Raw genomic sequence first — 72,089 nt, 5'->3', positions numbered from 1 at the left:
TTGTCCTATGATTTTCTTTTCTTGTAGTGTCCTTGTCTAGCTTTGGTATCAAGTTGAGGATAATCTTGTAAAATGAACTTGGATGTATTTCTTCCACTTTGACTTTTTTAAAGAATTTGAAAAGAATTGGCATTAGTGCTTCTTCAGATACTTGGTAGAATTCAGCAGTGAAGCTTGATCTCTTCTGACCCTATATGGATACCCTTGATCACCTTTTCTTCCTTAATTGCGGTGGCTAAAACTTCCATTACAATGTTAAAGAGCAGTGGAGACAATGGGCAACCTTGTCTGGTTCCTGATCTAAGTGGAAATGATTTCAATTTAACTCCATTCAATATGATATTGGCTGTGGGTTTGCTATAGATGGCCTCTATCAGTTTAAGAAATGCCCCATGATCATACTAATGTACACAGCTATGATTTAATAAAAAAAGAAAAAAGAAATGTCCCTTCCATACCAATTTTCTTAAGTGTTCTGATCATGAAGGGATGCTGGATATTATTATCAAAAGCTTTTTCTCCATCAATTGAGAGAATCATATGGTCTTTGTTTTTTAATTTGTTTACGTGCTGAATTATACTTATAGATTTACGTATATTGAACCAGCCTTGAGACCCTGGGATAAAACCAACTTGGTCATGATGTATAATTTGTTTGATGTGTTGCTAGATTCCGTTTGTTAGGATCTTGTTGAATATTTTTGCATCTATATTCATTAGTGATATTGGTCTATAATTTTCTTGTTGGGTCTTTTCCTGGTTTGGGGATCAGGGTGATGTTTGCTTCATAGAACATGTTGGGTAGTCTTCCTTCTTTTTCTACATTTTGGAACAGGTTGAGTAATATAGGTACTAATTCCTCTTTAAAGGTTTGGTAGAATTCTGACATGAAGCCATCTGGTCCCGGGCTTTTCTTTTTAGGGAGGTTTTGTATGTTTGATGCTATTTCAGAACTTGATATGGGCCTGTTCAACATTTCCACTTGATTCTGGCTGTCTTAAAAGGTGAAGTGCTTCCAAGTATCAGTCAATTTCCTTCAGATTTTCATATTCCTGAGAATAAAGTTTCTTGTAATATTCATTAAGGATTTTTTGAATTTCTGAAGAGTGTGTTATTATTTCGTCTTTGTCATTTCTGATTGATGAGATTAGAGATTTTACTCTTTTTGTTCCTGATTAGGTTAGCCAAAGGTTTATCTATTTTATTGACCTTTTCAAAAAACCAACTTTTTGATTTATTGATCTGTTGTATAATTCTTTTGTTTTCAATTTCATTTAATTCTGCCCTAATTTTGGTTATTTCTTTTCTTCTGCTGGGTTTACATTTGGAATGTTCTTCCTTTCCCATTTGCTTGAGATGTCCCATTAAGTTTTTTTTTTTTTTTTATTAAATCACATCTGTGTACATTGATATGATCAAGGGGCATCATTCACTAGCTTCACAGACCGTTTGACACACTTTCATCACACTGGTTAACATAGACTTCCTGGCATTCTCTCAGTTCCATTAAGTCATTAACTTACTCTCTTTCCATTCTCTTGAGGAAGGTTTACAGTGCTATAAATTTCCATCTTAGGACTGCCTTTGCAGTTCCCAGAGGTTATGGTAATTTGTGTCTTCATTGTCGTTTTATTCCAAAAACTTGGCAATTTCCTTTTTAATCTCATCTATCATTCAGCATGAGGTTATTTAACTTCCATGTTTTTGTATGAGTATGCAGATTCCTGTTGTTACTGAGTTCAACTTTTATTCCATGGTGGTCCAAGAAGATGCAAGGAATAATTTCTATTCCTTTAAATTTACTGAGGTTAGACTTGTGACCTAAGATGTGATCTATTTTGGAGTAAGTTCCGTGGGCTGATGAGAAGTATGTGTATTGAATTTTGTTGGGATGAAATGTTCTGTAGATATCTGCTAAATCCAAATGTTGGATGGTTATGTTTAAATCTAAAATTTTGTTGCTCAGCTTCTTATTGGAGGATGGATCCAACACTGCCAAAGGAGTGTTAAAATCTCCAACTACTATGGAGCTGGAGGAAATCAAGTTGCTCATGTCTGTTAGAGTTTCTCTTATAAACTGAGGTGCATTCTGGTTGGGTACATAGATATTAATAATTGAAATCTCATCATTTTGAGTATTAGCCTTAACAAATATGAAGTGACCATTCTTATCCTTCCTTATTTTTGTTGGTTTAAAGCCTATTGTATCTGCAAATAAAATTGCAACAGATGCTTTTTTCTAATTACCATTTGCCTGAAATATGGATGACAATCCTTTCACCCTGAGTCTATATTTGTCTTTTAACATAAGATGTGACTCTTGTATGCAACAAATATCTGGCCTAAATTTTTGTATCCAGTCAGCTAATCTTTGCCTCTTTAGAGGACATTTTAAGCCATTCACATTAGTGGAGAATATTGATAAGTCTGGTAAAATTTTGGGTATCGAGTTTTTCGAAAGTCCAGTGGACATTTTTAATCCATTCGCCACTGTGGAAGTTGGAGTTTGATCAAAAGTTTCTGAGTGAGTTTACTTTTGTGGTAGAGGATTGGGCTAGTCATTATGGAGGATAGGTCTGAGAATATCTCGAAGAGCTGTTTTGGTTATGGCAAATTTCTTCAACATACGAATGTCATTAAAGTATTTAATTTCTCCATCATAAATGAAACTCAGTTTAGCTGGATACAGGATCTGGGATTGAAAGTTATTTTGCTTTAGGAGTTTAAAAGTTGATGGCCACCCTTTTCTGGCTTGAAAAGTTTCAGCAGAGAGATCTGCAGTCATTCTAATATTTCTTACATCTGGCTGCTTTGAGAATATTCTCCTTCATATTAACTTTAGTGAAGTTAATTATGATATGCTTTTTGGATGTCTTATTGGGATTGATTCATGCTGGGATTCTGAAACTGTCTGCTATCTGAATTTCAGAATCTCTTGGCATGCCTGGAAAATTCTCTTTCATAATTTCATGGAGAAGGGCCTCTGTGCTTAGCGAGGCCACTTCATCAGTTTCAGGGATTCCAGTGAGACAGACATTAGCCTTCTTGGAATTATCCCAAGCTCTCTGAGAGAATGATCCTTTTTTGCTCTCCATTTCTCTTCTTCTTTGAGTGTTTGGGAGTGTTCAAAGGCTTTGTCTTCAATGTCAGAAATCCTTTGTTTGCTTGCTCCACTCTGTTACTGAGGGATTCTACTATATTTTTCAGATATGTGAGGGCTGCAAATTCTTGCTTCAGTGTGTCAAAATCTTTGGTGATTTTGTCTTTAAATTTATTAAATTCTTGAGACAACTTTTAAATTTCTCCTCGAATTTCTAATTCCAACTTTTGAATTGCTGCTCGAATTTCTAATTCCAAAATTTCCTCCATTTTATTAATCTTGTTTGCAATCCAAATTCTGAATTTGATTTCTGACATCTCGGCCAGCTGTTTATGAATGGGATCTTCAGTTACATCTGCCATATCTTTCCTTGGAGGGGTTGATCTACTCTGGTTATTCATGTTACCAGAGGTTTTCCGCTGATTCCACCCCATGATTGTTTTACAATGTTTGATTTTTCCCCTGGAGCTTTGTCAAGGACCCATACAGTGCTAAGGCCTGAGAAACTGGGGCCCTGTTTGGTGTGGTGGGGCTAAGTGGTTCTGTCTTGTTTGCAGCTGGTTTCTGTTTGACCCTAGTGAAACAGTTACTCTGGGTTGAAGTCTCAGGGAGCTTGCATTTCCGTCTCAAATCTGTTCCCATGGTGCTTGCCAATTGAGTAGATGCCCAGCCTGCTCTGGTTGTCCAGGGAGACAGGGGGTGTGGCTTCACAATATCCAGGAATGAGCCCTATTATTGCTAAAAGATGGCTGCTTCTCTGCGCCTCTCTGCGCCTCAGGGCACTGCTTCTCCAGTGTGGTTCCCTCTCAGCTGACCGTCCTCTCTTCGCTCCCATGCCCCAGAGTCAGCACTGAACAACTGCAATTTAGGCACTGTCCACACCCTTCGAGAATCACCCAAGAATCTGGAACTGGGGGACAGGCCTCCAGACCTCAGAGTGAGAGTGGAGGGGAGTGCTGGGAGCTCAGAGTTGCAGGTAGAGAATATATACAGTTTTATACAGTTTTATGCCTGGGAGGAGAATGCCGTGGCACCCTAGTAGGGGAGGTAGGTCCAGTTTTTAGAGGGTCTCTCCCATGGAGTATAGTGGGAGGACCTTTGAACTCTGCTTGTTTGTTTGTGGGGCACTCTGAGCCATTCTCATGGGGAAGGGGACACCCGTCACTTGGTGATGGATTATGTACCTTTTGTTTGTATCCTTGGGGTCACAGCTCACCTCAGCGGGGTTGATGTGCATTCTTCAACCTTCTCTTTGGTGCAGTTCAAATCCACCAGGTTACTTGCTAAATTTATGTCCTTTAAGTCTCCTTCTGGACGGGAGCCTCTGTGGAGAGCTGGCTTCAGTCAGCCATCTTGTCTCCGCCCCCCTCTATTATTTACTTTTAAACTATCTATGCCATTTCATTTAAATTAGGTCCTTGCACACAACATCTAGTTGGGCTGCTTTTAAAATCTGTTCTTATGGGCGGCGCCTGTGGCTCAAGGGGTAGGGCGCCAGTCCCATATGCTGGAGGTGGCGGGTTCAAACCCAGCCCTGGCCAAAAAAAAACCAAAAAAATAAAAAAATTTAAAAAAATAAAAAAAATCTGTTCTTATAATTTATGTCATTTAAATGGTATGTCAGAATACTTATATTAAATGTAATTATTTATAAGTTTGGACCTTCTATTGTTTATTCTTTTTATTTCCCTTACCCATCTTAAAATGAATATTTTCTGGTATTGAAACAGAAAATATTTCTGTTTCAGAAATATTTTGAACAGAAACTTAAAAATGAAGTGAACAGAAACTTAAAAATGTTCTATTTTCATTTATTGAACATATTTTGACTATCTCATTTCTTAATAGGTTGCATGTACATGTATCTTGTCTAGGAATACAATAAACACACTGATTTCACAGATCACTTGGAATAAATATTTTACCACATAAGGTATAATGTGGAAACTCTATTACTATATAAATACTTTACTTTTCAGTCTTTTATGCTGTTATTGTTTATGTCTATGTATATTAAAAACCCTATTAGAAGTTATAATTTTTATTTTCAACAGTAAATTTTCTGAAAAGGTTATTGAATGGTAATTTTTTTATTTTTATAGAAACAAACTATTAACCCATCTATCCTCACTTCCCTTTGTTTAAGTATATATTCATTTACTTTAGTGGATGTAGAACTATAAAAAGTAGATATTTCATCGTCAATGAACCTTACTAGATTGTATCTTTCACAGAATTAGTCCATTTCATGTAATTTGCCCACTATGGGCAGAGTTTTCAATGTATTCAATATATGAACACTTTTCAATATCTATATATTCTGTAATAATGTTTTCACTGTCATTCAATTCACTGTTATGAATTGAATCTTGTTTTCAGATTATTCTCACAAAAGTTTTACCAATGTTATACATTCTCTCTATGAATTGGCTTTTGACTCCATTAACCTCATTCTGCTGTTTTATATTCCATTCATTTTTGCCTTTTTAGTTCTTTTCTTCTGTGTACATATTTTTACTTTGATTTTTTTTTTTTTAATTCAGAGTGCTTAAAATATCAAAGGTAACTATGAGGAACCACACAGCAATAACAACATTCATCTTGTTGGGACTTACAGATGACCCACAGCTGCAAATTCTGGTTTTTATCTTCTTATTTCTCACTTATATTCTGAGCATAACTGGAAACCTGACCATTGTCATTCTTACCCTGATAGATTCTCATCTTAAAACACCTATGTATTTTTTTCTTCGAAACTTCTCCTTCTTAGAAATCTCATTCACAACAGTATGTATTCCTAGATTCCTCTACAGCTTATCAACTGGGGACAACACCATCACTTATAATGCTTGTGCCAGTCAAATATTTTTTATCGGACTATTTGGGGCCACAGAATTTTTTCTCCTGGCTGCCATGTCCTATGACCGCTATGTGGCCATCTGTAAACCGCTACATTACTTGACCATCATGAGCAACAGAGTCTGCACCATCCTCATCCTCTGCTGCTGGATCTCTGGATTGATGATCATCATCACACCGCTCGGTATGGGCCTCCAGCTGGAGTTCTGCGACTCCAACATTGTCGATCACTTTGGCTGTGATGCATCTCCTCTTTTTAAGATCTCATGCTCAGATACATGGTTCATAGAACAAATGGTTATCATCTGTGCAGTACTGACATTCATTATAACACTAATAGGTGTGATCCTTTCCTACGTGTATATTATCAAAACAATTCTCAGATTCCCCTCTGCTCAGCAAAGGAAAAAAGCTTTCTCCACATGTTCTTCTCACATGATTGTTGTTTCCATCACATACGGCAGCTGCATTTTTATCTACGTCAAGCCTTCAGCCAAAGAAGAGGTGGACATTAATAAGGGAGTGTCTGTGCTCACTACATCTGTTGCCCCTTTATTAAACCCTTTCATTTATACCTTGAGGAACAAGCAAGTGAAACAAGCTTTCAATGACACCATCAAAAAAATAGCATTTATCTTACACAAGTAAGAACATATGAATTTGAGTAATTAAATAAAAAGGAAATATTGGTTTCTTAACATTTTCTCTGGAGGTCCTATCTAGTTCAGGTAGCTTGATTTTCTCATAATCCTTTGAATTTCAATTTGTAAAACTACTTAGATCAAATCATTTCTTTCCTCCTGTAAATCCAATCAGAATTATTTCTACCTTTAAGTGAATAGGAGACTTGATTTCCAGGACATTAAATATTTCTTCATTTATAACTTAGACTTTTTAATATTATCCAAAAAGAAACTATATAATATGAAAAGATAGCATTTATATTTTCTGGGAAATTTTAGGAACAATGGTTTTGAAAAATTCCTTCATTTTAAACATATAAATATGCTGAAACATTTAAAATATAAAAAGAGGCATTTAATGTTGCTTTAGGGTATTAATCGAGTAAAATTAAAAAATACTGTAACCAAAAGGAGAAAATAAGTATCAAGAATCTGAAAACAAACATGGCATACAAAATATATAGGCAAGCAAAAATATTTACTGCTTCAAAAACCAGGAGTAAAAATTGGAATGTAGCTACTTGACATTTACATGCGCGCGCGCGCGCACACACACACACACACACACACACACACGCCTCTCTACACACGCGAACAAAAACATAAAACAAAAAAAAAAGAGGACTTTTTCTTTCAGCTCTGTCAGAGAAACGGGTGTGTGTTCATCAAATCTGCTAGAAATAACCATAAAATTGAATCAACTCTCTGAGGACATTTTGAAAAAGCTCAAAACTGCTATCCTCCAGAAAAAGGGAATGTGGTACAGTAAGCAAGCCTGTAACTGGCACCAGGTCAGCCTGCTCTCTGAGCTAGAGATTAAGCTCAACATGATTGCCTCTCGGAGCTAAACTGGCAAAGACTGAGGCAGCTGAAATGGTTAGCGCCTACAGCTCAAGACTGCACAGAGGAGGGATCTGTGCAAAAGAGGTCTGGGTATGGAGTTTCCCATGTGGGCCTGACTGAGGGATTGACTGAACCCACGCAGGGCAAATGTAGTTGAGGATTACCAGAGATAAGGCTGAGCATCCAACAAGATGCTGGAGGTCAAGTAATCTGTGAGCTTTAAGTCTGGGTTCAGGCAGAGTTCAGAGACCTTGTTAATATCAATATTAATTTAGTTAACAATATTAACTAAAAACTACAGTGTACAGCTGAATATTATCACTTAGGAGTACCTAGGAGTAAGGACCATGGATCTATTATATTTTGCTGCATGACAAACTACCTCAAACTTAGTGAATTCAAAAACAGCAATCTATTTAATTCACAAGCCAATATTTAGGTGACAGGGTTTGTCTCCACTGGACAGTCCTTTCAGTGTGTTTGGGCTTGTTAATGGTTCAGCAGAAAGCTAGTCAGGACAGCTGGTTCCAGAATTTCTCTGGACCTCAGTGGAATGATTTACCTCTGTTCTGCATGTTTTCTTGTCCTCTAGCAGCCTGGCCAGGGCTTTATTCACATATTTTTGGAAGGGTTCTAAGAACTTTGAGCAAGAGTGAAAACAATGTGCACGTGCTTTTCAGGTGTTTGCTTTCATCATATTTGGTCTCATAGACGGAAGAATGGAGCATGGTCAGGCTCTGACTCAAGTGATGAAAATACAAACTCATCTTTTGATGAAAGGAGCTAATTGTAACTTGACCATTATGATTTGGAGTTCACAAAGAAATAGTTATTTTTTAAATATTGTTTGCAATACACTCAAAAATAATAACAGCTAAACTTTACTGAAACTCGGGCGGTACCTGTGGCTCAAAGTAGTAGGGCACCTGCCCCATATACCAAAGGTGGCAGGTTCAAACCTGGTCCCAGCCAAAAAATTGCAAAAAAATAAAAAAGTGTATACATTTAAAAAAAAAAAAATCTTTACTGAAACTCTCTTCTTTGTGATTCCCATACAGTTAATCAGGTAATAGTTTAAATGATCTATAATAAGATATTGGTACTAATGTTCTCACTATTTTTCACATGAGAATACTAATTCTAGAAATACCTAGATAACTTCTTCAATATTACCAGATAGCAAGTGGCAAAAGATATATCATTGACTTTATCTATTTTAAGCCAACTCATGAAAAATGTTTGCTTGAGATATGAAAGACCTGTTTAATCAATCATACTCCTCAATTCACCGCGCATTTAATATTTAGTAAAGCCTTTCTTCTAAGGTACATATTCCTTGTTTTTCTCCAGCATTCTCAATCCTCCTCCCATCATAATCAATAATTCTAATACATTACCAAATATTTTGACTTTGAGCATTTTTGTTATATTCTCTTTGCTTTTTATTGAAAGCAGCATACTTTGTGCAAATACATAAAATATACATAAAACTTGGTATCGTCATTTTGTCCAAAGTTTAAAAATCCAGTTTTATATTTGTCTTTGAATTTTTATATTGAAACTTAACAACCACAATAAAAATGCACTAATTTTTAATTAACAATTAAATGAATTATCACAAAGTAAACACAAGTGTAACAGCCTCCCAGGCCAAGAAATTCTCAGAAATGCAGAAAATCCATTTTTGAATCTACTACCAATTATTCATCTCTTCTTCTCCCTAAAGATAATCACTTTTCTGACTTCAAACACCATAAATTAGTCTTTTGCTCACATGAATTTTATGTAAATAGAATATCATAATAATATTCTTTTATACCTGGCTTCTTTCAATCATTCTGTGTTTGAAATTCATTTATGTTGTTGCATCTGAAAGTTGTTCATTTATTCTCATGAATGAATATATTTCTGTATAATATTTCATATACATAAGGAAAGATTTTAACCATTTATTTCTCATTAACTTTTGCACTGTTTGCCAAAAGGGGCTATGAAAATAATGCTTCAATGAATATTCTTATACATTTTATTTTGTGCATATATATTTTTTCAGTTTTAGCAAATGTTCTTAAGAGTAAAATTAATAAGGTATATATTTGTTCAATGTCAGTAGCTAATATCACAAATTTCTCTGAAATAGGTAACACAACAAATATTACTATTTCAATAGACGTATTAAATTTAAAGTCAACTACTATATTTTGAGGGGTTTTTTCTTACCTTTCCCTCCAAGGCTTCCCATATATATCTTATCAGATTCTACTTCAGATTTTTGCTAACCTAATTCTAGTAGAAAACAGAAGCATTATTTCTGTGCCCTTCTATTCCCTCTACCAGTTTGAGATTTACTGTGTTGATGGTTGCACAGCTATATAAATAGTCTAAAAAACATTGAACTACATACTTTAAGTTGGTGAGGTTATGCCATGTGAACTATGTAACTATTATAGCTTATATATATTACACAAAAATATAAAAAACAAATATATAAAAACAAATATGCAACTACCATACTACTTAGAGAATGCATTCTTCTGCAGTTATTCTAGAGAAAGAAACATTTATGTTCTCATGAAAAAACTGTACACAAATATTCATGACATCCTTTATTGTAATCACCAAAACTGGCAGCAATCAAGATGTTCTGAATAAAGATAAATAGTGATCAAACTATTACACAGCCATGCCATGAACTACTACTTTCTAATATAGAGAAATAAGCTACTGATACAGAAAATAACTTGCTGAACTTCAAATTCATCCAACTGGAAATTTTTCCAACTGGAAAAAAATCTGATCTCAAAAGTTATATACTCTATGACACATTCATATAATATTGAAATTTCAAAATTACAGAAATGGAGAACTAATTAGTGAATGCCCATGATTGGACAGGTAGGGAAAATGGAGGTTGATGTGGCTACACAAAAACAAAACTTATGGTAAAGAAACGTCTCTGCACTAATATCCATGTCGATGTTCCTGGGGTTAAGACTGTACTGTGGTCTTGCAAGATGTTATCAGAAGAGGAAATTGGGTAAAAGATTCTTTCTGCGTTCTTTCTTACAACTGCTCGTGAATCTGCGTTCTTTCTGCGTTCTTTCTTACAACTGCTCGTGAATCTCCAATTATCTCAAAATAAAATGTTTAATTCAAAAAGGCAAATAAAAAAACACACCAAAATTAAAGAAACAAAATGTCTTATTTCATGATAAGCCCACAAGCACTATTCATAAATAGTATAAAACCAAAACTACAAAGCCAGAACAGCAATAGTATGAATAAAGGAAATGTGGTTAATTTACCTGAAGGACAATGTAAAAACAAAAAAAAGAATAATCTACAAGGACATACTGCAACATAGAAGGATCAACTACTTATTACTGAGTGAAGAATCAGACACAAAATGCTTCCTGCTTTCATGTTACATGACCATCCTAGTATAAAGTACGAAACATGAATAAGTAACCTATGTTATTACAAATCAGGGTAGTGGTCTTGCTGGAGGCAGGAAAGAGGATTAATTGCTGTCTGATGAAGTAAGCACTAGAGATGGTTTTGCAGTGATGGTAATGTTATGTTCCTTGATCTGGCTGCTGGTGGCTAGTTGTTTAGTTACTGAAAATTCATGGTGATATTCAGGTGAGGGCATGGTTATGTGTGTACATTCCTTCACAAAAGATTTAAATGTTTTTTTCAATTTATTTTATTTTTTTGCCGGGGCCGGGTTTGAACCCACCATCTCTGGTATATGGAGCCAGCACTTTACTCCTTAAGCCACAGGCACCTCCCACAAAAATTAAAAAATAAAGCCGAAATTCCTTTTTCATTTCAGATTAACATGAAGGTACAAATAGTTAGATTACAATGCTTGCATGTGTCACATGAAGTCCCTATGGTGGTTGTGTCCCACACCCAGTAGGTGTACCATGTACCCCTACATGGTGGCCATTAGGTGGGACCTCACCAATCCCCATTCTGCCTCCTCCCTACCCCCAACTTGAATTGAATTGAGTTTTTCTCTTGTGTAGGTACGTATTAGTTTGTCTACTGACTTCATATTAGTATTGAGTACAAAGGATACTTGCTTGTAATACTTTATTAAGAAGAATGTGTTTCAATTCTATCCAAGTTAATACACATCATGTAAAGTCTCCATCTTTTTATGGCTGAATAATATTCCATGGTACACATATGCCATAGTTTATTAAACCACTCATAGGCTGGTGGACATCTAGGTTGTTTCCCATCTTGGCAATTGTAAATTGCGCTGCGATAAACAGTCTAGTGCATGTGTCCTTATGATAAAAGGATTTTTTCCCTTCTTAGTAGATGCCCAGTAATGGGACTGCAGGATCAAATGGGAGGTCTAGCTTGAGTTCTTTGAGGGTTCTCCATACTTCCTCCAGAGGGAGGGTGATTGGTGGGATTACACCTGTGGTACATCTTACAAGGATACATGTGAAACTCAGTAAATGTAGAATATAATTGTCTTAACACAATAACTAAGAAAATGTCAGGAAGGCTTTGTCAACCAGTGTGATGAAAATGCGTCAAACTGTGCATAAAACCAGTGTATGGTGCCCCTTGATCGCATTAATGTACACAGCTATGATTTAATAAAAAAAAAAAAAAAACTAAAGCAGCCAGTTTAGTTTGCAGAGGCTTCAGACATAAATGTGCCACAGAACTGAAGCCTGAGATTTCTACCTTGAAGAAAAATCACTACCTAGTTTGATTAAGCTTCTGTATCTAATGAATATGAGAATATTATATCATATTACTTAGTAAATTCTGCTCTATAAATAAAGCTGAAGATTTAAAATGTGTTATATGTCCTATACCAAAAATTCACTCAATTCAAATTTAGATGGAGTATCTATTAATTTTAAAAACTAATTAATATGTAAATATATACTCAAGAGAGAAGCAATAAAAAATAAAGCATTATGGATTAAAAAAAAAAGTTGTATCAGTTTGCAGTCCCACCATCAGTGTAAAAGTGTTCTCTTCTCTCCACATCCACGCCAGCACATGCAGCGTTGGGACTTTGTGACATGGGCCATTCTTACTGGGGTTAGGTGATATCTCAGAATTTAAAAGCCAAATTCTTATTTTTGCTTGCCTTAGAAGAGAAGCCAGGGATTTGCCTTGTCATTTTAATACTATTGTTGCACACCTGTATGTTTTAATGCTATTAAACTTTTATGTCTCTAAGGAAACTTTCCCAATCGCAAAGAACCATTTTATTTATTACTGACATCTGGACTTGATCCCTGGGAATCTGTAACATAGCAAATATAATAAATGGTATTGATATTAGTGAAAACCTACAGGACTCTGTATCTCCATGTCCAGAAAAGATCAGGTTATCGACTTTTTCCATAACTAACTTGCTAGCTCTCCTTTTTCTCTGTCCCAATCTTTACTTTCCTTCAGCTACTAAGTTTAAAGAAGTTATTTTCTAACTTTGTAATGGGAAACAATATCTAGCCATGGGATCTTTGAATAAAATGCATTGAAGATCTCTATATTTCCAGAGATACCTGTGAATGTGGGTTCCTGAAAAAACATGGCCACTGTATATATGTATCTCCACTAAAATACTAAGGACATTTGTTCTGAAATTGCCAACAGAAGCCATGAATAGCTGTCAGAAAAGTGGGTATGACACTTTCCATTTAAAATTTTTTTTTATTTTTAATTTACATATACATACTTTTCTTTAAAACAGTCAGATTAAAGAGACTTTTTTAGGATTTAGTAATCGTAAAAAAAAAATACTTTAAATTTTGAAACTGTCAGAAAAAAGAAAAAAAGTGATGAAATAACTCCAAGTTATAGTAGTATCTATGGGGGGATGGTGTTATATGATCTCCTTTTTAAATCCTCATATAGAAATAATTACAAAATTTCATTAAGTGAATTCACAGTTAGTACCAAATTATTTTTTTCAATGGCGTATGACCTGTAAATAAGCTACATTCATGAGCAAAGCCAAGGTGGGCTGTACCTATTTGTAAGCATGGTATTAAGTGCTCTGATCATGAAGGCATCCAGAATTCGTTGTCTTTCCACTTCTTTGCCCTCAGTCAGGCGATTTGTTTTTTCAAAGTCATGAAAAATATCAGAACACATTAGCTTAAGCCTGTCCAGATACTTTAACATTAGAACAGTTCAAGATTATAAGACAGGGATGGAGAAGGTTAAAGATTTATAGGAGGTCCCTCAGATACAGCCACTGCTCCGGAGTCAGTGCTGCGACCACTTTATATGGATGTGCAAGCCACAACTCCTCTGGACCCTCAGGTACTTGATGCCATGCTCCCTTACCTAGTCAACTATTATGAGAACCCACTCTCCCGGACACATGCTTATGGATGGGAGAGTGAGGCAGCCATGGAACATGCTGGTCAGCAAATAGCATCTCTGATTAGGGCTGATCCTGGTGAGATCAGTTTCACTAGCGGTGCTACTGAATCCAACAATATAGCAATTAAGGGGGTGGGCAGGTTCTATAGGTCACGGAAAAAGCATGTGATCACTACCCAGATGGAACACAAATGTGTCCTGCCCTTCACTAGAAGCTGAGGGCTTTCAGGTCACCTACCTCCCGGTGCAGAAGAGTGGAATAATCGACCTCAAGGAACTAGAGGCTGCTATCCAGCCAGACACTGGTCTGGTTTCAATCATGACTGTGAACAATGAGATTGGAGTGAAGCAGCCTATTGCAGAAATAGGGCACATTTGCAGTTCCAGAAAGGTTTATTTCCATACTGATGCAGCTCAGGCGGTTGGAAAAGTTCCACTTGATGTCAATGACATGAAAATTGATCTCATGAGCATCAGAAGTCACAAAATCTATGGTCCCAAAGGAGTTGGTGCCATCTATGTCCGTCTCCAGCCCCATTGGCGTGTAGAGGCCCTGCAGAGTGGAGCGGGGTATGCGTCTAGGACAGTGCCCACACCCTTAGTGGTGGGGCTGGGGGCTGCATGTGAGGTGGCACAGCAAGAAATGGAGTATGACCACAAGCGCATCTCAAAGTCATCTGAACGTTTGATACAGAAGATAATGAAGAGCCTTCCAGATGTGATGAATGGGGACCCTGAACACCATTACCCTGGCTACATCAACCTCTCCTTTGCATATGTGGAAGGGAGAGTCTGCTGATGGTACTGAAGGATGTTGCCCTATCCTCAGGAAGTGTCTGAACCTCTGCGTCCCTGGAGCCTTCTTACGTTCTGAGAGCAATTGGCACTGATAAGGATTTAGCACATTCTTCTATCAGGTTTGGCATCGGCCGCTTCACTACAGAGGAGGAAGTGGACTATACAGCAGAAAAGTGCATTCAGCATGTGGAGCGTCTTCAGGAAATGAGCTCTCTCTGGGAGATGGTTCAAGATGGCATTGACCTCAAAAGCATCAAGTGGACCCAACACTAGAAGAGTGGTCCCCTGACTTTATGCTGGGCTAGTCCTTCCTGCCTCACCAACCCATACACAGACAGCTACCTTGTTATGCCCAGTGGATGATCCAGTTTACTTCAGCATCAGCTCGCCTGTATGCCAGAAACACGAGGAAACTGTCTTTCCCCAGATTCACCTACTTTGGTGGGGAAATACACCCCATTTCTCTCCAGGAGTTCTTCTCTATCAGTATAATATGTGGACATTTTCATCATAAAGCGGTAGAGACATTTGCTGTGATATTGCTGCTGGACATACCTGCGTCCTCGGTGGAAAGAGCAAGAGGAACTAGAAGGCGGCTCTTTGTTCAGGGACCCCAACAGCCTGTAGGGACAGTTCCGTCATTGCTTTCTGCTGCTCAGCTGGACTGGTTTCTTCAGCAATGAGCATAATCAACTTCAATTTAATCTTTTTTTGTGGCTTCAAAGAATATCTTTTCATATTGACTGTAGAAAAAATAGCGAGTTTCGTAGATGGCTTGCCTCCTATCTCTTCTCATGCTTCGTCCTTTCTTCTTTTGATCTAATGGAGCTAGAAATAATCCGTATGATTCCCCCCGTTATTCTAATAATTTTTTTCTTTCCTTAAAATTTGTTAATTTGAAGACTGGAGAAATAAACTCACTTTCTATTTAAAAAAGAAACATTTATAGGAAAAATTTACAATCCCCAAAATGTGGAAACAACCTAAATGCCCACCACACAGAATTGGATTAATAAACTGTGGTAGATGTATACCATGGAATACTATTCAGCCACTAAAAAAGATGGAGACTTTACATCTTTTGTATTAACCTGGATGGAGGTGGAAGACATTCTTCTTAGTAAAGCATCACCAGAATGGAGAGGCAAGAATCCAAAATACTCAATTCTAATATGAAGCCAGTAGATGATCTAATACACACCCACATAAGAGAAAACCTCAATCAAATCAAGGTGGGGTGTGGGGGAATGAGGGACTGGGGAGAAAGGAGGAGGGTGGGGGATGGGTGTGCTCCCACTTAATGGGCACAATGTTAGGGTGTATGGCACACCTCCTAGGGGCAGGACACAATTATAAGAGTGACTTTACCTAACAAATGCAAACATTATAACCCAATTCTTTGTACCCTCAATTAACCTTGAAACAAAAAAAAAGGATTTATAGGAAATATTAAGAAAGCTCAATCTTAATATCAGTTTTGTTCAGATAATTATCTGCTGCTCAAATTCTTGGAAATCATGAGGAAACTGAAGCTTAGAAGACAAAAATATACATAAACATAAAATAACCCTTCTGTATCAACAATAAAGCAATCATAACAGCCAAACCCCCACCATAATAAATGTTTTCCAAATTCTGTAAAATTGGGAATGAAATAAGAGAAAATATATTTTTATACATTGGACAAGAAATAATAGTTTAGATAAAATATTTTCAAATTTAAAGGCAAAAGAATCTATCAGGAGGAATAAGGTGGCACTTTTAATAAATGGAATTAGAAATACTGACAAATTATGTAGAAGCAAAATTAGATTTAGCTTACCTTATAGCAAAATACAATCAAAATAGTCAAAGTTATAAATACAAATAAATTAAGGGCTAAAGTATTCAGAAGGAAATGGAAACAAATGCTTATATTAGTTAGAAGATGGTAAAGCCTTTTTTTAATGATTGCCAATTTAGAAACTATAAAATTTTACTTACCTTACCACAGATTAATAAAGCACATCAAAATATTATAAATTAAGTAATGCATACAACAAAATATTATAAATTATATTTAAATATTACATACCATTTAAAATGTTTAAAACACATACAACTGATTTACAAAATGTATAAAAATGATTTTAAGAGATAAACAGTCAAGATTCTAACTCTTAAAAGTAGTAGAGCTAATGTGCAGTCCAATTCATAAATGAAGAATGAACAACTGAGAAACATCTGAAAAATGGTTCTGCCCAGTTAGCAATCAATTACACTCAAATTAAAATAAAGTAAAAATGTTTGCAAAAAGCTTTAGAAGGCTGATGGTGCCGTGTTCACTTTGGTGTGTGTCATTGCTAAAACCCCCAGTCCCCGGGGACACTATCCCCACGGCTTTGTTGACTTTTCACAGTTAATTAGATGTTAAATTAATTAATAACTTTGAACCACTGTCACCAAAGGCAGTTTCATCTGTTTAATTGGTTAATCCCAGAACACTAGTTGTATTAACTAAAGAAGAATCTTTTCAGTCTTCTTACCATGAAAATTGTACTAAAATAAAACTGGTCTCTCAAAAGAATACCAGGTCAGATCATCAACTCCTTGAAAATCAGGGAAATTTTCTGAGTTTCCTTGAGCACTAGCCTTTTCTTCCATGTAGCATTCAAAATCCTGTATTCTCACTGTTCAAGGTGGGCAGATTCTGGGATGAAAAATAACACCTGCCTTGATAAGGGCCAAGAATGTCAAGGTAGCTCTGCACCTTCACTCCCAGAGCTGTCTATGATTGCAAATGCAGTTCAGGAGAAGCATGGGAATAAAATGCATCCATGTCACTATTAGAATATTCTTGTTCAATTGTGAGTCTCTCCAATCTTTAAAGTATTTTGTGGTTTAAACTACAACTCTAGCCTGAATGGCTACTATAAGAGTAAGTATTTTGATCTTGTCTGTATCACTTAGTTTGCTTTCTTTGTAATATAGTTAATATTATATGAGCAGTGATTCTTATCCTCTTCCAAAATCTAAGCGGTATATCTATATGGCCCATAGAGATGTTAAGTAGCAATTTAGGGGGTGAAAATTGAAAAAGTGAAGTCAGATGTCAGTTTTAAAGAAAGAATATGAAAGATACTAATTATACTTTTTAGTCATAAAAATAATGTAAGCTTTCTGTATGTAACTCTCTCCTATCAGCATAAAACTGTCTTTACAATGACAACTTACATGAAAAAAAGCACTGCTGGAAGCAGCAAATAAATTTACCAATAAGATATTTCTCAGAGTCAAGATTTAACTCAGGGGATGTTGATAATTCTAAAGCTGCAATTGGGCTACATTATAGAAGCAGAAGCAGATTTTTTAATGTTCCATATATAAAAGATACTATTTAAAGTATGCAAAACTTTGCTTGACATGTACAAGGAATCTAGCAAGAGATTAATTCAAAGGTATCATGGGGTTAAGAAAACATAGTTCTGGACTTTAGCTGACAACAATATAATTCAATTGATATGGGACACATGCCATTTTCTGAGAAATATAAAAATCAGGTCTGGCATTATCCCCCAAAATTGCCTTCCCTATACTTTCCTCAAAATTGAGAAATATGACTTTCAGCCATTTTTTGTGATTTTTTTACTTTCTTCAGTTTTAGGAAAAATAGAACTTAAGAAATAATATAAGAATAAAATTATCATTCTTCACATAGTGTTTCATAATATACAACCCCTCAAAATTCTTGTTCATCTTATATCATCCCTTAGATTTAGTTAAAAGGATATGGTGAAGTTATTTCTCCCTGTTGGCAATCTGTAGTATACAAGGGAAACACTGATCTCAACAATCTCACAGCTGGGGAAACAGGTCCATAAAATAAGTAACAAACCCAGTGCCACATTTTGGCAATATTAAGGTACATGACATACCTGAGCTGAAATGGACCTTGGCTAGGAAAACAGAGGATGGTGTCTCAGAAGGTATTTTAGATGCAGTGTGGAAAAACGTATAGTCATCTTCCCCGACGGATGGGTATATTAATTTGTAGATTAACTTTTTAATCCATATGGGGGATTTATTGTGTTGGAATGAGTAATAAAGAATAATTGAGATAGAATTAAAGGGTAATGGTAACTGACTAAACACTAGAGCGGAAACAGAAAGTACTGGAGGAAATGAAGGTGTTCAGGTTTAACAATTCAAAAGTTGGTGGCTCCGTTCACTGAAGCATGTACTATGAATGTGGTAACTGTGCTAACTGTGATAACTGATTTCTTGCTTATATGAGAAAGGAGGAGGAAAGGCAAGGCTTGAGAAAGAAATTTTTTATTTGAGTAGACACAGCTGACATGCCCAATTTGAAGTGCCCGTTAAATAGTAAAATAAAAATATCTGGTTTTGCCTGGATATGTGGGACTGGCCTAGATATTAGAAATGTGGGTTCACAAAGGCACCAGAAAACTCAGTGATGAGTCCAGGAGAGAGTACACAGTGACAAGAAAATATAAAGCAGGATTTTTGTGATACGTGCGTGTAAGTGGAACCGTGAACAATTTTAAGACAAGTGGCCAGAAACGAGGAAGGAAGCAGTGAATATGGTATCCTAAAAACCCAATACATTGTATAAAATGTATATGTTTTGAAGTTAAACATTAATAAATGCAACAAAAGTATGGAGTAATTTCAGGATTACATCCTTTGGATTTGATATTAAGGCTGACAATGATTACTTGAGAAAGAAAGGTATTCATGCATTAGTAGAAATCATATGTAAGTTGCCTGGGCAATCATTCATGGGTACATCTGTAGAAAATGTACCAAAAACAGCATAAAAATTACAGAGAAGTATAATAGTAGCAAGACATGCTTAACCTTTCAAAATTTCATTTAAATGTGACCTTGAAAGCACACTAGTTAGGTGGATTCTAACCTTAGTTAAGGTGAATAATAGAAAAGAAGTTGATACCTTTGCTTAACAGTCCCCAAACTGTTGGGCATTGCTTGTATATCCTAATTGTGTGTGTGTGTGTGTGTTGAACACTAGTGAGAAAACAGTTTGAAGATATGTCTGACAAAAAAAAAAGACTCAGTTGAAATAAGGGGATTTGAGTTTTGAATTTTCTAAAAAGCAAGTTATTTTTGTTTAGGTTTTTTTAAAGATGGTGGCATGAAATAGAGACAGAAATTTTAACAAAATGATTGATATTCCTGCAGCCAGAGGAAAGGCTCAAGGCTCTTCTCTGAGCTCTTAAGTATATTTTACTGGGATTCACAATAAAAGGCTTCCAGGAATAATTTGGAATAACATGGTATTTGTTTTTTCTGGATGTTCTGTCTCCTTCAGTGACTGAGCAGAGTTCATTTCCTTTCTCTCTGAAAGCACACAGATTGCATAAGAAAGCAGAAGTAATAATGAGAAACCACACAGCAATAACAACATTCATCTTGTTGGGACTTACAGATGACCCACAACTGCAAGTTCTGGTTTTTATCTTCTTATTTCTCACTTACGTTCTGAGCATAACTGGAAACCTGACCATTGTCCTTCTTACCCTGATAGACTCTCATCTTAAAACACCTATGTATTTTTTTCTTCGAAACTTCTCCTTCTTAGAAATCTCATTCACAACAGTCTGCATTCCCAGATTCTTATACAGCTTATCAACCGGGGATAATACTATTACTTATAATGCTTGTGCCAGCCAAATTTTTTTTTTTGGAATCTTTGGGGCCACAGAATTTTTTCTCCTGGCTGCCATGTCCTATGACCGCTATGTGGCCATCTGTAAACCGCTGCATTACTTGACCATCATGAACAACAGAGTCTGCACCATCCTCATCCTCTGCTGCTGGATCTCTGGATTGATGATCATCATCACACCACTTGGTATGGGCCTCCAGCTGGAGTTCTGTGACTCCAACATCATTGATCACTTTGGCTGTGATGCAGCACCCCTTTTTAAGATCTCGTGCTCAGATACGTGGTTTATAGAGCAAACTGTTATTATTTGTGCAGTGCTGACTTTCATTATAACACTAATAGGTGTGATTCTTTCCTACGTATATATTATCAAAACAATTCTCAGATTCCCCTCTGCTCAGCAAAGGAAAAAAGCTTTCTCCACATGTTCTTCTCACATGATTGTTGTTTCCATCACATACGGCAGCTGCATTTTCATCTACATCAAACCATCAGCCAAAGAAGAGGTGGACATTAATAAGGGAGTGTCTGTGCTCACTACGTCTGTTGCCCCTTTGTTGAACCCCTTCATTTATACCTTGAGGAACAAGCAAGTGAAACAAGCTTTCAATGACACCATCAAACGGATTACATTCCTAGCACACAAGTAAGTTTGTGGTGATTTGACTAATCACTCAGAAGAAAAGAACACCTTAAACATTCTCCTGAAAACCCTAAATTCATTTGTTTCTCTTGTTATTATTAATCTCTAGGCCAGGCAGGTAAACACACACATAGCCTTTTAAGTCTTGCTTTTAGATAAAGCAATGACTATGGCTTATCTTCCATCTTCCAAATCTCACTATACACATGTCACATTTCTCCACTCCTTTCATATTACCCTCAAGTCTTCCCTCACCTAGCATCATTTACTTTACACAACCAAAATTAAATAGTATGATGTAATTGAATGAGTTACAATTATATTCAGGAAATTATTGAAACTGTCTGTATGGGCTCCTTTTAAATCTTTTAAAATACTTAGAAAATGATTTAAAACATAATAAATTTCACTCTTACCATCAGACAATAATAAGAACAACTTTAATGTAAGAAAACAAAAATCTAAGCAATATATAACACTTTAAGACTCCTATAACCAAAGGGAAAAATATGGCTTTAGAAAGTTTGTATGGAAAAAAAGTTCTGAAAATTATAAATTCTAATGACCTTAAATTGAATAAATGAACAACTAATGATAAATGAAATCTAACTTGGAAAAGATATAAGCAATGTATTGACAGGAGAGAATATTTTGAAAAATTTATATCTGGAAACAATAAAAATCATTCAGATTATAGCTGATCGATGTTATGAAAATATAAATTTAAAAAGAAAAGGGATAATAATAGAAATTAGTGTGTTTTCATGCCAGACAATGTAGTAAACACAAAACAAATAATCATCTGCAGAATCTCTTTTCTGTCACATTAATTGTACCACAACTTAAGCAGTTTTATACGTTCATTATCCCAATTGTAAGAACTAAAATTGTCAAGTTTACACTATTTCTCAATGATGTAACGAGGCTTATATGTACTTCTGTCCTATTCCACATATTGCATCACTAATTTCTACACTGTTCTTTCTATGAAAACTAAAGGCAACCTGGTTTTGATGAAATAAGAGATAAAGACAAATAAATGAGTTGCAAAGTACAAAAAGAGATTAAAAAAATAAAAAATTATGCCCTGTATTGGTTATATTTCAATCAAAAAGCAGAATCATTCTTAGTTATAGTATAAAGGATTTAATATAGTAATTGATATTTACAGAGTTATGGAAGGATTTAAGGAAGTATATTTCTGAAAAGAGAACTGAAGGATCAAAGGTATTACCAACTACACAATATGAGAAGCCAAATGCAGCCAATTGCAGAACCAAGATTACCAGGAGGAGCTGGTCATGAAATTCAAGGATGTCTATGAGTCATTGTGAAATAATCCTGGGATCACCATTGTTCAGCAGAGTCAACCATCCAAAAGAAGAGCTGGATGCAAAGCCAAGAAAATGAACAAGCTGAAAATTGCAGGACATCTATGAATCTCTGACACAATAATTAAGCACCATGATTTACAAAAAGCAACAACCGTGGCTTCTCTTCTGTCTTACAAATCTCACACATCTAACTTTTCAAATTTTAGGTTAATATGAGGGTACAAACAACTAGGTTACAATATTTGCATCTGTTAGGTAGAGTCCTTCTTGTACTCGTGTCCTGCATTCAAAAGGTGTGCCACACACCCTTACATTGTGCCTGATAAGTGGGAGCACACCAATTCCCTCCCCACCTTTCCTCTCCTTCCTCATACCCCCTTCCCCCGACTTGAATTGAATTGAGTTGTTCTGTTATATGGGCATGTATTAGATTGTCTCCTGGCTTCATATTAGTATTGAGTACACTGGATATTTGGTTTTCCATTCTTATGATACTTTCCTAAAGAGAATGTGTTTCAACTCCCTCCAGATTAATACAAAAGATGTAAAATCTCCATTTTTTTTTTATGGCTGACAATTAATTTCGTTAAACTATATCTTGGATCATATAACAATAGAATGATCCAGCACAGTGGACTCCTTGTCAATTTGTTATCCTTTATACTATATTTAATGATGATTTCATTAAAAGAAAAGGAAAAGAAAACTTACATATAATATAACATAATCATCTCTTGTACAGCAAAAGCCATCCTAACCTTCTCCTCAGAAGAGGATGTACAGAGTCCACATAACTTTACCCTTCTTTGAGTATTTGGTTTATACCATTTACACATTTTTGTTCTAGCTGAGACACACTCCCCTGTGATAGTTTGTAACTTAACTACTAAATTACAAAGTTAACTATTATTTATTAATAACACTTTACATACTATAGAGAAATGGAAAAGGAGAAAAAATTAAAAGCAGCATATACAAGTGTCTGTGTGGGTTATGTAAAAAATGATCAAAACTATTATCACCTTGATTTCTGCAATTATTCATGTAGCTAAGTCAGATATTTAAAATTTTCTTCCACTCCAATTTTAATATTCCTTTTTTTCTTATCTCATATATCACCTCTCCATAAACTATCTCCTGATGAGATCCAAGTCTTCATTCCTGATAAGTCTGTGGTAATATGTTGGGTTTATAATTTTCAATTATCACAGAACATGAGACTATGAAGAGGTCTCCTACACAATGTGGCCTTCCGGCCCTGTAATTTCTTCTTAATAACCAGAACTATTTATCTCAGTCAGAACAGTACTCCATTTCCACACCTGTTAATTCAATAACACAATGAGCATAACTCCGAGAGGTGGTAGTTTCATCTCCAGTTGACTGGAATTATTCCTGTGTGAACTGATTGGAAACCTTCCTCCTTTGGTAACTAAGACCTATAAACCACAGAGACCAAAGTTAAATGACAAGCAAAAGAAGTGTACTATTACCACCTGCTGATGTGCTTTATTTGTGTTTTCAGAACATGCTTGTTGAGCTCAATCTTGTATATGTGTCTTCCAATTAGTAACAAAGTTCTCACACATGCCCAAAATTATGCCTTAGTGGTCCAGCAATGATGAGAAGCTCAGGGTACATAGCAATTTTCTGGTCCATAGGCATGATTTCAGTCTATATTCAAGTACAGGGACAAACCAGAAGCAGTTCTTCAAAGTAAAGTAATTCTGTCTAGAATATTATGTATTTTCTCTTCTTCTGAGTTCAAATTCACCAAATTCACCAAACTCAGCCCTATCCAGCCTCACTTCCCCTCTGTCTTTGCTCTGGTGGAGAATAAGGACTTACCTTAAAGCTCCAGGGCCCCACCAACTACCTGGGGCATTCAAGTACGGGAGGCAATGAGACATGCTCACCTGTCCAGTACAATAGTACCACAAGTACATCGTTATCAGAACAGAGGAAGTTATCTCTATTTGCTACTGATATGACCTTATACCTAAAAAACCCTAAAGACTCCTCCAAAACTATCCTATCCTAGCTTTGATAGATGAATTCAGTAAAGTAAAATGTCAGAACACAAAACCAAGGTACAAAAATCATTATAATTTGTATACACCAATAACCTCCAGCTGAGCACCAATTCAAGAACTTATCTCCTTTACAATAGCTGGAAAATTATTAAAAGAATAAATACTGTTTAAAGGAACATACTGCCCAAAGAAATCAAAGAGTCGATCCAAATCCTATCAAAATACAAATGTGAGTCTTCACAGAATTAAAAATAAAATCCTAAAATTCATATTGATCCAAGAAAGAGCCCAAACACCCAAAGCCATGCTAATCAAAAAAACCAAAGTGAGAGGGATTGATGGACTTTAAGTAAGACCACGGTAACCAAAATAGAAGGGTACTGATATGAAAACAGACAGGTAGATCAATGGAATAGAATCAAGAATTCAGAAATAAAACTATATATTCACAGCCAACTTATCTTTAACACAGTAGACAAATACATACACTCAGGAAAGGATACTTTTTTCAACAAATAAAGCTGGGGAAACTGGGTACTCATATGCCAAAGAATAAAATTGGATCCCTATTTCTTGATCATATACAAAAATCAACTCAAATGGATTAAATGTTTAAATGTAAGACACGAAACTGTAAGAATTCTAGAAGAAAACCTAGGAAAAATTCTTCTGGACATTGGCTTAGGCAAAGAATTTATTATAGAGACCCCAAAATTAAATGTAAATAAATAAATAAGACTTAATTAAAATAAAAAGATTCTGCACTTCAAAAGAAAGGGTAACAGACAACATACAGAAAAAGAATATATTCACAAGCTCTATATCTGACAAAAAACTAATATCCAGAATTTACAAGGAACTCAACTCATTAAGAGAAAAGCAAATAACTCCATTAATAGGTGGGCAAAGGACATGAACAGTTCTCAAAAAAAGTTTTTTGAAAACGGGGGGTTTTGGTGCTCCCACTATTGGGCACAATGTGGGATGTATGGTGAACTTTTGGGTGGAGGACACAACTACAAGAGGGACTCTACCTAACAAATTCACATGGTGTGACCTGGTTGTTTCACATTAACCTGAAATTAAAAAAAAAAAAAAATTAGAAAGGAAAAAGTTTTAAAAAGAAAAGACATTGAAAAGATGTGGAGAAAAGGAAACGCTTACACACTGTTGATAAGAATATAAATTAGTACAATGCCTATGGAAAACAGTAGAAAGATTTGTCAAAGAACTAAAAGTAAATCTACCGTTTCATATAACAATCCTATCTAGTTAAAGGAAAAGAAATCATTATATGAAAAAGATACCTGCACTCCCGTTTATCACAGCATCATTCACAAGGAATCAACATAAATGTCCATCATTGGATGATTGGATAAACAAAGCATGTGAGACATATGTACGTATGTATGTACATACGTATTTATATATATATATGTTTATATATATAAACGTGTATACATATATATACACACACACAGATACACAGAGAGAACACCAAAAATGTATATATATTTTAAGAAAGAAAAAACTATAAAAGTTGTAATACTCAAGTCACATTTTGATTTCTGTAATCACAAGAGGTGCTCAATGTGACTTGTATTTATCTTTTATTAGTAGTACATATTGAGTAATACAATTTTAATACATACTTTTCCTTTCTTAAAATGTGTATACATTTCTTGGCACCCTCTGTATGTACACACATACACACAATGCAATACATACTACTCAGCCACAAAAAAAGAATTAAGTCATGTATTTTTGTAGCAACTTGGGTAGATCTGGAATATCAGAAAAAAAAATCAAGTAAAGCATGCTGTCACTAATAAGTGAGAGCAAAATGATGAGCACGCAGGGACATAGTGTAATAATTTACATCGAAGACTTGTAAGGGTGGAAACATGGGGGTTGGGAGGTGTAGAAAATGAGAAATTACCTAAGCTCAGACTTCATAACAGTGCAATATATCCATGTATCAAATCTGGACATCTACTCCATAATTCCACAAAAATAATTAATTTTTTAAAAAAAAATAAGTACAACCATAATAACTTCAATGAAAATGGTAAATTACAATAGTTTTTACAGATAAATTTGTGTTCTTGTTTGCATAGTTATTTGTGTCATTTTTTTTCTTTTAACCTTTCTATTTTTTATATCTATCAGTTACTATTAAAAAAGTAGAGGACATGTTCTTATGTCATTTTCACTTCCTTGGATGATACCAGGAAGAAACCAAACGTCTTATCATTTGATTTTTTTTTTTTAACCAGCCCCATCACAGTGTGTCTGATGCCTTTGCATTTTCTTGTCCCTAGGGGCCCTGTCCCCATCGTTTCCTATGCAACAGTGATTGCCAAAACTGATTATATTGAAGATTCCTTAGTGACTTTAAAACCTGGGCTCCAAGGACTCTTTAGTTTGTTGACTTTTTTAACTTCTGTTACAGAGAAAATATATAAATTAACTAGTTATAATGTTTAGTGCCAAACATGTTTTCCTGACCACTAAGCCCAAAAGATTGGTTATCCCCTGTCACCCAATAGCTTATAGTATATCCTCAACAAATAACACTAGGTATTTCCTTACTTTAGCTAGCAAGAGAACAATAACATATTTTCTTGGTTTAAAATGGCAGAAGGGCTATTTTGGAAAAAGCTCTGTGAAGGGGGGCTTTGGGCATTTTCAGGACCTTTTCTGGTTGAATACATTTCCCTGAGAAAACATTGCATTCACACGTCTTCACTGGAATATTCCTGTTCAAACTCTGTCTTATTGTGAGCATCAGCAAATAAACTGACAATAGATGTCATGAAATATCATTTACTGCTTAAAGGGTAAGTATGAATGTATTTATCATTTTTTTAGTGTATTTATGTTTACATACTGGAAGAGAGAGGTGGATGGATCATATAATATTTCCCTCTTCAAGCAGAGCATTAGATTTAAATAATCAATATGTTGAATATCAATGTTAGCATTTGTTTAAAAAAATCAATCCTACAATCATTTGTGAAATATATTTTCCTAGAATGATGGCCCTAGAAATCATTGCAAGATCTGGATGAGGAATATTCAGAAATAAATTTCCCCATATTCACACATACATGCAAAAAATAAAAATTCAAGCATAGATACACATGCAATAGAAACAGACCAAAACATTGGCTGAAATTGTATTATTCATTTCTGATCTTCTTCAAAATTAAAAGATTTTCTGGAAAGTAAACAATGCAGAGTTTCGTCAATATTGAATGTGATGAGGTAGTTAAATAGTTAATATTTATGTAAGATTGGATACAGGAAAAGCAAGATATTGATGATTAAAGTTAAAGGGTAATTTTAAGAACAGAGCAAACCTGAATTCAAGACCTAGAAAATTACTGGGTGGTAAGCTGAGAGTGTGAAAAAAAAGAAAACAGGATGACGGTTTTCCGTGTGAGCTATGAAGTCACTTTCTTGTGATAATGTTCTGCTCAAAATGATATTAACTTCCTATCAAACTTTATTTATCCTGAATCTATATTAATATCCAAGCTCTATGACAGTGTGATGGTGTCTCTCTACCATGAAGACTTCCCTTATGGGTGGGACGGTTAACAGAAGGCTATGCTTACTTGATTAAAGAGAGAAGGACACTGTTAAAAGTTCTCATAGTATATTCATCAAGACTTTCCGAAGGAAATGTTCTAAAACCATAAGAAAATGCCTCATCCTCATTTTTAAAGATTTCTTTTGCATTTAGTAAAGATAAGAAAATTTGAACTCTGAAAGCATGACTACACATCAGAAAGCATGAATATCTAGCAATACGGTTGAGGAAACATAATTAATAACTCCCACCTAGCTATTGATCTTAACACAGAGTAACAGAGTCCCTAGTCTTCAGTCTTAATATTTTACTGAAAGAAATATTGAGCAAACATTAAAGGATCAATATACTAAAGAGACAAAGACTAAAACAGATAAAATTAGCCAGTTGCACTTTTCCTTCCATCAGCCTAGATATCCCATGTGAATTGAATAAAGAATTCCATATAGAGTGGCACACATTTAGTTTTTGCCCTTAATAGTCTGGTTTACACCAGTCATATCACCATATTTACTAATATTGCGTGTTCCCTTTGCTCTTCAAGTGTCTTGGTTTAGACAATAAACTGTATAGTATGCACCTTTGTTTCAATTGCCTATAGGAGCATGTCTCAGGAAACTAAGACATTCAAGTAAATGAGCACCAGCAAATAGTGCAGTGATTGAGAACTGGGACTCTGAGCTGTCACTGTCTGGCCACTGATAATCTAGACAACAGTGTACACATACTTTATCTCTCTGTGCCTCAGCTTTCCTATTTTTAAAGTGCAGATACTATACCTCCACTTTGTGTATACATACATATATATAATTTATAATTTGCTCTAATCTGAGTAGATAAATAAAAGCATGAAAATATAGTTATTATATTCTTCAGGGGTTTATTTATTACACTCAACATTGCCTCACACTGTGATAAAAGAATGCAGTAAAATATTCAGATTGTACTACACAGCATTATCCAAGGGGTAGATATAAGATATAGATAATGAAGCTTTAGAAAAGACATATAAAATTACAAATGTGCATGCTTTAGGGTCAAAACATGTTTTGACTTTATAATGAAGAACCAAGAATTAAAAAGGTGTCAAAATCAAATAAATATACATCTCAGAGGGAATTGAAATGCCTTGATTGGGTCCTGGTCTACAGCTTTATGAATTTAACAATTCACAAATTCATAAGTGAATTTTTTTAATTTAGCTCATGCGTTGAAGGCAAATTATTGGCAGCATAAGAACAATTAAAAATTAAAAATTAATTCAATGCAATCAAAAAAAAGAAACAAATCAGGATAGGAATTAAAATGTTTAATTCTCTATAAATGATTTACCATAGCATATTAATAAAGGAAAAGTTATACTACACTAATTGCAATAATTAGAATTTATAAAATGATCTCATTTCTCTATTCTGTATAAATAGATCAGGGGAGCTAAAAATTACCATAAAATATACAAGTATATATTAGTGTGTGTATGTATATATATGCATATATAATAATCTATACCAATAATAATATCTAAAAGCAAGTCACATTGAGCACTTCTTGACATTGCAGAAGTCTAACATGAATTGATTAGTTTTGAATACAAATTTAGTCATTTTTTCCTTTCTCAAAATGTGTATACTTTTTATCACACCCTCTGAAATTTTTCAGAGCAACAGGTAAAACTCATGAATGTTGGATGAGTTGAATATGCACAGGAGTGTTCATCATTACCTGATTTTGTCTGAATCCTGCAGTTCAAACTTCTCTGATGTTTATACGTAGGTTTGGCAAAAGCCAGAGGTCAGTAATGAAAAACCACACAGCAATCACAACATTCATCCTGCTGGGACTGACAGAAGATCCTCACCTACAGGTTTTGCTTTTTATTTTTCTATTTCTCACCTACATGTTGAGTGTAACTGGAAATCTGACCATCATTATTCTCACCGTGGTGGATCCCCACCTTAAAACTCCCATGTATTTTTTCCTCCAAAATTTCTCTTTCTTAGAAATCTCATTTACAACTGCCTGTGTCCCAAGATTCCTATACAGCATATCAACTGGGGACAGAACGATCACCTATAATGCATGTGCCATTCAACTGTTTTTAACAGATCTCTTTGGGGCAACTGAATTCTTCCTTTTGGCTGCCATGTCCTATGATCGCTATGTGGCCATCTGCAAACCTTTGCATTATATGACCATCATGAGCAACAAAGTGTGCAAAGCAATGGTTATTTGCTGTTGGATGGCAGCATTTCTCATTATTCTCCCACCACTTAGCTTAGGTTTTTACCTGGAATTCTGTGACTCTAATATCATTGATCATTTTGGCTGTGATGCATCTCCTATCCTGAAGATATCATGCTCAGACACCTGGCTGATAGAACAGATGGTGATAGTGTGTGCTGTGTTGACATTCATCATCACCCTCATGTGTGTGGTTCTCTCATACAGTTACATCATTAGAACCATTCTAAGAATCCCCTCTCCCCAGCAAAGGAAAAAGGCTTTTTCCACTTGTTCTTCCCACATGATTGTTGTTTCCATTGCTTACGGGAGCTGCATCTTCATTTATGTCAAACCTTCAGCTAAGGACGAAGTGGCTATTAATAAAGGGATTTCCCTCCTTATTACTTCTATTTCACCCATGCTGAATCCCTTTATTTACACACTAAGAAACAAGCAAGTGAAGCAAGCTTTCAATGCCTCAGTTAAAAAAATTGTATTTCTCTCAAAGATGTAAAAATAAGCTTATGAATCCAAAGAAAAGGAAAGGTGAATGGGCACGAAACCTGAAGTTTTTAAACATATTTATCTAGATAAGTTTTTCGGTAGTCATATCAGTATTCGTACTTTCTCTTTAAAGTTACTTACTGTGAATCCTGACTATTTCAATTTCTATTTTCATTAAACCCAAACCCTTTGAGGATGCTCACTCTGAAAATCTAGCTGACACTGTTTGGCTATTACTTCTTAAACCACAGTAGACTTCATATTCCCACCACTTTTCCCAATTTGTTTAACTGTAACTATGTATTTTAAGTTATAGCTAATTGAATGGATATGGAAGTATAGACCTGGCCTATAAAAATATTCACTATGTGATCCGTTATTGTTTTTCCTCACCTTTCCTTGCCTTTCAGCCAAATGCTCATGCATAAATGGCTCTGGAAGCTTCATGTTGATAATCAATGAGCTTGTGAAAGCCTGCTTCTCTGAAGACCTATGGGGACACCTCCCTAATCACCCCCAAATTAAAATTTCTATAAAAATTTTATGTTATCAAGAAATAAATTTAGGAGCCAGCACCTGTGGCTCAAAGGAGTAGGACGCCGGCCCCATATACCGGAGGTAGCAGGTTCAAACCCAGCCCCGGCCAAAAACTACAAAAAAATAAAAAATAATAATAATAATAATAAATTTAGGCTCTGTTTGAGCTATTGTCCAGGGATCTATCCTACAATAGTCAGATATTACAACAAAAACTGAAGATAAATGGTATCTGCAAGCAGCGAGGAAACTGAGAGAAGACTAGACACATTCAAATTCAGGTAATGAGGTGGGAAACCTTGGGTAAGACAAGCGTCTGTTTTGGAAGGCGCACGGAGGGTCTGCTGAGATGATTACAGGGAAAAGAGCTGAAAGTCCTCCAGGTTGGCTGTCATTTGCTACTTTTTAGATACTGTAGAATAAACATAAGCTTGAGATTGAATTAGTTTATTTGAGAGCAAAAATTAAGGTATTTAGAGGATGCAAAAAATTATGGTTTAGTAGATTTCAAAAATCCAATTGCTTTCAAACCCTAAACAAGAAGAAAAAATTAATAAGAAAGACGAATAAAAAACTAATTATGACTTCCCAGTCTGAAAGACTGGAGAGGAGACATCACTTGTCAGTCCGACCCAGGGGAGAGCAGGATGTCAGACAGGGGAGATGGGAGAAGAGTCACAGCTTAGGTGTGGACCACGGAGAGAAGTCAGGGACTGCTGGGGACCCACAGAGAAAACTGCCAAGCCAGGAAGTAGAAAGATAAAGAGAAGGTTCGGCTGAGATGGAACCCAGAGAAGTTCAGAGCCCCGCAAAAGGGTGAGGAGCATTTCCCTCCCCTTCATGAGTCCCGTCAGGGCACAGTAAGGCCCTGAATATACTGAAGGATTTTTCCACCCTCCACAAGCACAAGCTCAGAGGCAGATATGGACTAGCAGCAAGAACTAGTGAGTCCCAGTCCCGAGACAGGCCCACCTCCCAGGAGAGCGGCATGAGCCGCTGAAGTGCCGGCTGTCGCCTTCCAGCTACTTCCCCCAGCCCAGCTCCCTTATCCACAGCAACTGAGAAACAGTGTGGGCTTAGGCTGTCTGGGAGCTGCTGCCCCTCCCCCACTCTGCACTTCCCAAGGGTAGTGTTAGCTGAGATGCTCACCAACAGCCGCTTCTGTCTGGTGGGTGCGAATTCCAGGCTGTGGTCTCCTTGGAAAGTGGGACCCTCTCCCTCCTGCTTGAGGACTTAAGGCGGAATAGGGGAGAATAATTTGGGAACCTAATGCTCACCAGCATTTGGCAAGGTCACATCTTTGTGGCTCAGACAAACAAGCCTGTCTACCACACCTCGGACGGGAAGGGTGCAGTGAAATGAAAAGTTTCGAGCTGGACTTGGGTGGCAAGAAAGCCCTCGTGGTCATAGCCAAGAGCAGACTGTAGCAGGGTGCTGAGGAATGGGATTCTGGGGGGATTCATTCCCCTTTTACAGAACTGCCATATTGGATAAGGGCATGGCATTCAGAGCGGGACAGACATGGCCCCAGTACTGTGGCACCCAAATCCCTCCCACCTAGGTGTGCCGACTGACTAGCACAGTGTCCTTGCTCCCTCTCACTCATTGCAACAGGGAAAGCAAGTTTTGCAGAGAAGTTCATTGGCAGCTGTTTATCCCTGGTGGGCATGTGCTATAAGCAGAGATCCCCCCAAAGATAGGGGAGTTCATGGCTCTTCCTCCAAAGACAGTGGAAAAGCCGTGCACACATTGGGAACTCCCTGCCTGAAGCATTACAAGGAGACTTATTCTAGTGCGTCAGACACACAGACCAGATAGGTTTGAGAGCAGGACCCGGGTGAGGAGGGAGCACAGACGGACTGAAATCACAAGAGTATTCTGTGGGGGGTGGAAGGGCCCAGGGATGTGGGGGAGTGCCCATCCCTTCCCACAGAAAAACTGCACTATTAGATAAGGGCAGAAAAACCCCGGCCCCTCCTGAGAGTCGTGAACTCTGCCCCAGCTGGGGAAGCTTCAAGATCTGAACAGATTGCTTGCGACTGGACTAGCTGTTCTGGCCAGGCCAAGGGTGTGGGAACGGTTCAGGCCCCTCTTCTACGATTGAGATGTGGATGCTGCGGAAGCCCTCCCCATGCAGGCTCTTTGGCACAGAGGAGGTACCTCTGCCCTCCCTGGGAGTTTCTCCTGCAGTCTGGGAACTGTCCCTCAGTCTTCCTGGTGGTAGCATTTGCATCTGCTTTTAGGGAGACTGGAGTGGGGCTTGCCCAACCCAGCCCCTCCTGGCTCTGCACCCTCCACCTGGCTCTGTGGTAGAAAATAGGACAGCGACCTCTAGCTCGCATACTTCCCCTCCATTGCCTGGGATATGCCAGCACGTCTGATTAATAAAGTGAAGCATAAATCCCACAGCAGCTGCCTCTTTCCTGAGAGTGCCATCTATGGGCCAGGAGGTCAACATTACAATATTTCTTAAGGTAATTGTACTCAGCCAGGCCCTACGCACAAGGGCCACACAGTACAATTCATGCTGACAGAAGTGTACAGAATTGGGGATGAGAAAAGCCACTAGTGACCTTCATCTTCCCATCTATTCAGGAGGCAATGAGATTGCTCGCATGCTCAGAAAAAATGTTATTACAACTTAAAAATAATGAACATTTGAGAAAACCACCATTTGAAGTCTATCTATAACCAAAAGACAAAGGATTCTATCCAATATACCCAACATCACACATTCAAAAGGGGGGAAATATGTCTCATCCAAATGAAAATAAGAAGTGAAAGCATCTTCAGATGAGAAGCAAGCCCCCAGTATGGAAAAAAAAAAAAAAACAACAGTGTAATATTCCCCTAAAGGAAACAGTGTAATATCCCCCTAAGGGATCATACCAGCCCTCTAGCAATCCTAACCAAAATGAAAATCAAAAATGACAGGTAAAAAATTTAAAATCTGGATTATAAGAAAGTTCTATGATACCCATAAGAAAGTTACAAACCAACACAAAGCATTTTCCTTGCACTCTCTTAAAAAATTTTTGTTTCATGTCTTAAATTTAGATCTTTTATCTAGTGAGAGTCAATTTTTCTTGAGGGTGAGAGGTGCTGGTCCAGTTTCAGTCTTCTGCATATGGCTAACCATTTCTTCCTGCACCATTTATTAAATAGGGATTCTTTTCCCCAGTGCATGATTTTGTCTGGTTTATCAAATATCAAATGGAAATATGCGGCTGGGTTCATCTCTAGATACTTTATTCTATTCCATAGATCCCATTATGTCTATTTTTGTGCTAGTACCATGCTGTTTTGATCACTATACACTTGTAGTATAATCTGAAGTCTGGCAAAGTGATCCCTCCAGATTTGTTTTTACTTCTAAAAAGTGTATTGACTACTCAAAGTTTTTTCTGGTTCCACGGAAACAGAGTACAGTGATACTTTGGAATCCAAACTTAATCTAATTGGTAACCTTGTTTGAGTTCCAAATCTTTCAAGTTCCAAGACAATTTTTTCCCTTTCAAAATAATAGAAACTGCATTAATCCATTCCTGGGTCTCACAAATTTGAATTTTCAAAATGATTTTAACAGTAAATATCCTGGATTTTAAGGTACAATATTAACAAATAATAATATTTAAATAAAAGTGAAAGTTAAAAAAATTAAAAATTTAAAAACATAAAAATATAAAGGTCTGTTTCACCACAATTGAACCCCTGGTTCAAAACATACCCTCCACCTCACTATTCCAAAACTCATTAAACTCCTTCACAAACTTTTCTGCTCCTTCTGAACTAGAACTTGCAGCCACTCTGTGCATAACAACACTATGGCTCCCAGTCCTTTTCTGAAAGTACTGTAACTATACCCTACTGGCTTTGAACATCTCCTTTTGAGCACTAGTATCAGGTATGCCTTTAACTAAATCATCATGGAGGATCTTGGCTTTCTCACAAATTATCACATCACCTATGGTCCATATTGCAAGGGTACGTGTCAAATCTATTACATGCAGAGTACGAATGTCTTAACACAACAATTAATTAAGTGAGGTGTAGGCTATGTTAACCAGTTTGATGTAAGCATTCCACATTGTATATAAAATCAGCACATTGTACCCCATAAATGCATCAATGTACACAGCTATGATTTGTAAAAAAGAAAAAAATTATCATCTGAGAAATCACATTACCAGCCAGCTATTTTTCATTATGTTGGTACTTTGATAGGGACTGCATTAAATCTGTAGATTGATTTGGGTAGTATAGACATTATAACAATGTTTATTCTTCCTAACCACAAGCATGGTATGTTCTTCCATTTGTCAACATCTTCTGCCAATTCCTTTCTCAAGTTTTCATAGTTCTCTTTATAGACATCTTTCATGTCCTTTGTGAGATACATTCCCAGGTATTTCATCTTCCTTGGAGCTACTGTAAAAAGTATAGAGTATTTGATTTTATTCTCAGCTTGACTGTTATTGGTATATATGAAGGCTACTGACTTATAGGCATCAATTTTGTATCCTGAGATGTTGCTATATTCCTTGATCACTTCTAAGAGTTTTGTAGTTGAGTCCTTGGGGTTTTCCAGGTATAGGATCACGTCATCCACAAGACAATATCGGCCTTGGAAGAGATTTTATGAAGAAGACCTCCACCCTGGCAATTATAACAACACCAAAAAGTAAATAAACAGGACCTTATCAACCTAAAAAGCTTCTGAACAGCTAAGAATACCACACCTAAAGCAAACAGACAGCCTTCAGAATGAGAGAAGATTTTTGCATGTTAAAAATGTGACAAAGGGCTGATAACTACAATCTACAGAGAAAAACTGATCAGCATGAACAGAGCAATCACTCCATTTCTAAGGGGGCAAAAGACCTGAACAGAAACTTCTCTGAAGATGAAGACAATTGGCAAAAAAACACATTAAAAAATGCTCATTGTCTCTAATCATCAGAGAAATGCAAAACAAAAACCACTTTGAGATATTACCTAAAACCAGAGAGATTAGCCCCCATCACAAAGTCCCAAATCTGCAGATGGTAGCATAGGTGTGGAGAGAAGGGATTACTTCTATCCTACTGATGGGATTGCAAACTAATACAACCTTTATGAAAAAAATTATGAAGAATTCTTTTTTTTTGTTATTTTTTTTTCTTTAGAGACAGAGTCTCATTCTGTCACCCTCAGTAGAGTGCTATAGTGTCACAGCTCCCAGCAACCTCCAGCTCATGAGCTTAGGCAATTCTCTTACCTCAGCCTCTCGGGTAGCTGGGACTACAGGCAGTGGCCACAACGCCAGGCTATTTTTGGTTGCATTTGGTCAAGGCAGACGTCGAACCTGCCACCCTTGGTATATGGAGCCAGCGCCCTAATCACTGAGCCACAGGCACCTCCAACTACAAAGAATTCTTTTTTTTTTTTTAACAGAAAAAGGATTTTTTTTATTAAATCATAGCTGTGTACATTGATGCAGTCATGGGTACAATGAGCTGGTTTTATATACAATTTGAAATATTTTCATCAAACTGGTTAACATAATCTTCACGGCATTTTCTTGGTTGTTGTGTTCAGAAAAAGGATTTGACAGAATTCAGCAAGTATTCATGATAAAAACCTTCAAACAATTAGGTATGGAAGGAATGTACCTCAATACAATAATGACCATATATAACAAACCCTCAGCTAACATTATACTTAATGGTAAAAAGCTCAAAGCTTTTCCTCGACAATTCGGAACAAGACAAAAATGCCTACTCTTGACATTTTTATTCAACATGATACTAGATGTCCTCCTATAGCTCTTAGATGAGAAAAAGAAATAAAAGTCACTAAAATTTGAAAAGAAATAAAAGTCACTAAAATTTGAAAAGTCACTATCCTGTTTGAAGACAAGATAACCTTATATAGGGTGAACATAAAATTTGTGTGCAATTTAAAATAGTTTAACATAGTAAATTGCACATGGACTTTATGGACACACTGTATATTGAAAACCCTAAAGACTCCAAAAAAAAAACTGTTAGAACTAATAAATTAACTCAGTAAAGTTGCAGGATATGTATACAAAAGTCATTTCAGACCTTTTAGCATATCTTTTTTTTTTTATTTATCTGCTTCTTTATTACAAACACCTCTGCAGCGGATTTCCTCATACAAAGTTGTGTAGGTATGAAGATACACTATTAAATAGACTGTCTTTAGGTTATACTTAGGAGTAGAATTGCTGGGTGGCCGAGTCTGCACCTCTTCCTTCACTGTTAGCAGATACCACCTAATTATATTCTGAAAGGACTGGATCAATTTACATGTTTGCTAAGAAGATACATGAGTCCTTGATGTGCCTTATACAAAGAATTCTTAAAGAACTAAAAGTCAACCTTCCATTTGATCCCCCAATTCCATTCCTAGTTACCTACTCATAAGAACGAAAATCATTTTATCACAAAGACATTTACACCAGAAAGTTTACTGCCACTCAATTCAAAATTGCCAAGTCATGAAAACAACCCAACTGCCCATTAATCTATGAATGGATTAAGAAATTGTGGCATATATAGACCATGGAGTACTATTCAGCCTAAGAAAAGATGGAGATTCTATATCTTTCATGTTTACCGGGATTAAGTTGAAACACGTTCTTCTTAGTAAAATATCTCAAGAATGGAAAAAAAAATCCAATGTTCTTAATACTAATATGAAACCAATATATAGACAACTACGTGCCCACACAAATGATGAGATACAAATATAATTTAGCATGGGGGGGAAGAAAGAAGAGAGTGGGGAAGGCGAAGAGGAAGGTAGGACAATCGGCAGGAGGAGGGAGAGCATTTGGTGGGATCTCACATAATGTGCACAATGTGATGGCATTAGGCATGCCCTCTGGGTGAAGGGCTCAGTTACAACTTGAACCTTATCTTCTAATTGAAAACAATGTAACCTAGAAATTTGTACCTTCATATTAATTTAAAATTTAAAAAACCAAAACAAAGGCCAAGCACAGTGCCTCAAGTTTATAATCCTAGCACTCTGGGAGGACAAGATGGGAAGATCTTTTTGGACTCAGGAAATCAAAATGGCCTTGAACAAGAGATAGACTCCATCTCTATTAAAAATTTAAAATGACCCAGGGGTCATGGTGGATCCTGTACACCCAACTACATGGGAATCTAAGACAAGAAGATTGCTTGAACTCAGGATTTTGAGATTTCTGTGAGTTAGGCTGATGCCACAGCACTCTGCCTGGGGAACAGAGTAAAATTCTGTCTCAAAAGAAAAAAAAAATGAGCCAACAAGAAGAGTGTAGAAAGAAATTCAGAATATGAAGAGAAAGGCATAAATATTTTCAAAAATAACAAAAATTATAAAAATGAAAGATTCATTGAAGAAATTATAAAATGCAGTTGAAATTTCTAACAGTAGAATAGACTGAGCAGAAGAAAGAATTTCTGAGTTTAAATATAGATTTTTTTCAATTAACCCACTCAGACAAAAATGAATAAGAAGGAATTTTAAATAATGAGCAAATCCTTTGAGAAATATGAGAAAATATAAAGTGAACAAATATAAAAGTAGTATTAGTATTCATATTCATATTCTTGAGGGAGAAAAAGAAAAAGTAAAAAGTTGGAGAACCTAATTGATGGAAAATAGAGGGCAATTTCCATGGTTTTGCAAGAGTTTTAGAAATCCGAAGGAAAAAAAAATCACAAACACCAGAAGATAAATTGCAAGAAGGCCTTCACCAAGGCAGAAAGATTGGGGTCCTATTTCAATATTCTTAAAGAAAAGAACTATTAGTCATACATTTTGTGTCTTGCTAAACTAAATTTCATAAATAAAGGAAAAATAAAGTTTTTCACAGATAAATAAATGCTAAGATAATTTGTCAACGCCAGACCACCCTACAGGAAATGGAAATTATAAACATAAAAATGAAAGATCAACACTCTTTCTCACACGGAACCATAAAACTCATAGGTCTTATAAACCAATTACACAATTGAAATGACAAAGTAATGGATAACAATTAACATGATAGGAATAGTACCTATATTCAATATTAACACTGAATGTAAAATAAGTAAATACTCCCACTTAAAACATATAGATTGTCAGAATGGATTAAGAAAGACAAAATCCAACTATATTCTGTCCACAAGAAACTCACTTTAATGCTAAAGGCTTTTATAGACTTAATGTAAAGGGGTAAGAAAAGATATTCCACACAAATGGCAATAAAGAGAGCAAAAGCAGGTATATTTATATCAGATAAAACAGACTTTAAATCAAAAACCATAAAATGACAAAGAAGATCATTTTATAAAGATAAAAGGACCAATTAAATCACAAGATATAACAATCCTCAATATGCACATATATATGCAGCCAACACTGGAATATCTAGATTCATAAAAAGAACTACTATATCTCAAAGAGACAGATGGACAACAATACAGTAATAGTGGAGGACTTCAAAATCCCACTGACATTACTGAACAGACTGAGGCAGAATTTCAAAAAAGAAACCTGGACTTAAAAAAGGATGCAAGAACAAATGGACTTAACAGGCATTTAGAGAACATTCTATCCATGAAATGCATATTATGCATTTCCCATCAGTACATAGAAATTTTCCAAGATAGACCACATTTTAGGATGCAAAACAACTCTCAATAAATTTTTAAAAATCAATATCATGAGTTGCTTCAGCGTCCAGGTGCTGCTGTTGTGCGGGTCCCGTGAAGTCCATTAGCCAAGATGCCTGAGGAAACCCAGACCCAAGACCAACTGATGGAGGAGGAGGTTGAGACGTTTGCCTTTCAGGCAGAAATTGCCCAGTTGATGTCATTGATCATCAATACCTTCTACTCCAACAAAAAGATCTTTCTGAGAGAGCTCATTTCAAACTCATCAGATGCTTTGGACAAAATCAGATATGAAAGTTTGACAGATCCCAGTGAACTAGACTCTAGAAAAGAGCTGCACATTAATCTCGTACCAAACAAACAAGATTGAACCCTTACTATTGCGGATACTGGCATTGGAATGACCAAGGCTGACTTGATCAATAACGTTGGTACTATTGCCAAGTCTGGAACCAAAGTGTTCATGGAAGCTCTGCAGGCTGGTGCAGATATATCTATGATTGGCCAGTTTGGTGTTGGTTTTTATTCTGCATATTTGGTTGCTGAGAAAGTAACTGTGATCACCAAACATAACGATGATGAGCAGTATGCCTGGGAGTCCTCTGCAGGAGGATCATTCACAGTTAGGACTGACACCGGTGAACCTATGGGTAATGGAACAAAGGTTATTCTCCATCTAAAAGAAGACCAAACTGAGTACTTGGAGGAACAAAGAATAAAGGAGATTGTGAAGAAGCATTCTCAGTTCATTGGCTATCCCATTACTCTCTTTGTGGAGAAGGAACGTGATAAAGTAGTCAGCGATGATGAGGCAGAAGAAAAGGAAGACAAGGAGGAGGAGAAAGAAAAAGAAGAAAAGGAGCCTGATGACAAACCTGAAATAGAAGATGTTGGTTCTGATGAAGAAGAGGAGGAGAAGAAAGATGGTGACAAGAAGAAGAAGAAGAAAATTAAGGAAAAGTACATTGATCATGAAGAGCTCAACAAAACAAAGCCTATTTGGACCAGAAATCCTGATGATATAACTAATGAGGAGTATGGAGAATTCTATAAGAGCTTGACCAATGACTGGGAAGATCATTTGGCAGTGAAGCACTTTTCAGTTGAAGGACAGTTGGAATTCAGAGCTCTGCTTTTTGTCCAGAGATGTGCTCCTTTTGACCTATTTGAAAACAGAAAGAAAAAGAACAACATTAAGTTGTATGTCTGCAGAGTTTTTATCATGGATAACTGTGAGGAGCTAATCCCTGAATATTTGAATTTCATTACAGGAGTGGTGGACTCTGAGGATCTCCCTCTAAATATTTCCCATGAAATGTTGCAGCAAAGCAAATTTTTGAAAGTTATCAGAAAGAATTTGTTCAAAAAGTGCTTAGAGCTCTTTACTGAGCTGGCAGAAGATAATGAAAACTACAAAAAGTTTTATGAGAAGTTCTCTAAAAACATAAAGCTTGGAATACATGAAGATTCTCAAAATCGAAAGAAGCTTTCAGAGCTATTGCGATACTACACTTCTGCTTCAGGTGATGAGATGGTTTCTCTCAAGGACTACTGTACCAGAATGAAGGAAAACCAGAAACATATCTACTATATCACCCTTCATGGAACATCTTCGGAAGCATGGCTTAGAAGTGATATATATGATCGAGCCGATTGATGAGTACTGTGTCCAACAGCTGAAAGAATTTGAGGGGAAAACTTTAGTGTCAGTCACCAAAGAGGGCTTGGAACTTCCAGAAGATGAAGAAGAGAAAGAGAAAAAGAAACAGGAAGAGAAAAAAACAAAGTTTGAAAACCGCTGCAAAATCATGAAAGATATCTTGGAGAAAAAAGTTGAAAAGGTGGCTGTGTCAAACTGATTGGTTACATCCCCGTGCTGTATTGTGACAAGTACATATGGCTGCACAGCAAACATGCAAAGAATTATGAAAGCTCAAGCCCTGAGAGACAACACTTGGAGATAAATCCTGACCATTCCATTATTGAGACCTTAAGGCAAAAGGCAGAGGCTGACAAGAACAAGTCAGTGAAGGATCTGGTCATCTTGCTTTATAAAACTGCACTCCTGTCTTCTGGCTTCAGTCTGGAAGATCCCCAGACACATGCTAACAGAATCTACAGGATGATCAAACTTGGTTTGGGTATTGATAAAGATGACCCTACTGCTGACGATACCAATGCTGCTGTAACTGAAGAGATGCCACTACTGGAAGGAGATGATGACACATCACGCATGGAAGAAGTAGACTAAGCTTTCCCTGACAAATTACTTGTGTTCAATACTTCATTCCCTCTGATAATACATTTTCAAGTATTTTTTTGTTTGTTTTTAATGTTTAAAAATTCTATATGGCATGATATAATACTTTAAAGGAAAGATAAGATTTCTTTCTACATCTAAGTGTGTTACTGTGATACTTTAGGCACTGAAGCAGAGCTAGTAATGCTTTTTTGGTTCACATTGACTTATTTTAAGAGATTGAGGTAAAATGCTGTAAGATGTATGTAACCTACGTTAATGTTGTGGCCTAGAGTATTTAGCTATCAAGCCAGATTCCTTGGTAGACCAAATCTTTTTGTCATTGAGTATTCAGAACATAACTTGATGTTTAGAAGAAGAAAACCATTTGTTCGAACGACTTAAGTTTATCTTCTAGGCTCTACTTTTTAAACTTTTCATCCCCTTGTAGTTTTTGCATGTACTGGCACTTTAGAAATATAAAGTGAAGCAACTTGATGAAACTCTACGCAGGGCTTGTTTTCCAAAGAAAAGTTACTGTTTAGAGGAGCAAAATTAGAAGCTTATCCATGCGTGTTGTAAAGCTATCTGAAAAGTGAGGCTTGTGAATGGATATGTAGTACCCAAGTCACAATCTACTTAAAAAGGGTTGTAACAAATATACTTAAGTTTAAAAATAAATAAATAAATAAAAAATAAAAATCGATATCATATCAAGTATCTCCTCAGGCCACAGTAGAAAAAAGTTGGAAATAAATTCTAAAAAGAACTCTCAAAACTATATATATAGATGAAAATTAAACAACTTGCTCCTGAATGATCTTTGCATTATTAATGAAATCAAGATATAGTTAAATGTTTTTAATAAATGAAATTAGAGGCACAACATATGAAAACTCTAGAATAAAGAAAAAGCAGTGCTAAGAATGAAGTTTATAGTGTTAAATGTCTACATCAAAAAGATTTAAATATTAAAAATTAACATCCAATCACCATACATCAAGAAACTAGAAAAACAAGAACAAGCTAGAGGCACAGATAGAAGAAGAAAACTAATAACAAATATCAAAGTAAAACTATATGAAATTAAGACAAAAAAACACAAAGGATCAACAAAACAAAACATTGATTCTTTGAAAAGATAAACAAAATTGGTAGACTGCTAGCTACATTAACCAAGAAGAGAGATGATTCAAATAAGCACCATCAGAAAAGAAAAATGAAGCATTACAACTCATATTGAAGAAATATGAAAGATCATCATCTGAGAATACTGTGAACATAATAAGCTATCAAACTAGAAACATACAAGAAACAGATAAATTCCTGGAGACATACAGTATCCCAAATTTAAACACCCAAATTCTGCCAGTTGTACAAAGAACTGGTACCAAACCTACTAGAACTATTCCAAAAGATTGAGGTGCAGTAAATCCTCCCTAAATTATGCTACAAAGGCAATATCACCTTGATAACAAACCGTGAAAGTATATAACAGAAAAATAAAACTACGCATCAATATCCCTGATGAATATATGTGCAAATATCCTCCACAAAATACAAGCAAACTAAACCTAACAACACATGTCCTCAATAAATGTTAATGATATAATGGGAACACAAGGCATAGAGAACATGATAATTGACATTGAAGACTGGGAAGACTTAGAACATGAGAGCATAGGAGGGTGTGTGAAATGAGAAAGTACTTGATGAGTACTACATTCACTAATTGGGTTAAAGTAATACAAAAACCCCAGGTTTTATCACTATGCAATATATCCATGTATCAAATCTTTAAGTGCACTCCACAAATTTATAAAAATTATTTAAGAATTTAAAACATTAACAAATAAAAACAAATAGCTGGGCCTTGTGATGGGCACCTGTCATCCCAGCTACTTGGGAGGCTGAGGCAAGAGAATGGCTTGAGGCATTTCTGAGTCTGAGGTTGCTGTGAGCTATGATGCTACAGCACTCTATGGGGGGTGACAAAGTGAGACTCTTTCTCAAAAAAAAAACAAAGAAAAGAAAAGAAAAAGCAACCATAATAACATCGATGAAAATTGTAGATTACAACAGTTTTTACAGGTATACTTATATGCTCATATTTAAGTAGCTATCTCTGTGTCTTTTTTTCTTTTTATCTTCCCATTTATTATAATATCTACCTGTTACTTTTTAAAAGTACAGGAAGTGTTCTTATACCATTTTAATTACCTTAGACAATACCACAAAGAAACCATTCGTCTTATTATAGGCTAATTTTAACCAGCACCATCACAGTGTGTCTGATGCCTTTGCATTTTCTTGTCCCTAGGGGCCCTGTCCCCATCGTTTCCTATGCAACAGCAATTGCCAAAACTGATTATATTGAAGATTCCTTAGTGACTTTTAAACCTGGGCTCTAAGGACTCTTTAGTTTGTTGACTCTTTTGACTTCTGTTACAGAGAAATATATAAATTAATCTAGTTATAATAGCTAGTGCCAAACATGTTTTCCTGACCTCTAAGCCCAGAAAGTTGGCTATCCCCTGTCACCCAATATCTTATGGTATCCCCAAAACACAACACTAGGTATTCCGTTACTTTTGCTAGCAAGAGAACATTTCTTCCCGGTTTAAGAATGGCAGAAGACCTGTTATGGAAAAAGCTTCGTGAAAGGGGGCTTTGGGCATTTTCAGGAAATTTTCTGATTGAATATGTTTCCATGAGAAAACTTTACATTCACACGTCTCCACTGGAATATTCCTGTTCAACCTCTGTCGTATTGCGAGCATCAGCAAATAAACTGGCAAGAGATGTCATGAAATAACTTATTGCTTAAAGGGTAAGTAGGAATGGATTTATTAGTTTTTTTTTAGTGTATTTATGTTTACATACTGGCAGGAAGAGAGAGGTGGGTGGGAGATGTAATGATCTATTTCTCTCCTTTAAACAGAGTGTTAGACTTAAAAATCAATATGTTGAATACCAATGTTAGTGTTAAATGAAAAAAGTCAATCCTACAATTATTTGTGAAATATTTTTTCCTAAAATGATGGCCCTAGAAATCATTGCCAGTTCTGGGTGGGGAATATTCAGAAATAAAATTCCCCATAAATATATGCAAAAAGTAACAATTTAAGCATACATATACACAATAGCAATAGTCTGAAATATTAGTTGAGTGTTTGTACATTTCCTATCTTCAAAATTAAGATTTTTCTGGAAACTGAACACTCAATGAAGAGTTTAGTCAACATGAATGTGATGAGAGTTAAATAGTTAATATTTATGCAAGACTAGATTCAGGAAAAGTAAGATCTTGATGATTGCAAGGTAAAGGGTAGTTTTAAGACAATAGCAAACCTGAATTCAAGACCAAGAGAATTATTTGGTGTAAATTGAGATAATGAAAAAGAAGAAAACAGGACACAGGTTTTCCACATGAGCTATGAAATCATCTTCTCATGATAATTCTGTTCTTAAAAAAGAATTAGCTTTCTATCAAACTTTATTTACTCTGAGTCTAGATTAATATCCCTGCTCTATCCCACAGTGTGATGGTGTCTCTCTACCACGGAGACTTCCCTTATTGTACAGTAATAGAAGAACCTCTCTTTTGTGTAATCAAAGAAAAGAAAGAAATTGTTGAAAGTTCTCATTACATTCATCAAAATTTTTTGAGGGAAAATGTTCCAAAACCATAGAAAATTGCTTAGTTTTAGAAGATCATTTTGGATTTAGTAAGAAATGCAAGGTAATAAAACTTAGAGGTCTGATGTTTTTACTTACTAGTAACCTGTGAATGAATATCTAGCAATATGATTGAGGATACATAATTAATAACTCCCTTCTAACTATTGATCTTAACACAGAATGACAGAATCTTTTGTCTTTAGTGTTAATATTTCACTGAAATAAATACTGAGCAAATATTGAGGGATCAATGTACATGCTAAAGAAATAAAGAATACTAGTTGCACTTTGGCACTGTTTACTCTCCATGAGCCCTGATGTTACATGTGAATTGAGTAAGGAATTCCATATAGAATGGCATGCATTTAGCTTTTGCCCTCAATAGTTTACACCAGTCATATGAACATAATTAAAAACACTTCCCCCTTTGCTCCTCACGTATCTTGGTTTAGACAATAAACTGTATAAACTTGGTTTAGATGATAGACAATAAAATTCATCTTTGTTTCAGTTGCCTATAGAGGCGTGTCTCAGGAAACTCAGACATTCAAGTAAATGTGACCCTGACTGAGACCTGGGACCCACTCCAGCCACTTATTATCTAGGCACATGACCACATGCTTTACCCCTCTGTGCCTTGGTTTTCCTTTTTTTATGTGCTGATCTATACTGCATATAATACATCATTAATATATGTAATATATTAATATAATAACATAATATAATGATTCATAGTTTGCTCTAATCTGAGTAGATAAACAAATCATGAAAATATAGCTCTTATACTCTTCAGTGGTTTATTTATTACACTCAACATTGCCTTATATTGTGATAAAAGAGCACAGCAAAATAATCGGATTGTACTACACAGCATTCTCCAAGGGGTGGATATAAGATGTAAATGATGAAGCTTTAGAAAAGATACATAAAATTACAAATGTGCATGCTTTAGGGCAAAAACATGTTTTCACTTTACAATTAAGAACAAAGAATTTTCAGAGTATCAAAGGGCAAATAAATACATATCTCAGAGAGAATTGAAATACCTTGTCTGAATCTTGATCTAAAACATTAAGATTTTAACAATTAAAAATCAAATTTTTAAGCAAAGGAATGAAAATTAAGGGAATTATTTAAAAATTTAGCTTATGAGTTTAAGGAAAACATATGACAGCATAAGAAGAATAATTAAAAATGACTTTAATGTAATCAAATAAAAAGAGACTCCAAGACAGTAGTTAAAATATTTAATTTACTATAAATTAATTACTGTAGCATGTGAATGAAGGAAAAGCTATGCTATGATTCAATAACTAGAATTTACACATTATATTTGGCCATTCTGTATAAATAAATCACAGGAGCTCAACTTACTGTACAGTAGTATGTGTATGTATACGTAGCATATATTCTCACCCTGAAACCTTTCAGAGCAACAGGTGAAACTCATGGACGTTGGATGAGTTGAATATGCACAGGAGTGTTCATCATTACCTGACTTTGTCTAAATCCTGCAGTTCAAACTTCTCTGATGTTTACACGTAGGTTTGGCAAAAGCCAGAGGTCAGTAATGAAAAACCACACAGCAATCACAACATTCATCCTGCTGGGACTGACAGAAGATCCTCACCTACAGGTTTTGCTTTTTATTTTTCTATTTCTCACCTACATGTTGAGTGTAACTGGAAATCTGACCATCATTATTCTCACCATGGTGGATCCCCACCTTAAAACTCCCATGTATTTTTTCCTCCAAAATTTCTCTTTCTTAGAAATCTCATTTACAACTGCCTGTGTCCCAAGATTCCTATACAGCATATCAACTGGGGACAGAACGATCACCTATAATGCATGTGCCATTCAACTGTTTTTAACAGATCTCTTTGGGGCAACTGAATTCTTCCTTTTGGCTGCCATGTCCTATGATCGCTATGTGGCCATCTGCAAACCTTTGCATTATATGACCATCATGAGCAACAAAGTGTGCAAAGCAATGGTTATTTGCTGTTGGATGGCAGCACTCCTCATTATTCTCCCACCACTTAGCTTAGGTTTTTACCTGGAATTCTGTGACTCTAATATCATTGATCATTTTGGCTGTGATGCATCTCCTATCCTGAAGATATCATGCTCAGACACCTGGCTGATAGAACAGATGGTGATAATCTCTGCCATACTGATCTTATTCATCACTCTCGTATGCGTAGTTCTCTCCTATGTACATATCATAAAGACAATTCTAAAATTCCCTTCTACTCAACAAAAGAAAAAAGCCTTTTCTACCTGTTCTTCACACATGATCGTGGTTTCCATCACCTATGGCAGCTGCATCTTCATCTACATCAAACCATCTGCAAAAGAAGAGGTAAACATTAATAAAGGTGTTTCAGTTCTTATTTCTTCCATATCACCCATGTTGAATCCTTTTATATACACCCTGAGGAATAAACAAGTTAAACAAGCCTTTAAGGACTCAATCAAAAAAATTACGTTTCTCTTAAAGAAGTAAAGAGTATATAAGTTGATCAGTCAATTCACAAAGTCTACAGTACTTCATATGTGTAGACTTCCTAAGTCCAATAACGGACTTCATAATTTCTTAGCCAGAGAAATTAGGATATCATGGCCATTTTATTATTATTTTTCCATTTATTTATTTACTGATTAATTATTGACTAGTTCTCTGTGATAGACAAACTATATCACAGTTAGTCCTTTAACCAGACTAAACTATTTATTTTCCTTCTTTTCAGATGATTTTCTCAGATAATTTTATATAAATGTGAAATTATTCTTTTTTCTCTAGCTTATATGAGAAGTCATTATTAATCAAGACACAAATTCTTGTCCCTAATTTAAAATTTACATATTTAACTAAGAAGCCTTTAAAATATCCTTAGGAAATTGTGAAATGTAAAGAAAATATTAAAGAAGAAATATAAGTAAATGAATACCTTTGTGCTACAGTTAACATGAAAGGCTTAATATCATAACTAGACAGAAAATTTCTATAAATCTTTAACACAAAATTTGTTTTAAAACATTGGAATTAAAATTTATCAAAAGTACATGAAACATTTCACCTGGAAAATCTACATCTAGGAATTTATGCCAAAACTCTAATTGTCAGTAAGACTACTGATTGCAATCATTTTGTAATAGTAAAAGGTTAACAACAAAATGGACATCAATGGGTAATGTGAAAGTCTGGAAGATGTAGAACAGATCAAATGGTATAAACCCTGATGTTAGAAGGATATTAATTTTTTTTAATTTTAAAATTAATACATACATCATTATCCACTTGGGAAAAATTAAATTTTATGTTGATGACAAATGCATAGCGTTAAATGATGCATATTTTAGTCATCCCTTTCCAACACCCTGAGCACCAAGTACAACACTCATAGGACATAGTAGAAATCCTGCATACATTTGCTGAATGAATGAATGGAAACTTGCGTGTATGAAAGGATGAATAAGTAAATGGATTATTGACATGGTGCATAGAAATGAAATATAAGACATATACCATCAAATTTAATACCAGCTGTCTTGTAAGAGGAGTGAGCAATGTAAAAATCACGAAGAGTATGCTCTAAACCTGTGCTGTTTGCTTTCATAGGTAATATTTGACAAAGGCCTCTTGCTTTGTTTCTCAGCCTCCACTCACATTTGGAGGTGAAGGCAAAGCATCCAGTAAACAATTTTGTTGAATTCAACTTCTCAGAAAAAATTTTCTCCATTCCCAATTTCAGAGACTAGTCCCAGACCCCAAACTAAGTCAATTATTGCATTTCATTACCCACTCCATAGTGCTAATTCAGGGTTGTGATTTAAATCAGTCCAATCAGAATTAATCAAGACTTTTCCTAGATGTCTGATACCCTGTACATGGCTTACTCTCTTGCCGCGGACCACCCTGTCGGTGGGCTTCAGTCCGAGGGAAAGCAGGGAAACGGAGTCAGGTTGGTTGAAAGGTCGACGCAGGAATGACAGTCTGGCACACAGCACTTGGTGAAGTATGCAGCTGCGCTTTACTGAGTTTTAAGTACGGTTTTTATACAGTTTACACAAAGCATTACAGGTTACACAAAGCTTTTTTACAACTTGCTGACCTTTACAAGTTATATTTTAAGTTTGCAAACGTGGGTAGTTATCCATTACTACTTTTCAATGTTCTGTCCTTAAGGGGAACAAAGGTTAGTAGTTATCAGTGAAACCTACTTGCTTCCTCTTGCTTCCTCTTGCTTCCTCTTATCTGAGGAATGTTAGTATAGTGTAATTCTTTACATTTGTGTTTAAGTAATAGTAAAGGCATAATTTGTTTTAAGGCTCTTATTAGATATATAAATTTTAAGTTAATGTTGGTTATATATACTTTTATTATGTGCTTATTATTAATCATATGTGCTTATTCTATTGTGATTTGATTGACTAAAAAGTAAGTGAAGTAAGATGTTTTTTAAGGAAAGTTTTACTGTGGGTGGTGATGGTGTATATCGTGCTGGAACATCTTGTTTAAACATCTTGTTTGTTGTGCCTGCATTGTCTTAGCCCACTGGCGTTTATGGTGGGGACTTGCTTTTGTGCAGGCTTACTTGGAGCCACTGAGTCTGGCACAGTCATACTTCTAGTGCTGTTTCTGGATCAACTATCATTGTGTTCATTCTGACAAGGACTTATTGCTTACTTATCAGGACAAACAGACATTCAGCTTAACATACACGTACACTGTAACAGAAAGCCATACCCTTAGGTTAATGCGACAAAAAACAGCATGCTGGGCAACATCTCTGTCGCTGCGCACACTGGGGCTGCTGGGGGCTTCGCTCCGGGGAGCACAGACCTCCTTTCCCTCGTTTTACAACGCGGACAGCGCCACCTCGCTGCGGCTTGGTGCCGAGGGTGCGGCACTCTCTTATGACATGAAAGAGTAATAGCTGAAACTGCTACAGTTACTGTTCCTACCAGCAGAGAAACTGCCCTGTTAGGAGGCCAGCACAGAGATAGTTTAAAGCATATGGGTAAGTGAGTCATGCAGAGATGGAGATAGTGCCCTCATTCCGTCATGGACCTGTGGCTCAAGCTGAAAAAGGTTAATTCCACCAGTTATATGAACTCAGAGGAAAAAAAAAATTTGAGTTTTATGCACATAATATATGATGTATATATATTTATGTGTTTCTTACAGCCATTTAATTTTAGTTACTTGCAAATAAAAGATCATTCTTCATGCAAAATTGCTACCTAGAGTGGCAGCAAAAAGTGACAGACCTAAACATTGGAATTGTTCAAACCGAGGTAAGAAGGGAGAAAATTGGTCATATGGCATTGAATGAACTGGTTAAACCACCTATCAGACTTTTGTTGGGAATTCAGGATTTGTGCCTAGTAAAGCTGTAGGATTAGGAAATATTGTGGAAAAACTTTAAGGTATTTGGCTCTTTTAAGTAGCTTTCCAAAAACTCAAAAATGGTCTTATATTAAAGAAAAATAAAGCTTACTTAAAAAAAATAAAGGACATTAAATTATTTCTCAGAATTTCTAGAAGTTAGCCATCTGGAGCCTTGAAAACTTGAAAAAGTCAGTTTTATAGATTTCAAGATAAAGTCAGGGAAATTCAAGTCTGGGGGAAAGAACTCTAGTAGGAAACAATATGTCCACTACAGATTTGATTACATAGGACCCATGCTACAATAAATAATTTTCCTTATGCTCCCTGCTGCATAAGGAGAAAAAAATCTGGAGGAAAAAAATCTCTTGTGTATGAAAGGGTAGACGGGACCCATCCTAGAAAGTCCAGGCATAGTAAAGGTGTTTTCCTATACCTGCCCATTGATTTAAGTTATTTCTGGGTCAAACTCATATTAAGACAGTTCAACTAATAAGAGAAATGAGTAAAACATTCTTATACGAGCCAGATATTACAAATTACAGTCCTCAGGTTCAATTCTGAATCTAATTTAAAAACATTTTTGGCTTTGCTTCTGAAATGAATTGGCTCATAAGTGACTAGTGAATAGGGATATGATTCATTGTTGAGAAAACATTTTAGTTTACTTATTATTTTTTCCCAGTATAATAAGTAACAGCAAAGAACACTATCAGAGTTGAATTCAGGAAACCATAGAATAACATAATATCATAAAGCAATGTTGATTTATCCAGCACTCTTCCTCTTGGCCCATGTTGACAATATGATGTTTTGAAAGTCTTTAGTCCTTTCATACTAACCCTCAAATCCAACTGTTTTTCATGGTTAAGTCTTCTATGTACTATGGTGATTATTTCTTAGGAATTTAACACAGATTTTTAACTGTGCTAGTATTTTCATTAGAGCTGCTATATACAAATTTGTTTTTTAAATAATGCTTGGCTTTGTTTTTAAATTCGTATTGTTTATAACTATTTCTAAATTTTTTATCAATTTTTAAGCTTTTTTTTAGTTTTAACTTTTATGCGCATGTAAAATTGTATATCTTTGTAGTGTATAAGTGATGTTTTACTAAGGCATGCTTGTTATTTTTAATGTGATTTCAGCTAATATAAAGTTTTTCATGATTGCATATATCGCATTTTTTTAAAATAACCATAATTTAAGGTTGTGCAAAGCCAAAGAAATACCAAGACTATCTGACATCTTATAATTACTTACCTCCTCAGAAATCTCAAGGTCCATGCATTCCTACTTCTACTGAGAAGTAAACTGTTAGTTTTATACAGATCCCTGTAGTGAAAGGCTTTCATTTCAAGCCCATGTGAACTATGGCACATTCAATGACAGGACTATGGGTACGTGGTCTGAGTACCAATTCATTCCAGTTCTGAGGCAGTTAATTTTTGCTATTCTTTTCCATTAGGAAATGACAAAATTTATGGACCACTTGCTGCTATGAATTATTTTCCCCATTTTCCTAAATGGAAGTCATTTTCATTATCATCTTCTCTCTCTCTACCATGGTATATTAGATGCAGTGTCCTAGGAGAGATGCATCTATAATACAACTAATGAAAATAATTCAACACTATTCAATATTCCTGGACTTGAAAGAATGTGCAATCAGAGTTTTTGACTGCATTCTATGTATCCTTGAGCATTTTCAAAAGCATGTATACTAAATCATGTGTACTTTCAAGGGGTATATATTAATTATATACCAACTTTTTTCTATCTTTTTTTTTTAATGTGTACCTATTTTCTTACTTTTTATTGTTTGGGATTCATTGAAGGTACAAAGAATTAGTTTACACTGTTTGCATTTGTTTTTAAAGTCCCTCGTGTAATTGTATCCCACCCCCAAGAGGTATGCCATACACGGTGACACCCATTCCTCTCCCGCTCTGAGAATAAAGGATGTGGTCTAGGATGATTCATACAGCATGTTCTGTTTATCTAGCTGTGGTGGTGGATTAAGATGACCCAACAAGAAGAAGCAGGCCTGAATTTTTCCTAAAAATTCTCTGAACCAGATTATTTTTCTTCTCAATGGTGTTACACATGGATGTTTTATATAAAGCGGCTGTGACAATTATTCCTAGTGTGAGGACAGGTGGCATAAGAATAAAAAGTCACACTGAGAAAAGTAGAATCTAGAAATTCTTATGGCTAGGAGTTGGAAAATAATGACAGCGTGAATTTTTGAATCATGTTGTCAAAGCCCTAGCCCTACCACCAGACTTCTTATAGATCTCACGTCAACCAACAGAGTCTATTGGGTCTAACCACTTGGAAAACGACTGTCTCACACTTGTAACCAAAAATTTCTAGCTGAATCAAAAGCCATTGCCCTACATGCCTTATAGCACTTTGGGCTTTCCTAGGGTTGCAAACAACAGAAATCATAACAGATTATTTTAGTAATGGATTAAGAAGCTATGCTTCTCTGTACCAATACCTTCCTATAGTTTCCTCTCACACTATCTCTGGACTTAGTCATGTGACTAGCTTTGGTGAATAGAGCGATAGCAAAATGATCCAAGCAAAGTGTGGAAAATGCTTCCACATTCCAAAAGTAGCTTACTCTTCTTGCTGCTTTTGAAACACGATTGTTAAGTGAAGATGCTCTGGCAGTATGTGGCCTATCCAGAGCCAGCACTAACCCCTAGACTTACAAGTATGGATCCACAAAGCAGGTGAGTCCCCAGTTGACCTACCAAATAATTGGTAACACCTGAGTAAGCCCAACCAGCAGCCCATGGAGAAGGGACCAGCTGCCCCAGCTGAGCCCTGACCAAACTGAAATTCACAGAACTGTTATCAAAGAAATAGCAGTTAGTTTAAATAATTAAGTTTTGGGATAATTTGTGGTGTAGCAAAAGCTAACTGATACAGAAACTGGCCCTGAATAAGCAGAAAAGAAAAATACTCTGGTAGATATAATCAGACCTGGGATTTGATTATGAGCAGAGATGGGCTGAGCTATAGGACAGGTTTATTCTAAAGACTACAGATACTGTCCACTGCTGTCCATGCTAAAACCAACTTTTCATTTTAAACTTCTGTCATAGAGTCGAGCCACTGTTACCAAATATTAGCAATGCTGATGGCTATATCTAATCATACCATCCTTCATTTTTATATTGCTCACTTAAGATTTGAGGTGCTAATTTTAAGAATCCAATTAGCTAATCTGAAGTCATGTACCTTGTCTTAGATGCTACAGAGGGTAGAAAGACACAGTATTCTCTCTCTTGGCTTCTGCAGGGAACACATGACCTTGACTGTCATCCAAATTCACACCAAAAGTATTATTAAAACCCTAAATAAACTAGACAGGAAAAGATATTGTAATGGCAGAGAACCTGGTGATCTAATATCCATACATATCACATAATTAGGCTTACCAAATTCTACAATAATGCAACTGTGCTTTGCCAAATTCACACTTGCTTAAGGCAGGTGTTGGGAAATTGCAAAAAGAAGCACCAGGATACTTTCTGAGATGTTAGAAATGTTGTATATTTTGATTGGAATGAAGTCTACTCAGGTGTACACCTTTGTCATCAAAATGTACATTTAAAATGTATGTTTTAGTCAACTTACAAAGTTGACAACAATATTAAACAATGTATGCTTTTGTACATTCCTTGTACGTATATCATACTTCACAAATGAATACTCTGTTTATAAGAAGTGTATGCATGTGTGTTTCTTTTTGTGTGTGTGGGTGTGTATGAGAAAGAGAGAGAAAGTCTTAAAAAGACTTTCTTATCTTAAAAAGATAAGTCCATTCATCTTATCTCGATACAAAATTTAATTATGAAACATTTCACCTAGCCTGTTCAAATTTCCTATCCTTAGATGCTGCTCAATCTTCCTGTGGTTTTCTCATGATTTATCTTAATTTTATGCAAACTGGATAATGAAATTATCCAAGGCATGCACTAAAGCAATAAAATGTTTGATAAAATTGAAAAATAAATGAAGATAAAAACTTATACCTAATCACAAGTCCATATTTTATATTCATATTTCTCTCCCCTACTTTTTCTTCACATTACCATTTCCTCCATCTTCTCAGTCTTTTATACTTGGCTGGGTAACCAAAACTTTCACTACTCAGAAATCTTATCCTTGTTTCTCTTCCTTGTGATGGATTTGAGATTATCCCCTGTGTGCATTTTCTGTCCATACATCCTCCTGCTTTCCTGAAGCAGCAAATAAATACATTTTCACTTCATAGCCAGAAAATCTCCCCAGTCAACACATTAATGTTTCTTTTGCATGTTTATGCAGAGGCATTAGACATTCAAAATATTTATCATACAATACAATTAACAAATGTTAGTCTGCTTAAAATAGTCCTCCTTCAGATATTAAATAATTACTCAGTTGAGCACAGTAAAGCAAAATGTAACTGCTGCAGACAGACTGTAAGAAGTTCCCCAATGACAATCCCTTCCTCTTTAGTAAAGACTTCTAACCAATGAAGTAAGGCGAAGGGGGTGTAATGTTAGTTTTGCAACTAGGTTATGCCTGATTGTAGCCTCTATCTTGCTATCAGAAACTCTCTACTGCTTTTTTGTCTTTCATGCACTGGTAAATCAAGTGGCAAAGTTCGTGTGGCCCATTCCATGTGTCCAGGTACCGAGGGTGACTTCCAGCCTACATTCAGCAAGAAACTGAAGCCCTCAGCTCAAAAACCAGCCTAGATGTGAACAGTGGTAACCACTGAACCTGAAAGAGGATTTTTCCCACTAGAGCTCTAAGATGAGACTTCTTGTGAGGTCACAATTAAACTTCACTTGGACTCCCAATGCAGAGAAACTAAGAAATGATAAATGTGTCTTGTTTTAAGTTTATGAAGTTTTGGTTAATTTTCTATGAGGAAATAACTAATATAGAGTCTGACATTAAGTTCATGAACTTGCTATACTGTACTTACATTGGCAGCACTGTACAAACAACATGATGAGGTTTCATGACCGTAGTATATCAGTGTCTCACAGCTGTGTTTTGTCAATGTGTGGCAATGTCTTGCTGAGTGGCATTCATTATTGTTGTTACCTATTTTTGTGTGCTATCACACAAGAATGTCAGAGCTTGAATTAGAGCAATGAACAAACATCAAATCTCTTGTAAGCTTGGCAAGTTTAGAAGTTAAATCCGGGACATCCTATCATGATCCAAATTAAGAAATGCCTGGTGTAGTTAGGGAAGAAAAAGGACTGTTGTGTACAGAAAGAAGACTTTATGTAACTATTTATTACATTATGTTCTTAGGATGAAAATTCTTATGTGGAAAAGATATTTGTATGCACTGAGGAAATTCCAAAATATCTGTACCACATGAAGATTTTTACCCTTAGATCCCATCCTAAAAGACACAATTCATAAACTAACCTCAATTGATTTCATTCCTGATAAATTAGTTAAACAGAATTCTCCCAAAAGATATAGGTGTGCAGTGAGGGAGAGTATGCAATTCTCCCAAAAGATATAGGGGTGCAGTGAGGGAGAGTAAAAATAATGTGGAATTGCTGGATTTTGTTCAGAGAAATACTTGGAACTTTAAAATTTCTGGATGTATACTAATTCCCCATAATGGTAGAGTATTTATTACCCACTAAGAATCTATGATTGAAGTACAATATATGCAAAAGTGTGAACATAGAATAAATGCACAGCTCTATGATATATACTAGTAAATAATTGCACATAACCACCATCCAGATCATAAAATACAATATTGCCATCACCTTACAGGACTACATCCTCCATAGGACTGCTCCAATCATAATTCCCTCTCATTATTCCGACCCTGATTGCCTTTTTTTGAAATGAGTATAATTGGAATTATATGTTTTCAGTGTGAAGTCTTCCACTCAACATGTTTATGAGATTCATACACAGGCTGAACAAAAATTTCATGTGCAATTTAAATTGTCGAACCCTGTATATGTACATGTATAGCTATAATACAGTAGAACATCTGTAAGTTAACCATCAAGGGACTATAACAAACTTGGCAACATGTACAGGTGGTCACCTTAAGGAACTAGGCCTACTGTACTGATACGTACATGTGGCGCATATCCAGTCTATGAAAATTAGGTCAACTTAAGGAGGTGGCCAATGTACGGAGGTGGTCAACTATAGAGGTCCTACTGTATACTATTTTTCATTGTTGTAGGGCTCTTCAATTAAAGAATATTTCACAATTTACTTACCAATTCAAATGTTAATAGACACTGATGAATTGGTGATATTTCTGGTTTGTGTCTACTATGAAAACGATAGCGTTATTGCAGACTCTGCTGTTCATGATGGTCATATAATGCAAAGGTTTACAAATAGCCACATAGCAATCATAGGACATGGTGGCCAGAAGAAAAAATTCCGTTAATACAAAGAGGTCTGTAAATAACAGTTGAGTGGCACAAGCTTCATAGGTAATGGATTTGTCCCCAGATAATATGCTGTATAAGAATTGGGGAATGCAAGCAGTTGTGAATGAAATTTCTAAGAAGGAGAAATTTTGGTGACAAACACCTATGTTTTAAGGTGGGAATCAATCAGAGTGAGGGTGATGATGCTTAATTTTCCAGATGCACTCAACATATAAGAAACAAACAGAAAGATAAAAAGCAGAATTTGTAGAAAAATATCATCCATCAGTCCCAATAAAATGAAGGATCTTATTGTCGTTTGGTTTCTCATCCTTGATTATTGACACTTGCCCAATCTCCTTGAAACAAGAAGACTTTGTATGAGGAACTCCAGAATACTAGCCAGCTTCTAACTTCAGTAGTAAATTGGAGAGTGATTCCTATGCAATTGTTTAATGGAGAAGCAAGCAAGCAATAACACATGCTGATGTTTGATGATCTACTCTATGTCACACAAGGTGACTACCCATATTGAATCACATACTGGCTTTAGATTAGAACTGTAAAGAGGAGAAGAAGAAACACATTCATGGGTTTTGAGCTTCACATGCATTAAGCATTGAAATTAAGTAAAATATTTTCAGGCAATAATATTTTTATACGGAGGAATCAGTAAAGATTGGGCTTTTCTTCCTTAGAGTATTCATGAAATCTCTTTAGCAGAAGACAAGAAAATTAGAGAATAGTTTAAGGAATTCAGTGATTCCACATGAGGTCTCTGACTGGGCTTTTCTGTAATCTTCCACTGAGATGAAGCCAGAATTTCAGAAGAAAGGAAAAATGAGATATCTCTATGGTTCTGCTCCTTGTAAAGGTCTAAGGAGAGTAACCTAAGGGAATAAGTTATTCTCCTAGGCTAAAAGGGCTTTAGGAAGTCACATAGAGTGTTCTCATTCTCAATGTCACATAGCATAGCAGAAGGATGTTCTTATGCCTGGTGGTAACATGAAAGTAAAGAATTTTAGACACTTTGAAAATTTTTCTTCATTGCAATGTAATCCCAGGAATAACAAAAATGTCTTAAATATTACATGGAGAACAAAATATACCTGTAAAGTCTTACAGGCAAGGAGAAAAAGAGATGCCGCTGTACTGATGTGCATGAGTAGGTGTGTGAGGACAGAAAGAGATGAAGGCTGCTCCAATACATACTGGCTCTGACAATATGTTTACTTATTTCTTCACATGTTGGAGCTACGAAATGATACCACCATTAAGAGGAATTTGTATCGACATAATTCACTAGAATGTGGTGGTAGGATTTGGTAAAGAAAAAAGAAACATATTAAATAAAATTTAAAAAAAACATTTTGATTATGTTGTTCAGAGTTTTAAGTGAAATTTTTGTAAATGCAACATTAACTTTGATCTTTCAATGACTCCCTTTTGCACTATCATCAATTTAAACTCTTCTAAACTCTTCAGCAATATATAATTTCAACGCACTCCCTATTAAAGCTCCACTGTGAGTTAGGCTGATGCCACAGCACTCTGCCTGGGGAACAGAGTAAAATTCTGTCTCAAAAAAAAAAAGCCAACAAGAAGAGTGTAGAAGGAAATCCAGAATATGAATGAGTAAGGAATAAATATTTTCAAAAATAACAAAAATTATAAAAATGAAAGATTCATTGAAGAAATTATAAAATGCAGTTGAAATTTCTAACAGAATAGTCTGAGCAGAAGAAAGAATTTTCGAGCTTAAATATAGATTTTTTTCAATTAACCCACTCAGACAAAAATGAATAAAAAAGAATTTTAAATAATGAGAAAATCCTTTGAGAAATATGGGAAAATATAAAGTGAACAAATATAAAAGTAGTACCCTGTTTCCCCGAAAATAAGACCTACTTACAAGAAAGATAAGACGTCACCTGAAAATAAGACCTAGCGCATCTTTGGGAGCACACCTTAAAATAAGACACTGTCTTATTTTCGAGGAAACAGGGTATTAGTATTAGTATTAGTATTAGTATTCTTGAGGGAGAAGAAGAAAAAGTAAAAATTGGAAAACCTAACTGGGGGAAAATAGAGGGCAATTTCCATGGTTTTGCAAGAGATTTAGAAATCCAAAGGAAAAAGAAACTCCCAAACACCAGAAGATAAATTGCAAGAAGGCCTTCATCAAGGCAGAGAGATTGGGGTCCTATTTCAATATTCTTTTTTTTTTGTAGAGACAGAGTCTCACTTTACTGCCTTCGGTAGAGTGCCATGATGTCACAGGACTCACAGCAACCTCCAGTTCTTGGGCTTCCACTATTCTCCTGCCTCAGCCTCCCAAGCAACTGGGACTACAGGCACCCGCCACAACATCTGGCTATTTTTTGGTTGCAGTTCAGCCAGGACTGGGTTTGAACACACCACTCTTGGTATATGGGGCCAGCGCCCTACTCACTGAGCCACAGGCACCACCCCTATTTCAATATTCTTTAAGAAAATAACTATTAGTAATACATTTTTTGTCTTGCTAGACTAAACTTCATAAATAAAGGAAAAATAAAGTTTTTCACAGACAAACAAATGCTAAGATTATTTGCCAACACCAGACCACCCTACAGGAAATGGAAACTATAAACACGGAAAGAAAAGATCAACACTCTTTCTCACACAGAACTACAAAACTCATAGGTCTTATAAAACAATTACACAATTGAAACAACAAAACAATGGGTAACAATTAACATTATGATAGGAATAGTACCTATATTCAATATTAACATTGAATGTAAATTAAGTAAATACTCCCATTTAAAACATATAGATTGGCAGAATGGATTAAGAAAGACAAAATTCAACTATATTCTGTCCACAAGAAACTCACTTTACTGCTAAAGGCTTTTATAGACTTAAGATAAAGGGGTAGGAAAAGATATTCCACACAAATGGCAATAAAGAGAGCAAAAGCAAAAGTTTTATATGAGATAAAACAGATTTTAAATCAAAAACTGTAAAACGACAAAGAAGATCATTTTATAAAGATAAAAGGAGCAATTCAATCAGAAGATAGAACAATCTTCAATTTGCACATATATATATGCAGCCAACACTAAAGTATCTAGATTCATAAAAAGAACTACTATATCTCAAAAAGACAGAGGGACAACAATACAATAATAGTGGAGGACTTCAAAACCCCACTGACATCACTGAACTGACTGAGGCAGAAAAATCAACAAAGAAACCTGGACTTGAAAAAGGATTCTAGAACAAATTGACTTGACAGGCATTTGCAGAACATTCTATCCATGAAATGAGTATTATGCATTCTTTCTATCAGTACATAGAACATTTTCCGAGATAGACCATATTTTAGGATACAAAACAACTCTCAATAAATTTTTAAAAATCAATATTATACCAAGTATCTCCTCAGACCACAGTAGAAAAAAATTGGAAATAAATTCTAAAATGAATTCACAAAACTATTTACATAGATAAAAATTAAACAACCCTGCTCTTGAATGATATTTGCATTATTAATGAAATCAAAATATAAATTAAATGTTTTTAATAAATAAAATTAGAGGCACAACATATGAAAACTCTAGGATATAGAAAAAGCAGTGCTAAGAATGAAGTATATAGTGTTAAATGTCTACATCAAAAACATTTAAATATTAAAAATTAACAACCTATCACCATACATCAAGGAATTAGAAAAACAAGAACAAGCTAGAGGCACAGATAGAAAAGAAAACTAATAACAAATATCAAAGTAGAACTATATGAAATTATGACAAAAAAACACAAAGGATCAACAAAACAAAAAATTGGTTCTTCGAAAAGATAAACAAAATTGTTAGACTACTAGCTACATTAACCAAGAAGAGAGATGATTCAAATAAGCACCATTGGAAAAGAAAAATGAGGCATTACACCTCATAATGCAGAAATACAAAAGATCATCATCTGAGAATACTGTGAACATAATAAGTTATCAAACTAGAAGCATACAGGAAACAGATAAATTCTGGAGACATACAGTATCCCAAATGTAAACACCCAAATTCTACCAGTTGTACAAAGAACTAGTACCAAAACTACTAGAACTATTCCAAAAGATTCAGGTGCAGTAAATCCTCCCTAAATTATGCTACAAAGGCAATATCACCCTGATAACAAATTGTGAAAATATGTAACAGAAAAATAAAACTATGCATCAATATCCCTGATGAATATATGTGCAAAAATACAAGCAAACTAAACCTAACAACACATGTCCTCAATAAATGTCAATGATATAATGGGCACACAAGGCATAGAGAACATGATAATTGATATTGAAGACTGGAAAGAGTGAGAACATGAGAGCATAGGAGGGTGTGTGGAAAGAGAAATTACTTGATGAGTACTACATTCACTAATTGGGTTAAAGTTATACAAAAAAACCCAGATTTCATCACTATGCAATATATCCATGTATCAAATCTTTACATGAACTCCACAAATTTATAAAAATTATTTAAGAAATTAAAACATTAACAAATAAAAACAAATAGCTGGGCATTGTGGTGGGCACCTGTAATCCCAGTTATGTGGAAGGCTGAGGTGAGAGAACCGCTTAAGGCATTTCTGAGTCTGAGGTTGCTGTGAGCTATGACACCACGCACTCTATGGGGGGCAACAAAGTGAGACTCCATCTCAAAAAAAAAAAAAGAAAAGAAAAAACAACCATAATAACATCAATGAAAATGGTAGATTACAACAGTTTTTATAGGTATACTTATATGCTTATATTTAAGTAGTTATTTCTGTGTCATTTTTTTCTTTTTATCTTCCCATTTATTATAATATCTACCTGTTACTGTTAAAAAGTAGAGGAAGTGTTCTTATGCCATTTTCATGACCTTAGACAATACCACAAAGAAACCAACCATTGTATCATAGGCTTATTTTAGCCAGACCCATCACAGTGTGTCTGATGCTTTTGCATTTTCTTGTCCCTAGGGGCCCTGTCCCCATCGTTTCCTATGCAACAGTGATCGCCAAAACTGATTATATTGAAGATTCCTTAGTGATTTTTAAACCTGGGCTCTAAGGACTCTTTACTTTGTTCACTCTTTGACTTCTGTTATAGAGAAAACATATAAATTAATCTAGTTATGATATTTAGTGTCAAACATGTTTTCCTGACCGCTAAGCCTAGAAGGTTAGCTATCCCCTGTCACTCAATATCTTATGGTATCCCCAAAACATAACACTAGGTATTCCCTTACTTTTGCTAGCAAGAGAACAACATTTCTTCCCAGTTTAAGAACGGCAGAAGGCCTGTCATGGAAAAAGGTCCATGAAGGGGGGCTTTGGGCATTTTCAGGACCTTTTCTGGTGGAATGTTTCCCTGAGAAAACTTTGCATTCACACGTCTCCACTGGAATATTCCTGTTCAACCTCTGTCATATTATGAGCATCAGCAAATAAGCTGACAAAAGATGTCATGAAATAACTTACTGCTTAAAGGGTAAGTATGAATGTATTTATTAGGTTTTTTAGTGTATTTATGTCTACATACTGGCAGGAAGAGAGATAGGGGTGTGACATGTAATGATATATTTCTCTTCTTTAGGCAGAGTGTTAGACTTAAATAATACGTTGAATATATCAATGTTAGCATTTAATGAAAAAAAATCAATCCTACAATTATTTGTGAAATATCTTTCCCTAAAATGATGGCCCTGGAAATCATTGCCAGTTCTGGGTAGGGAATATTCAGAAATAAAATTCCCTATAAATATATGCAAAAAATAACAATTTAAGTATACATATACACAATTGCAACAGTCTGAAACATTAATTGAGAGTTTGTACATTTTCTATCTTCAAAATTAAGATTTTTCTGGAAATTAAACACTCAATGCAGAGTTTAGTCAACATGAATGTGATGAGAGTTAAATAGTTAATATTTATGTAAGACTAGATTTAGGAAAAGCAAAATCTTGATGATTGAAAGGTAAAGGATAGTTTTAAGACCATAGCGAACCTGAGTTCAAGACCAAGAGAATTACATGGTAGTAAATTGAGATAGTGTAAAAGAAGAAAACAGGACAGAGGTTTTCCATGTGAGCTATGAAGTCACTTTCTCATGATAATGCTCTTCTCAAAATGGAATTAGCTTCCTATCAAACTTTATTTACCCTGAGTCTACATTAATATCCCTGCTCTAACCCACAATGTGATGGTGTCTCTCTATCAGGGAGACTTCCCTGATTGTACAGTAACAGAAGAGTCGCTGCCAGGGACACCACGCTTCCTGGTGCCCCATGAAAGAACCAGGCAGGGCACAGATTGAAGTGCTAGCTTGCACGAGGTGGGCTAACCAAGGGTGCAGGAGAGCCCTGAGCCCTCTCCAGAATGGCTGTTTGTTAAGGTTATACACAACAGGTGTGGAGAGTTAAAGTAATGACATACTAGAAATGCATGGGTAAGGATTGCCACATGCTGTCTCCTCACATGTCCTTTCCCCAAAACCCCCATGAAGGAGCACCAAACATCAGTGTTTAACACCTGCTTACTAATGAGTGACCAATCTTTTTTTTTCTGCATTTTTTTTTTATTAAATCATAGCTGTGTACATTAATGTGATCATGGGGCACCATACACTAGTTTCATAGACCATTTGACACATTTTCATCACACTAGTTAACATAGCCTTCCTGGCATTTTCTTAGTTATTGTGCTAAGACATTTACATTCCACATTTACTAAGTTTCACATATACCCTTGTAAGATGCACCGCAGGTGTAATCCCACCAATCCCCTTCCCTCTGCCCTTCAATTCTATAATTCCTCTACTAGGCATATACCCAGAAGACCAAAAATCACATCACAACAAAGATATTTGTACCAGAATGTTTATTGAAGCCCTATTCATAATTGCTAAGTCATGGAAAAAGCCCAAGTGCCCATGAGTGACCGATCTTATCTCATTCTGAAACACTGAGTTACTTGGGGGATTGCTCTTAAGTCGCAAAAAATCTCTAGGCTTGCCAGGACGCTTTCCTGGTCTCAGCATTTCCTTTTAATGTGACAAGAACCAGTAACTGTCCAGTGGTGCCTGTGGCTCAATGGGTAGGGCACTGGCTCCATATACTGAGGGTGGCGGGTTCGAACCCAGTCCTGGCCAAACTGCAACAAAAAAATAGCTGGGCATTATGGCAGGCACCTGAGGCAAGAGAATCTCTTAAGCCCAGAAGATGGAGGTTGCTGTAAGCTGTGATGTCACAGCACTCTACCAAGGGCAATAAAGTGAGACACTGTCTCTAAAAAAAAAAAAAAGGAATCAGTAACTGTCCATGTAAGCAATGGTGTCCATTCCTCTACACAAAAGAACTGCTCTTTTGATTAGACAAAAGAGAGAAAGAAATTGTTGAAAGTTCTCAGAGTACATTCATCAAAATTTTTTGAGGGAAAATATTCTAAAACCATAGAAAATTGTTTATTTTTAGCAGATTATTTTGCATTTAGTAAGAAGGTCTAAGGTCTGATGACTACTTACAAGTTAGTAACCTATGAATGAATATTTAGCAATATAGTTGAGGATACATAATAACTCCCTTCTAACTATTGATCTTAACACAGAATGACAGAATCCCTTGTCTTTAGTATTAATAGTTAACTGAAATAAATACTGAGCAAATATTAAGGGATCAATGTACATACTAAAAAATTAAAGAATGCCAGTTGCACTTTGGCACTGCTTTACTCTCCATGCGCCCTGATGTTACATGTGAATTGAGTAAGGAACTCGATATAGAATGGCATGAATTTAGTTTTTGCCCTCAATAGTCTGTTTATACCAATCATATGAACATAATTAAAAACACTTCCCCCTTTGCTCCTCACGTATCTTGGTTTAGACAATAAAATGTATAAACTTGCTTTAGACGATAGACAATAACCTGAACTTTGTTTCAGTTGCCTATAGAGGAGTGTCTCAGGAAACTCATTCAAGTAAATGTGACCCTGACTGAGACCTGGGACTCACTCCGGCCACTTATTATCTAGGCACGTGACCACATGCTTTACCCCTCTGTGCCTCAGCTTTCCTTTTTTTATGTGCTGATCTATACTAGATATAATACATCATCAATATACGTAATATATTAATGACATAATGATTCTTAGTTTGCTCTAATCTGAGTAGATAAATAAAAGCATGAAAATATAGCTCTTATACTCTTCAGGGGGTTATTTATTACACTCAACATTGCCTTATATTGTGATAAAAGAACACAGCAAAATAATCAGATTGTACTACACAGCATTCTCCAACAGGTAGATATAAGATGTAGATAAGGAAGTTTAAGAAAAGACATATAAATGTACAAATGTGCATGATTTAGGAGGAAAACATGTTTTCAGTTTATAATTAAGAACAAAGAATTTTTGGAGTATCAAAGGGGAAATAAATACATATCTCAGAGAGAACTGAACACCTCGTCTGAGTCTTGATCTAAAATTTTAAGATTTTAACAATTAAAAATCAAATTTTTAAGAAAAGGAAAGAAAATGAATTGAATTATTTAAAATTTTAGCTTACTGATTCTTGTCCAATTAAAAAAATGCATACGTTTAGCTTTAGAGAAGAATATATGACAGTATAAGAATAATAATTAAAAATGAATTTAATGTAATCAAATAAAAAAGACACTCCAAGACAGTAGTTAAAATATTTAATTTACTATAAATTAATTACCATAGCATGTGAATAAAGAAAATGTTATGCTATGATTCAATAACTAGAATTTATAAATTATATATTTGGCCATTCTGTATAAATAAATCACAGGAGCTCAACCTACTATAAAGTAGTATGTGTATGTATACGTAGCATATATTCTCACTCTGAAACCTTTCATAGCAACAGGTGAAACTCATGGACGTTGGATGAGTTGAATATGCACAGGAGTGTTCATTATTACCTGACTTTGTCTGAATCCTGCAGTTCAAACTTCTCTGATGTTTACACGTAGGTTTGGCAAAAGCCAGAGGTCAGTAATGAAAAACCACACAGCAATCACAACATTCATCCTGCTGGGACTGACAGAAGATCCTCACCTACAGGTTTTGCTTTTTATTTTTCTATTTCTCACCTACATGTTGAGTGTAACTGGAAATCTGACCATCATTATTCTCACCATGGTGGATCTCCACCTTAAAACTCCCATGTATTTTTTCCTCCAAAATTTCTCTTTCTTAGAAATCTCATTTACAACTGCCTGTGTCCCAAGATTCCTATACAGCATATCAACTGGGGACAGAACGATCACCTATAATGCATGTGCCATTCAACTGTTTTTAACAGATCTCTTTGGAGTAACTGAATTCTTCCTTTTGGCTGCCATGTCCTATGATCGCTATGTGGCCATCTGCAAACCTTTGCATTATATGACCATCATGAGCAACAAAGTGTGCAAAGCAATGGTTATTTGCTGTTGGATGGCAGCATTTCTCATTATTCTCCCACCACTTAGCTTAGGTTTTTACCTGGAATTCTGTGACTCCAATATCATTGATCATTTTGGCTGTGATGCATCTCCTATCCTGAAGATATCATGCTCAGACACCTGGCTGATAGAACAGATGGTGATAGTGTGTGCTGTGTTGACATTCATCATCACCCTCATGTGTGTGGTTCTCTCCTATGTACATATCATAAAGACAACTCTAAAATTCCCTTCTACTCAACAAAAGAAAAAAGCCTTTTCTACCTGTTCTTCACACATGATCGTGGTTTCCATCACCTATGGCAGCTGCATCTTCATCTACATCAAACCATCTGCAAAAGAAGAGGTAAACATTAATAAAGGTGTTTCAGTTCTTATTTCTTCCATATCACCCATGTTGAATCCTTTTATATACACCCTGAGGAATAAGCAAGTTAAACAAGCCTTTAAGGACTCAATCAAAAAAATTACATTTCTCTTAAAGAAGTAAAGAGTATATAAGTTGATCAGTCAATTCACAAAGTCTACAGTACTTCATATGTGTAGACTTCCTAAGTCCAATAATGGACTTCATAATTTCTTAGCCAGAGAAATTAGGATATCATGGCCATTTTATTATTATTTTTCCATTTCTTTATTTACTGATTAATTATTGACTAGTTCTCTGTGATAGACAAACTATATCACAATTAATCCTTTAGCCAGACTAAACTATTTATTTTCCTTCTTTTCAGATGATTTTCTCAGATAATTTTATATAAATGTGAAATTATTCTTTTTTCTCTAGGTTTTATGAGAAGTCATTATTAATCAAGACACAAATTCTTGTCCCCATTTAACTAACAAACTTTAAAATATCCTTAGGAAATTGAGAAATGTAAAGAAAACATTAAAGAAGAAATATAAGTAAATCAATACCTTTTGTGCTACAGTTAACATGAAAGGCTTAATATCATAACTAGACAGAAAATTTCTATAAATCTTTAATACAAAATTTGTTTTAAAACATTGGAATTAAAATTTATCAAAAGTACATGAAACATTTCACCTGGAAAATCTACATCTAGGAATTTATGCCAAAACTCTAATTGTCAGTAAGACTACTGATTGCAATCATTTTGTAATAATAAAAGGTTAACAACAAAATGGACATCAATGGGTAATGTGAAAGTCTGGAAGATGTAGAACTGATCAAATGGTATAAACACAGATGTTAGAAGGACATTAATTTTTTTTAATTTTGAAGTTAATACATACATTGTTATCCCACTTGGGAAAAATTAAATTTTATGTTGATGACAAATGCACAGCGTTAAATAATGCATATTTTAGTCATCCCTTTCCAACACCCTGAGCACCAAGTACAACACTCATAGGACATAGTAGAAATCCTGCATACATTTGCTGAATGAATGAATGGAAACTCGGGTGTATGAAAGGATGAATAAGTAAATGGATTATTGACATGGTGCATAGAAATGAAATATAAGACATATACCATCAAATTTAATACCAGCTGTCTTGTAAGAGGAGTGAGCAATGTAAAAATCACGAAGAGTATGCTCTAAACCTGTGCTGTTTGCTTTCATAGGTAATATTTGACAAAGGCCTCTTGCTTTGTTTCTCAGCTTTCACTCACATTTGGAGGTGAAGGCAAAGCATCCAGTAAACTTTGTTGAATTCAACTTTTCAGAAAAAATCTTCTCCATTCCCAATTTCAGAGACTAGTCCCAGACCCCAAACTAAGTCAATTATTGCATTTCATTACCCACTCCATAGTGCTAATTCAGGGTTGTGATTTAAATCAGTCCAATCAGAATTAATCAAAATTTTTCCTAGATGTCTGATACACTGTACATGGCTTACTCTCTTATGGCATGAAAGAGTAGTATCTGAAACTGCTACAGCTACTGTTCCTACCAGCAGAGAAACTGCCCTGTTAGGAGGCCAGCACAGAGATAGTTTAAATCATATGGGTAAGTGAGTCACACAGCGATGGAGGCATTCTCATTCTGTCATGGACCTGTGGCTCAAGCTGAGAAACGTTAATTCCACCAGTTATATGAACTCAGAGAAAAAAAATATTTGAGTTTTATGCACATAATGTATGATGTATATACATTTATGTGTTTCTTACAGTCATTTAGATTTTGTTACTTGCAAATAAAAGATTCTTCTTGCAAAATTTCTACCTAGAGTGGCAGCAAGAAGTGACAGACCTAAACATTGTAATTGTTCAAACCAAGGTAAGAAGGGAGAAATTTTGTCATATAGCATTGAATGAACTGGTTAAACCAAGTTTTATTGAGAATTCAGGATTTGTGTCCAGTAAAGCTGTAGGATTAGGAAATATTACGGAAAAAATTTAAGGTGTTTGGCTCTATTAAGTAGCTTTCCAAACACCTCGAAAATGGTCTTATATCAATGAAAAATAAAACTTACTTAAAACTCACTTAAGAAAGAAAGGATATTAAATTATTTCTCAGAATTCCTAGAAGTTAGCCATCTGGAGCCTTGAAAACTTGAAAAAGTCAGTTTTGTAGATTGCAAGATAATGTTAGGGAAAACCAAGTCTGGAGGAAAGAACTCCAGTAAGAAATAATACCATAGTCCACTATAGATTCAATTACTTACGACCCGTGCCATAAATAATTTTCCTTATGCTCCCTGCTCAACTGGAGAAAAATACTCTTGTGTATCAAAGAGTAGGTGGGACTCATCCTGGAAAGTCCAGGCATAGTAAAGGTGTTTTCCTATACCTGGCTATGGATTTAAGTTATGTCTGGGTCATAACTCATATTAAGACAGTTCAACTAATGAGAGATATGAGTAAAACATACTTATATGATCCAGATATTACAAATTACAAATCCTCGGGTTCAATTCTGAATCTAATTTTTTAATTATTAAATCATAGCTGTGTATATTAAAGCGATTATGGGGCACCATACACTGGTTTCATAAACAGTTTGACACATTTTCATCAGACTGGTTAACATAGCCTTCCTGGCATTTTCTTAGTTATTGTGTTAACACATTTATATTATACATTTACTAAGTTTCACATGTACCCTTGTAAGATGCACCACAAATGTAATCCCACCAATCACCCTCCCTCTGCCCTTCCTCCCCCCACCTCCCCTTCCTCTCTCCCTTCCATATTCTTAGGTTATAACTGGGTTATAGCTTTCATGTGAAAGCCATAAATTAGTTTCATAGCAGGGCTGAGTACATTGGATACTTTTTCTTCCATTCTTGAGATACTTTACTAAGAAGAATATGTTCCAGCTCCATCCATGTAAACATGAAAGAGGTAAAGTCTCCATCTTTCTTTTAGGCTGCATAATATTCCATGGTGTACATATACCACAATTTATTAATCCATTCATGCATCGATGGGCACTTGGGCTTTTTCCATGACTTAGCAATTATAAATTGGGCTGCAATAAACATTCTAGTACAAATATCTTTGTTATGATGTGTTATGATGTGATTTTTGATCTTCTGGGTATATACCTAGTAGAGGAATTATGGCAGGTCTATTTTTAGATCTCCAAACATCTTTCCAAAATGAGTGTATTAGTTTGCATTCCCATCAGCAGTGTAGAAGTGACCCCTTTTCTCCACATCCACGCCAACATCTCTGGTCTTGGAAATTTGTGATTTGGGCTAATCTTACTGGAGTTAGATGGTATCTCAAGGTAGTTTTGATGTGAATTTCTCTGATGATTAAAGATGTTGACCACTTTTTCATATGTCTGTAGGCCATGCACCTGTCTTCTTCAGAGAAGTTTCTCTTCAAGTCCCTTGCCCAGCCTGCGATGGGATCACTTGTTCTTTTCTTGCTTATACGTTTGAGTTCTCTGTGGATTCTGGTTATTAAAACTTCGTCAGAGTCATAACCTGCAAATATCTTCTCCCATTCTGAGGGCTGTTTGCTTGCTTTACTTACTGTGTTCTTGGCTATGCAGAAGCTTTTTAGTTTGAGGTACCAGTAGTGTATTTTTGAAGCTGCTTCAATTGCCTGGGGGGTCCTCTTCATGAAATACTCGCCCAGACTGATTCCCTGCACTCTGTTTTAGTATTTTTATAGTTTCATGTCTTAAGTTTAAATCTTTAATCCAGTGAGAGTCTACCTTAATTAATGGTGAAAGGTGTGAGTCCAGTTTCAGTCTTCTACAGGTTGCCAGCCAGGTCACCCAGCACCTTTTGTTAAATAGGGAATCTTTTCCCCACTGAATGTTTTTAATTGGCTTGTCAAAGATCAAATAACGGTAAGTAGCTGGACTTATCTCTTGGTTCTCTATTCTGTTCCAGACATCTACTTCTCTGTTTTTGTGCCAGTACCATGCTGTTTTAATCACTAAATTGATAGTATATTCTGAGGTCAGGTAACGTGATTCCTACTGCTTTGTTTTTATTTCTGAGTAATGTCTTGGCTATTCGAGGTTGTTTCTGATTCCATATAAAACAAAGTATTATTTTTTCAAGATTAAAGTATGACAGTGGAACTTTAATAGGGATTGCATTAAAATTGTATATTGCTTTGGGTAGTATGGACATTTTAACAATGTTGATTCTTCCCAGCCGTGAGCATGGTATGTTTTTCCATTTGTTAACTTTTTCAGCTATTTCTTTTCTTGGAGTCTCATAGTTCTCTTTATAGAGATCTTTCACGTCCTTTTTTAGATAAACTCCCAAATATTTCATCTTCTTTCAAACTACTATGAACAGAATAGTGTCCTTAACTGTTTTTTCAGTTTGATTATTGTTGGTATAAATAAAGGCTACCGATTTATGAATGTTGATTTTGTAACCTGAGATGCTGCTATATTCCTTGATTACTTCTAAGAGTTTTGTAGTAGAATCCCTGGTGTTTTCCAGATATATGATCATATCATCTGCAAAAAGCAAAAGTTTGATCTCTTCTGACCCTATATGGATACACTTGATCGCTGTTTCTTCCCTAATTG

The 72,089-nt window shown here is 35.6% G+C and overlaps 5 protein-coding genes and 2 pseudogenes across 7 annotated transcripts; all 7 read left to right on the top strand.

Moving 5' to 3' along the window:
- Positions 1-5,668: 5,668 nt before the first annotated feature.
- On the top strand, positions 5,669-6,607 carry LOC128562173 (olfactory receptor 6C2-like). The gene has a single exon (XM_053556845.1). The coding sequence runs from the start codon at positions 5,669-5,671 to the stop codon at positions 6,605-6,607; it is 939 nt and encodes a 312-aa protein (XP_053412820.1).
- Positions 6,608-13,713: 7,106 nt separating this feature from the next.
- Positions 13,714-14,976, top strand: LOC128561753 (cysteine desulfurase-like; annotated as a pseudogene). Its single transcript, XR_008373330.1, has one exon. The product of XR_008373330.1 is annotated as a cysteine desulfurase-like (transcript).
- Positions 14,977-20,052: 5,076 nt separating this feature from the next.
- Positions 20,053-20,991, top strand: LOC128562192 (olfactory receptor 6C2-like). Its single transcript, XM_053556892.1, has one exon. It carries the CDS (start codon positions 20,053-20,055, stop codon positions 20,989-20,991), a length of 939 nt encoding a protein of 312 aa, XP_053412867.1.
- An 8,753-nt stretch (positions 20,992-29,744) lies between these two features.
- LOC128562213 (olfactory receptor 6C68-like) lies at positions 29,745-30,683 on the top strand. Its single transcript, XM_053556924.1, has one exon. The coding sequence runs from the start codon at positions 29,745-29,747 to the stop codon at positions 30,681-30,683; it is 939 nt and encodes a 312-aa protein (XP_053412899.1).
- Positions 30,684-39,976: 9,293 nt separating this feature from the next.
- LOC128561627 (heat shock protein HSP 90-alpha-like) lies at positions 39,977-42,115 on the top strand (annotated as a pseudogene). Its single transcript, XR_008373303.1, has one exon. The product of XR_008373303.1 is annotated as a heat shock protein HSP 90-alpha-like (transcript).
- A 5,239-nt stretch (positions 42,116-47,354) lies between these two features.
- LOC128562230 (olfactory receptor 6C68) lies at positions 47,355-48,293 on the top strand. The gene has a single exon (XM_053556951.1). It carries the CDS (start codon positions 47,355-47,357, stop codon positions 48,291-48,293), a length of 939 nt encoding a protein of 312 aa, XP_053412926.1.
- An 18,374-nt stretch (positions 48,294-66,667) lies between these two features.
- On the top strand, positions 66,668-67,606 carry LOC128562283 (olfactory receptor 6C68-like). The gene has a single exon (XM_053557081.1). It carries the CDS (start codon positions 66,668-66,670, stop codon positions 67,604-67,606), a length of 939 nt encoding a protein of 312 aa, XP_053413056.1.
- The last annotated feature ends 4,483 nt before the right edge of the window (positions 67,607-72,089 follow it).

This window comes from Nycticebus coucang, chromosome 12, assembly GCF_027406575.1.
Source record: "Nycticebus coucang isolate mNycCou1 chromosome 12, mNycCou1.pri, whole genome shotgun sequence".
In the NCBI taxonomy this organism is placed as follows: Eukaryota; Metazoa; Chordata; class Mammalia; order Primates; family Lorisidae; genus Nycticebus; species Nycticebus coucang.
Note: the sequence above shows the minus strand (reverse complement) of the source record. Positions and strands in the feature narration are given on the sequence as shown.

Coding starts and splice junctions, on each gene's coding strand:
- LOC128562213 (XM_053556924.1), top strand. CDS start 29,745: ATGAAAAACCACACAGCAATCACAACATTCATCCTGCTGGGACTGACA.
- LOC128562192 (XM_053556892.1), top strand. CDS start 20,053: ATGAGAAACCACACAGCAATAACAACATTCATCTTGTTGGGACTTACA.
- LOC128562283 (XM_053557081.1), top strand. CDS start 66,668: ATGAAAAACCACACAGCAATCACAACATTCATCCTGCTGGGACTGACA.
- LOC128562230 (XM_053556951.1), top strand. CDS start 47,355: ATGAAAAACCACACAGCAATCACAACATTCATCCTGCTGGGACTGACA.
- LOC128562173 (XM_053556845.1), top strand. CDS start 5,669: ATGAGGAACCACACAGCAATAACAACATTCATCTTGTTGGGACTTACA.